At 33.8% G+C, this 72,089-nt stretch overlaps 5 protein-coding genes and 1 long non-coding RNA gene across 10 annotated transcripts; all 6 read left to right on the top strand.

Annotated features, from left to right (window-relative positions):
• The first annotated feature begins 31,070 nt into the window (after positions 1–31,070).
• On the top strand, positions 31,071–33,452 carry LOC107859956 (SCARECROW-LIKE protein 7). The gene has a single exon (XM_016705126.2). The coding sequence runs from the start codon at positions 31,391–31,393 to the stop codon at positions 33,227–33,229; it is 1,839 nt and encodes a 612-aa protein (XP_016560612.1). The 5' UTR covers positions 31,071–31,390; the 3' UTR covers positions 33,230–33,452.
• A 10,608-nt stretch (positions 33,453–44,060) lies between these two features.
• On the top strand, positions 44,061–45,441 carry LOC107859957. Its single transcript, XM_016705127.2, has 3 exons — positions 44,061–44,376; positions 44,922–45,043; positions 45,203–45,441. The coding sequence occupies exons 1-3, from the start codon at positions 44,165–44,167 to the stop codon at positions 45,271–45,273; spliced, it is 405 nt and encodes a 134-aa protein (XP_016560613.1). The 5' UTR covers positions 44,061–44,164; the 3' UTR covers positions 45,274–45,441.
• A 2,109-nt stretch (positions 45,442–47,550) lies between these two features.
• On the top strand, positions 47,551–50,301 carry LOC107859958. 2 transcript variants are annotated; one of them, XR_007052464.1, is made up of 2 exons: positions 47,551–47,953; positions 48,079–50,301. It is a non-coding gene; the product is annotated as an uncharacterized LOC107859958 (long non-coding RNA). The 2 variants fall into 2 exon arrangements; XR_001671457.2 differs by having other exon boundaries at positions 47,551–47,997.
• Positions 50,302–52,131: 1,830 nt separating this feature from the next.
• Positions 52,132–54,597, top strand: LOC107859959 (phosphatidylinositol transfer protein 3). Its single transcript, XM_016705128.2, has 6 exons — positions 52,132–52,513; positions 52,658–52,748; positions 52,956–53,132; positions 53,514–53,612; positions 53,703–53,948; positions 54,038–54,597. The coding sequence occupies exons 2-6, from the start codon at positions 52,686–52,688 to the stop codon at positions 54,338–54,340; spliced, it is 888 nt and encodes a 295-aa protein (XP_016560614.1). The 5' UTR covers positions 52,132–52,513; positions 52,658–52,685; the 3' UTR covers positions 54,341–54,597.
• A 956-nt stretch (positions 54,598–55,553) lies between these two features.
• LOC107859960 (7-methyl-GTP pyrophosphatase) lies at positions 55,554–62,576 on the top strand. Of its 4 annotated transcripts, XM_047407224.1 has the most exons (12): positions 55,554–55,757; positions 55,897–55,968; positions 56,100–56,174; positions 56,784–56,867; positions 57,511–57,580; positions 57,684–57,775; positions 59,241–59,282; positions 59,355–59,435; positions 59,527–59,823; positions 60,842–60,976; positions 61,053–61,172; positions 62,010–62,576. In XM_047407224.1, the coding sequence occupies exons 1-9, from the start codon at positions 55,731–55,733 to the stop codon at positions 59,596–59,598; spliced, it is 615 nt and encodes a 204-aa protein (XP_047263180.1). In that variant the 5' UTR covers positions 55,554–55,730; the 3' UTR covers positions 59,599–59,823; positions 60,842–60,976; positions 61,053–61,172; positions 62,010–62,576. The 4 variants fall into 4 exon arrangements, with proteins under 4 accessions (XP_047263180.1, XP_047263182.1, XP_047263181.1 ...); XM_047407226.1 differs by lacking the exon at positions 61,053–61,172 and having other exon boundaries at positions 60,870–60,976; XM_047407225.1 differs by lacking the exon at positions 61,053–61,172.
• On the top strand, positions 62,031–62,576 carry LOC107859961 (60S ribosomal protein L6, mitochondrial). Its single transcript, XM_047407227.1, has one exon. It carries the CDS (start codon positions 62,031–62,033, stop codon positions 62,337–62,339), a length of 309 nt encoding a protein of 102 aa, XP_047263183.1. The 3' UTR covers positions 62,340–62,576.
• Positions 62,577–72,089: the final 9,513 nt, after the last annotated feature.

Raw genomic sequence — 72,089 nt, 5'->3', positions numbered from 1 at the left:
ACAACCCGGTTAAACTAAATGGGCCGATTCCGAGTTGGCCCGACCCGACCCACCTGACACTCTTACTACGAAGTAATGGTACGTCATATTTCTTCCATTCAATAAGTACAAATCACACTTTAATTATATAAGTATATATACTACTTATAGTCTTTGAAACTAGTGTTCTTCTTAAAGTTTTTTTAAAAATTAAAAATGGGGGCAGGGGAGGAAAAATGGGAAAGGGATTACAATGTGCGGAATTGAATCCTCACCAATAAGATAAAAGTTCAGATAATCAACCGCAATTAAGATTCTAGATGTTCTTCTTAAAGTTTATTTACTTGCTTTGGTGTATAAGTCTATTTCCTTGGACGAAAGGGGAAGCTCGTGTAATGATCATCCTCCATTTCTAACCTTAAAATCATGGGTTCAACAAAAAAAAAAAAACTCAGAGACGGTTTAAAAATACTACTATTCAATTTCTTGTTATGTATGAGTTCTAATCAGTGTCTCTCTACTTCTTTAGAATAGTGGTATGAATTGCGTACATTCTATCCTCCTCACACCCCACTGTGTGGGAATATATTGGGTTTGTTGTTGTTGTTGCATGAGTTCTAATCAGCGTTTTGAGAAAGAAAACAAGACAAAGCTTGGACTAGGAGTGGAACCAAAATGCTTGCTACAAGTAAGAAAATTCAGTTATTTTCACTCAAATATTATATTTATATTAAAAATTATGATTCAAAGTTGATAAACTAAAATTTTGACTCCATTTTTGACCTAAACTATTCACTTCGCCTTAATGTGGCTAACCCATTTTGAATTTCAAAACTCAAACAACATCCTTTTGACAACAATTTTTTAATTCATCTTTTAAGTAGTTTAAAATATCAAATAGTTATAATTTATAATATTTTTATATAATGTTTATATAAATTTTATTTAAATTTATTTAAATATTTTATATTTAAATTTAAGATTAAAGTTATATTAGTCTATCAAAATTTAAACTGTATTTGAAGTCTTCTTTTTTTTTTTACCCGAATTTATGTGCTTAAACTAAGGATTTCTCGAAAATAACCTTTCTATTTTTGCAAGATAGTGATTAGATCTACGTATTTTATACGCTTTTCAAATATCACTTTTAAGATTTTATTTGATATGTTGTTGTTGTATTAGAATTTGAACAGTGCCGCATTCATTAGAAAAAGGGGAGTACACAACTGCTTCATTCATTCAATAATACTTGTATATTTGTCTATTTTAACAGATTAATAAATATTATTTATAATTTTAGATTATTTTTATTTTTGTTATTAAATACTACATATTTATCAGTTATTAATTTTTTTAATATATTAAATTTAATATTTATTATTTTTTAATTTACAAATCAAATTAATAATAGACCAACATTATTACACACTGAGAAAATAGTTGGATGATTGAAATACGTAACGCAATCAGGAACCTAATTTGCTGCCGTTGATTTCACAATGAACGGTAAAGATGCAATCCATCGTACTTCCAGAAAGATCAGATAATAAATGAAGTCACGAGAAGGGGATGTGGATGCGCCGTATAATGACGTGTCATATTCAGATGTGGAAATACAAGTTAGTGGGGACCCACAGTGGTTCCCCGAACAGTGCGGGAGTAAAGTTAAAGTTGCGTACACGTGGATGTTAATGACATGGCGTTATCATATATACGGAGACAATTGGGACCCACTTCGTACTGGAGCCACGTCATCCACGACTCATCCACTGAGGACTATATAGGCTTTGCATCATTGCTTTTCCACTATTAGATTTTGCCCACCTTTTCAATTAAAAATTGTATTGACTATTTTGACTCCCCCACATTTCTATGTCCGTTTTGAAAATGAAAATAATAATTTATTGAAGTTGTAGTTAATATTAAAATTAGTGTTGTATTTGGATATGAATGAAAAAATGGAGTTAATTTTAAAATTTTTGTGAAAGAAATATCAGTGTAAAAAGTGAAAATAAGTAAAAATTATTTTCATTTTTTTAAAAATAAATTTTACTAAAGTAAAATTATTTGTATGGTCAAACATCACTATTTTCACTTTTTTTTTAAAACTAAAATGAAATAATTTTTCAAAAAAAAGTAAAAAAAAAAATTATGGTCAAATGCCTACTTGGTGATGTTGCGTTAAACAAAAGATTGAATTGTATTTGAATGGGGTAAAATAGATTCATGTGATAAATAAATAAATTATTAATTTGATTAAAAATGATTTGTATCGAAACGGGTTAGGTTGTAATCCAAGTCATAACTCACCCTCTCAATGTTTACTAAATTTAATTTATTATTTTTTTGTAATATTTTAATATTTAATAAAACTATTTGTGTCCTTTGATATGAATTTCTAACTATGTAAAAAATATCAAAGTAAAAAAATGTCTTTTTGACAATGCTAATCATGTTTTCTTAGGTTACATATTAGTTCAATTTTGTATGAACTCAAATGAATTTGACTGAAATTAGTTGCGTTGGTAACTATCGGGGTTTTAGACTGTTCAAACATAAGCAAATTATGTTTTTGTGGGTTCAATTTTACCAATTGAACAAATTTGTTTTTTTATAAATATTAACATTTCAAGATAAGAAATTACGAGTATCATTTTATTGAAGTTTTTCTTTGCTAAAGTTAAGTGACAGATTTATATTTCACAGCAAAGTTTGCTGATTAGGGACTTCCTTTCACCAAATAATAGACATGTTCTTCTTTTTTAAATGTGGAAGTTCCATATGTGTTTGTTTATGAAATAAAAGAAGGGTACCGTTTTTGTCATGATAAAAAGGGAAATTTTATAAAGTAACTTTAGTATTCTGTGTTTATTCGCTGTCACTCCCAATACTAAATTCGTCTCATTTCACGGTGAAAATCTAGTCAAAATTTCATTATGCATTCATTCTTATTCTTCTTTATTTAAATAATTTATGTAAAATTTATTTTTATTTAAAAATAAATAAATAAATTCTATCTCAATAAATGATTGTTGATGGTGCAACGGTCAACTATGACAGTTGCATGTATTGACTGTGATAACGATTGTAATTAATTGTTAGCGATAATGATGAGTTACAGTAGCGATTAACAATATATATACGGATAATGATAACTAGTAACTATTGATTGTTGTTTTCATGACAACTGATGGTTGTGATAATTGTAAATGGTGATTGGCGGTGATATGATTATATTATACTTCTTTGTTCGCCTTTTACTTATAAGATTTTAACTTGACACACTCACCAATAAATATAATTATTGATAGGATTATTTTATCATAGTATCCTTATTAAATATTATTTACTATCATGGTTTAAAATTCATTTAAAAAATATAATTAATGCTATGAATAAAATAAAAAAATATAAGTTTGTCAAAAATGATAAATAAAAATAAAAATTTAATTAAAAAATAAGTGAAAAATAAAATCAAGCAGAGAGTAAGTGAGAAATGAGTGATAGTTAAGACTGAATGGTATTTCTCTACTAACAATTATATTTTCAAAACACAACCAAACCAAAATATTTTGACTTTTGTGTTCCCAATTTTAGTTTTTTTTATTTTTTTTATTTTTTATCTTTAATCTTTTTTTCCTTTTTGTTTGACTAATTAATCAATCTTTCCACTTTCTTTACAAGGCAGTCCATTATACAAGGCTAACAGCTGGTCTTCTTAGGAATCAAGTTTATTTTTAACGACTCTGTCCAATCTGTGGACATTTTCACATAACTTTTTGAATAATTGAAGAATAAATGGAATTCATACATAAGTACTTCCTTCAAACTCCTAATTTGGATTATTTGAAAGTTGTAAACTGGCCAAAAATATATATTTTAAATGTTTTTATTGTGCATGAGTTAGATTTTGAACATTATATGTTCAATACATATAATTTGTGGTGTAGAACTTGATTTCGAATAGAGAAAGTAATTCGGAGCTTAAATGGATGAAATGAAACTTTAAAAGTTTTATAAAGTAATTTTTGTCAGTTACGTATTTTTAAATAGTACAAACACATGTAAAACATAATTTTAAAGAGATTTTAAACATATGAATACATAAGAGGACGACTAGAACTCGGAGACACAAACATTCTCTGAGTTCTATATTTTTCATATGAATTTTGAAATGTTATTCATGAATATGAGTATATAAACTTCTAAGATTTTGATAGTCATTGTTGGTACTCTGATCTTTTTCTTCTTAATTAAAGTTTGATTATTTGTATTTGTTTAACTGTGTTTTGTTTGGGAATAAGTTGATGTGCCATCAACTTTTTTTTTTGGGTAAAGTGGATATATATATATATGCTAAATATTAGGAGAGTTACAGAAAGTAGTGTCATCAACTAGTTGCACTTTTTTTGTTTTGAGTCATTTAATATGTACTTCAATGAGTTATTTCTATCTTTAGGTTGCATAGTAATGTCAAAATAATTTATTTCGAGTCAAAATAGGTAAAAGGATAAAAATAATCCCTTAAATATTTTTTTATATATCATTTTTTATATTCATGTGTATTCACATCATTTTTAATATCATTTACGATAACATTTTCAATCTTTACTGCTCATTATTTTATGAGAATTCTTAATATTTTTTCGTTAAAACACTACTGTATACAAATATGATTTTATTTATGAATATGTTAGATTTCGAATTCATTTTACTAATTCTTATGTTTATTAATATTTTCATTGTTCTAAAGAGTAAATTAAAATTTAGTTTCACTGTTGCATTACGTTTTTTTAGTTATATAGTCTTTAAGTCGCCTGAAAATTTGTTTTTATAGTTCAATTCAAAAGAAAATAATTTTAATGTTTCATGATCTAGATATGACATAAATAATACAATCTTTTTTACTTTAGCAAATTTCGGATGAAAACTTTTTTTAAAAGCTAAATTAGATGAAAATTTTATTTTTAAACACAAAAGGCACAATCATGAAATGCGCACGAAAATTGTTTAAGATAAATAAATTGAAAGTTTTATTTTTAAGAATAAATAACTATACTTGCAATTTTTTTTTATAAAATTTAAATAACGCGGAGAGTATTTTGTAAACAAGTAATTTATTTTTAGAAATTATGCAATATAAATTATTTTGAATATAACAAATCAAATTATTGATAAGAAATACTTGCAACATATCTACTCTAAAAATTGTTTATCCCAATATAATAATCTCAATTTAACTTGTGTTCAAACCAAACGATCCGAAGGTTGTGTGTCAAGTCATTGAGGAGGTAAAAAGAGTGAAAGCCCCCAGAAGAAGTAAAAGAAAAGAAAATCTTTGTAGTTCAACCTAGAGTAAGATTTTTGGTATTGTATTTCTTTCTTGTTTTTTTCTTTGATAGAAGTGTTGAAAATACTCCCAAATTTGTGTGAATTATTACTTAATTATTCAAACTATACTTAATTTTAGAAACACTCTTAAACTTGACTAAATAAATTTAGAAACACTCCTAAACCTGACTAACTAAATTTTAAAAAAGTCCTAAGATATCACATAAATAAGTGATCTTAAACTCTTATAGGGCATAAACTTATTGATAATAGTTTCACATAAGAGAAAACGCATCTTTTCCCTCTGAATTTGTCGCCACAACTCACTTTAGCACTTAAACTTAACTTCTGTTTATTTACCCCCTTAACATCTTTAAAATGAATTATTTTCACCCCACAAAACTGAATACCACTCTCACGATGGAGAGTGAGCTACACACGCGCCACATCATTGTCAAATCAGTGCCACATCAGTGCCATGTCATTTGCCACGTAAGTTTTTTTTTTTTTAATAATCCCACATACTAACTTTTTATATATTTTATATATACTATTTATATTATATATATTTTCTATAATATATATATATATATATATATATATATATATATATATATATATATATATATATACCAGAATAGCATGGCTCGTGTCAGTACGGGCCCAACAATAAAGTATTTTGATTATGTATGATAAATTAGATTGATGTCAATATGAATTATCAAGGTCAAAGTCATCGATAGGCATTCAAACTTGTTGCCAAAATTTACTTAGACTCCTAAACTATGACCTGTTCTTATCAGACCCCTAAACCCCCCGAATTTTGTTTCAATTGGGCATTTTTTGCCTACATGGTACTACGTGTGCAATATAATTGGTTTAGGCGTGTGAGGTTATTTTTTTTTTACTAAATTAAGAATTGAAATATGACAAGTGCCACTGGGGGCCCCAAAATAAATTAATTACAAAATTTATATTTAAATGATTTTAATAATATAATTTTTATTATTATAATTTCTTAATTTAAAAAAAAAAAAGAAAAACAACCCACCCCTTATGTCATCCCCTGTGTCTTTAACCCCACCCCGCATCTTCATCGTTTCAACCCCACCCCACCCCGCGTCTTCAACATATTACAGTACTCTACCCCACTCCATTGCTGCTATTTTGTTGATACGAATATGGTGAAAACTAATTATCAAGCTAAGAAGAAGAAAATTAAGGTTTTTTCTTGTAATGTGAATATGTTTCTGTTGTCATATGTGTTGGTGTAAAGTTTGAGAAATTATAAAATTATTTCATGGAGAAGAAGAAGAAGAACGTGGGAGGGGCGGGGGGAGAGGAAGACGATGCACGCTGGAGGGCTGGGGGTAGGTGGGGGAGTTTTATTTTCATTTTTTAAATTTTTTTTATAATTTCTTCTTAATAATTCATTTTTTATTTTTAGTTTTTAAATATAATTATTATTTAATAATTTGGATTCTCAATACCATTTTTTATTTTTATTTTTTAAAAAATTTATAATTTCTTTTTTATAATCAGGTTTTTATTTTTATTTTGAAATAATTTTATAATTATCTTTTAATAATTTGGATACTCATTGCAATTTTTAATTTTTATTTTTAAAAATTTTAAAATTTCTTTTTAATAACCAGTTTTTTATTTTTATTTTAAAATAATTTTATAATTATTTTTTCATAATTTAGATCTCAATGCCATTTTTTATTTTTATTTTTGAATTTTTATTTTATTTTTTAAATAAGTTTATAATTATTTTTTAATAATTTTTTTTTTATATTTTATATTTTTTTTTAATAATCAGTTATATATTTTTATTTGTAAATAATTTTATAATTATTTTTTAATATATTGGACCCGCAATGCCATATGTCAGCTTTCGATATGTCATTTTTGCCACATCAGCGCCTGTGCAACACACACTTTAGCTGTTAGCTAATAGGAAAAAAATGCCCAATTGAAACAAAATTCGGGGGGGGGGGGGGGGGTTAGGGTTCTGATAGGAACATGTCATAGTTTAAAAGTTTAAGTAAATTTTGACAATAAGTTTGAGTGTCTTTTGATGACTTTGGCCAATTATAAAACATGAATAGCAAAACATATTAACTACTTGATAGTAATTTTTTAAGGAGCCAAATTATTTAATAAGATAATTATGTATGACTTACTCATATAAATAACAAAATTCGATGCATTTTGAAGTTTAAATCTTTAATCATATGACTCAAATTTGATACATTAAGTATAAAATATGAGATTAAAATTGATGCATAAGACTTGACATATGTTGTGTAAAATAGAGAATAATTGTTTAAAAAATAAAGGGTTATCTAGTCATTGCATATTACATCACATGTGGGTTGTTATTTATAGCCCAAAATTGCAATTTATTCCCCTATTAAGCCGACATAAACATCATTTTCTTTTATTTCTCCTTCTTTTTGATTTGTCAACTTGTTCTTTGAAGATAAATTAAATTAGTATTTTAAATTTATACTTTAACTGTTTTGAAAACTATAAAAAGAAAAAAGACTATTAATTACCATCTATCATATTAATTTAAGTTATTTGATTTTGAGAATACAATAAAACATACTTCAGAAAATGTTTTATCGAACTTTGCTTTTGTATATGTTTCTTCCATTGAAATGTAGGAGTCATTTGTTAGAGTGTATAAAAATAATTTTGAATAAAATGTATTAGTAATGTTTGCATTAATAATGCTTGTATTAGTAATGTTGATATTATATGCTAACATTATTTCTTATACACTATTTGATGTGTTGTATTAGAACTTGTCTTTTCAATTTGGATATATTTAAATAAAAGTTTTTTTAAAAAAGAATTGCATATACATTCTAAGATTCATCCGGGATCTAGCACGAATTCAATATATGCTATTTTTACCTCAATTTAGGTGACACAAATATAATTTAGAAAATCAATCATACTTTTAATATGTATTTAGATAATTTAATTTGTTAATTATTGTAATTTTTAATATTTTTTATTTAATTTTCAAATAATATACATTACTTTTCTTGTCCAAACTTTTGTGGCATTGATAGTCAATTGTATTTTAAAAATAATTTAAGTTTTTAATTATTGAGATTTATAATACTTTTCTTCTATTCCAATTTAAGTGACACTAATATAATTTCGAGAGTCAATCAAATATTTATATTTTAAAAAAAATTTAAGTTGTTAATTATTATGATTTATCATATTTTTTTTACATATTTTTTTAAAACATATAGTTAACTATTATAATTTACAATACTTTTTATGAATAACATATGTGACTCTCCTTGTCCAGAGTTTGGTGTCGTTGATAGCCAATTATATTTTTTAAATAATTTAAATTTTTAGTTATTCTACTTTATAATATTTCTTCTATTTAAATTCAAGGGGCACAATCCTTATATGGCCATAATAATTAATTAGGGGTGATATAATTAAATCACGATTGAGCAGCAAAGCATAAATGTATTAAATGACTTACAACGACTAATTAGAAGCGACATTGCAAAATTAATATAAAAATACCCGTGGACAAGAAATTAAGTGGATCTCATATAAGACGTCAAGTTAATTTAAAACATCGAGAGTTAGTTTATCATTTTTGTATCTATTTTATCTTTTTATTAAATATTATCAATTTTTGAGTATTTATATGACTTATAATAATTAATTAGGGGTAAACAGATATGCCATAAATGTTTATTTTATCTTTTTAATTAAATACTACTCCCTCAGTTTAAAAAAGAATGACATATTTTTACTTGACACAAAATTTAAAAGAATAAAAAAGACTTTTGAATCGTGTGTGTCACACCCCCTTTTTACGTATTTCAAAAAGATTTATATTTTTAGTTCGAAAGGGTTTTATTATTTAAGTGACAAGAACTGAAAATTTGTTTTGAAAAAGGATTATTTACATTTTTTACTCAGAGTCGCCACTTGGAATAATCTGGTGTGCCAAGTCACCATTGGAAAATTATTTTCAAAACCTTTTGACTCCTTAAACTGGTTTGCGAACAGAGACTCCGGCTAAGGAATTCTGTTGACCGAGGGGAAGGTGTTAGGCATTTCTCGATCCCCTAGTTTGACTACGGTCACATGGCAGAGCGTATCGGCTAGATTGACATTAAGAAATATATAAACCACACAAAAGCACGCAAAATAATCAAACAATACAAAATGTAAAGTCCAGTCCAATTATACAGTCCAAAAATAGAAAAATACGAAAATATAAATCCTATTCTAAACTATATCTAGACTAAGCTCCAATGCTTTACCCGATGCCGCGGGCCTTCATCACGATCATTTTCCGCCAACATGATACGTCGGAGCATTCCCCGGTGAATAAGTACAGAAGACCTCGGGGCATTCCCCGGCTAAATGAATACATTTGCATCGAATGCGATAAAGTAGAAAACATTCAACACATACTCCACATTCAAACATCCAACTAAACACTTATTTCTAAATTTTTTGCCTACCCGAACCTACGATTGCCTACCCACTTGACCTATCATGATACTATCCAATTCGACAATAGTCAGTAATGAATCATAACAAACAACCTTCAACTTATTTGATTATCAATTTTCAATTCCGACCCCCCAAATCAACAAGTTTAATCCTCAAGTCATGGTTAACAAATTTTCTGATTATCAAACCACTTTTCAAAAATCTAAAATTCAACTTCAAACATATACATCCAACGAAGATTCGAACTTAGGCATACAAGTCATCCACACCAACTATATACAAGTCATCCACACCAACTATTAATATTTTGCTCAAAATATTCAAAACCACACCACAAACTTATGACATTAAGCAATTTCGAGATAAAAGAGTAGGGTCAAGATATGGACCTTCGAAGAATAGATTTGTTGACAATAATAATGTTTAAGAGAACCTGGACTTGGAATCCCGAATAGAGAACCTCAACGACGAATCAATTTGGTGCAAAACCCGAATTCGCATTCCGATTCAAATACCAAAATCCATGAAACGACTTGAGAGTATTCAACACAAACCCCCCGACAAGCTGAAACTACCGAACTGACCAGAATTAAACCGAACTGACCAAAGTTGACCCTTTAGTGTATATTTGATGATTTACGAAGAGAAATAAGAGCAGCTCTGATAACCTCAAAGAACACCAGTAGAACCTCTACTCTTCAAATAACACAAATGACACTCCCAAAATATCGATGACCCCAATTTCAATTGGAACAGAACAAATTCTCGAACAGAGTTGATGAACAACAAAATTGGGATTACGAAGTCTAGCCCGAACCAATGATACCCACCAAGAGCAATGAATTCCCCAAACCCATTTTTGGCGACGGAACACAAAACTCAGAAGAACCCCAGAACCTCGATACGCGACAAAACCAAAAGAATAAGATAACTCGGACTACGGTTAGCTCAAATGAACAAAAACAAACAAAAACCACTCGGATTCAGGCACTCTTAACCTTTTCCAGTGGAATCTCGACTAAAACCCCAAGAAAACAAAGAAAAAATTTGTGGTACTACGGGACTAGGACGGGATTCAAACTCTTAGTACCTGAATCTAACTGAAATAATAATCAATTCTGGCGAAGGATTCACCGGAAAAAGCTTAGATCTAGTCTATTGTCGCCGGAGGAGTGTCCCAAACGAAAAATAATCCTCTTTCCCTCAATTTTTCTTTAACTCCGATCTCTCTCTCTCGTCTTCCTCCTTTATATCTCTCAGTGCATTTCTGTGTAGGGGTTTTGGAGAAGAAGGTTTTTGTGTTTTGGTGAGGGTAAAAAAATGGAATATGCTGGTTTCTCTCTCTGTGTCTGTGGTGAAGAAGAAAACCAAAAGATGGAGAGCTCCTTCCTTTTTCTCCTGTTTCCCTCTGTTCCTTTCACTGTGTATGTATTCTTAAGAGTGTGAGAGTGACGATGGATAATTCCTGAGGTTTCTGTGAATGGGTGTAACGGATGAGAGTATGGGTTTGTCGATGAAGATCAGTGGAGAAGAATGATTGGTCTGTAGCAGAGAAGAGAGCTCGTGTATTGCTCTCTTCTGTGAATGAGGAAGAATACACCTCTTCTGTATTGTGTCTATTGTATATATGGAATCCGGTGGGGTGTGTGCTAAACAATGAATATTGTTATTTCTGTGAGCGGGTTCCACGGGTAGGGGGAAGGGGGTAAGGTAGGTGGGGTAGAGTGATTTGTTTAATTTTGATTAGGTAGGTTGTTAGGATGTGTTGTCAATTTTTGGTTGGGTGGGTTGTTAGAATATTAGGATAAGACAAAATTAGTTAGGGGGTTGTTATTTTTGTCATTTTGTGGAGGTATTATCACACGGGTGAGGGTACACGGTAGGATAAGGTAAACAATAGGTAAAAATGATATCGGGGAGGAACGAAATTAGGTGTCTACATTATGCCCCCTTTGAATGTAAACACGAAGTTTTTTCAGGCAAAAAAGTAGATAGCGAGACCAAATTTTGACCCGACCATTATTCAAAGAAAGAAACAGAAGGAAGAAGGACAACCGGGTCTTGACTTAAGACATCCTTCCTACCCAAGTTATGAGAGAATCAAGTCAAGTATCTCAAAGGATTGGAAGAGAAGTGGATTATACCGAGTTGGAGAGTCTAGTGAGGTTCCATCGAGGTTCCGGTCCGCGGCTCTGTCATTACATCAAAAATGAAAATTACAAGTTAAAAACATAAACGAATTTATAAAATCCTAACTATACAGCTTCTTTTGGCTCTTGACTCGACTTTTATCACCCTATTCTTCAGGCGGGCTCCTGACTTGCCATTTCTTTCAACTTGTTGCTTGGCTTTCAAATACTTCGCTTTGTTGCATGACTTTTCGTTTCTTCACCCTATTCTCCAGGCGGGCTCCTGGCTTGCAATTTCATCACTTTGTTGCTTGACTTTTATTTCTTCACTATGTTCTCCAGGCGGGCCTCTGACTTGCTATTTCATCACCCTGTTCTTCAGGCGGGCTCCTGAAACCCAAAATTAAAACTAGAACAAAAATTATCCCAAACAAGAATTATAATAAAGTGGTATTTCATTTTTGAAAGTGTTGTCCCATTTTCCAGGAGGGTCTTGAACATAAAATAAAATCTATTCTTCAGGAGGGTCCTGAACAAAAAGTAAAATCCCATTCTTCAGGAGGGTCCTGAACAGAAAGTAAAATCCCATTCTTCAGGAGGGTCCTGAACATAAAGTAAAATCCCATTTTTTAGGAGGGTCCTGAACAGAAAGTAAAATCCCATTTTTCAGGAGGGTCCTGAACAGAAAGTAAAATCCCATTTTTCAGGAGGGTCCTGAACAGAAAGTAAATTCCTATTTTTCAGGAGGGTCCTGAACAGAAAGTAAAATCCCATTTTACAGGAGGGTCCTGAACATAAAGTAAAATCTCATTTTACAGGAGGGTCCTGAAAAGAAAGTAAAATTCCATTTTTCAGGAGGGTCTTGAACAGAAAGTAAAATCCCATTTTACAGGAGGGTCCTGAACATAAAGCAAAATCCCATTTTCCAGGAGGGTCCTTAACATAAAGTAAAATCTCATTTTTCAGGAGAGTCCTGAACATAAAGTAAAATCCCATTGTTCAGGAGGGTCCTGAACAGAAAGTAAAATTCCATTTTTCAGGAGGGTCCTGAACAGAAAGTAAAATCCCATGGATGTGCATTTCCAATGGTAGCTGAATCAAGTGAAACGAACTTGCCCCTATTTCAACAAAGAAAATTTGTCAGTTAAAAACTTAGTGATGGCTTGCAAATCTTGGCTTCTCAGGTATCTACCCAACACTCGTTCCTTTCATCTTTGTTCCAAATCGCTAATACTTGCCCTGTCTTGCCACATCATTGACCCGGACCCAGATTGAGAGAAATGAGTTCTGACTCAAACAACGGGTTTCCATTTTACCATGCCCCTGAGGTGCAGTCTTTTCCCAAATCTGAATGTTTCTACGAATCCAATAGCCTGTTGGTTGATAGACTTCCTTTGCTTCGTGTTGAATTACGATTATATTTCTTCCTGTGCTATTCCTTGTCTTTTCCTCATATAATTGAAAAGACTGGTAGTAAATTTTGAAATCCTTTCTCGCTTGTTTTGACACAGACTTGACTTAAAATGTAAAAAAAATGATGGTGACTTTTATTTTTGATAAATGACATAAAATGACAAAAAGAATGAATAGGGAAATGAAAGAAAAGGGCAATGTCCCATATTCAAAAAGAAAACTTATCTGAATATGACAACCAACTACAATGAGTATGAAGTGCATTTTGGATTGAGCTGCCTGATCTTCCTATCCAGACTCCCCATTTGTTGTTGAGTTCGTACCTTTTGTCCCTGAGCCGCTTCTTCAAATCCATTAGACTCATACATCACATTCGATTGACGACATCTTAAAAAAAACTTTCGCCAACAAATCTCTTTCTTCTAACTTTCACTTTTCTCTTGAACTCTCCATCGCCTTACGGTGCCCGTGACGATTTTCACCAATAAGACTCTCTCATTTTCATTTTCTCTCAACTCACCATCGACTTATGATGCCCACAAAGGTTTTCACCAATAAGACTTTCTCATTTTCATTTTCTCTCAACTCACCATCGCCTTATGATGCCCACAGGGGTTTTCACTAATAAGACTCTCTCATTTTTGTATTCTTTCCTGATTTCTTATGCTGAGGAAGACAAGTGGTACTTCAAAATGTATCATCATATCCATTGCATGCTTAGCCTTAACATTATCAAAAATTGATCTGAAGAACTTTCTTTGGTTGTAACTTGGCTTTTGGTTAAGGTTAGAAAAGATGGTAAGGGGCTCAAATGATACTTGAAGTGGGGGTGGGACTTACAACTTTTGGAATCGACTCAAACAACACATTAACTCATGCCCCAGCTTTGTTGACTGGGTGAATCTTAAATCTTCATTTGGTTGGACCGAGCCCGAAATAGGGCAGCCTACATATCTCACTCTCGAGAGAGGAGAGTCAGGTCGCACGGAGTTCCATCAGCTTGTTCTTTATTTTGATTTGATTTTGATTGATGATGATTTTTTTTTGGAATCCTTCTTTTATTCTTATTTTCTTGACATTTATCTTTGACTCTATTTTGATTCCAAAAGAGGGATATGAAAGAAAATTGAAACGAAGCTCAAACGGGTAATCAAAGGATGACATAATGTTTGGATACAAAAATAAAATGCCTTCATCATATCAATCTTCAAAAATGCAAGTACTAAACATGCAATAAAATCAACAAAGGATCAAATATCATACATAGTATCTTTTGACCGCATCAACATTGATAGCCATTTCTGCCATTTTGCCTTCAATATCTGTCAAATATAGGGCTTCATTGGGTAACACCTTCTTCACAACGAAGGGACCTTGCACATTAGGGGAGAACTTGCCTTTCGCTTCAGCCTGGTGAGGAAGGATACATCTCAATACCAACTGACCAACTTCAAAATTCCTGGGACGGACCTTTTTGTTGTACGCTCGAGCCATCCTCCTCTGATACAAGTGGCCATGACACACAGACATTAGCCTTTTTTCCTCAATCAAACTCAAATATTCTAGTCGGGTTTTTACCCATTCGTCATCATCAATCTCTGCTTCTACAATAACTCGAAGAGAGGGAATTTCAACTTCTGTAGGGATGACTGCTTCTGTCCCATACACCAATAAATATGGATTTGCCCCTGTTGAAGTGCGAACAGTGGTGCGATAACTTAGCAATGCAAATGATGACTTTTCATGCCACTGTCTAGACCCTCAGTATCTTTTTAATATTCTTATTGGCGGCTTCTACAGCACCATTGGGCTTTGGGCGATATGGAGTAGAATTTTGATGTGCGATCTTAAACTGTTGACATACTTCTTGCATCAAATGACTATTGAGATTGACAACATTGTCTGTAATAATCGTCTTAGGAATTCCAAATCTACAAATGATATTGACATGAACAAAGTCCACCACAGTCTTCTTTGTCACTGGCTTGAAAGTTACAACTTCTACCCACTTTGTGAAGTAGTCAATGGCTACCAAGGCTTGGGCTTTCATGGCGGTTCGAGTCACATATAATATGTCAAACTCGGTAAGCAATATTTGCCACTTTGTTAATTGACCTGTCGGCATAGGCTTCTGAAAGATATACTTCAAAGGATCCATGCGGGAGATGAGATAAGTAGTATAGGATGAGAGATAATGCTTCAACTTCTGTGTTACCCAAGTTAGGCCACAACACGACCTTTCAAGAAGAGTATACCTAGCCTCATTAGTGGTGAACTTCTTGCTAAGATAATAAATAGCCTGCTCCTTTTTGCCCGTGACATCAAGTTGACCCAGGACACAATCGAAAGAATTGTCCATGACTGATAAATATAAGATCAAAGGCCTACCAGGCTCTGGGCGTACCAACACGGGAGGATTTGACAGATATGTTTTGATTAGATCAAAAGCTTCCTAACATTCTTCAGTCCATTTTACCACAACACTCTTTTTCAGCAACTTGAATATGGGCTCACAAGTGGTTATGAGTTTAGCAATAAACCTGCTAATGTAGTTCAGTCTACCAAGCAATCTCATCACCTCCGTTCTATTCTTGGACGGGGGCAAATCCTGAATGGCTTTAATTTTTTAGGGATCCAATTCAATTCTCCGACGGCTGACTACAAACCCCAACAGCTTTCCAGATGGAACTCCAAATACACATTTTGCCGGGTTGAGTTTGAGATTATACTTGCGAAGCCTTTCAAAGAACTTTCTTAAATCTTTAACATGGTTGGCCTGATTTTTGACTTAATAATCACATCATCCACGTAGACCTCAATCTTCTTATGCATCATATCATGAAACATAGTGGTCATGGCTCTCATGTATGTTGCTCCAGCATTCTTCAAACCGAACGGCATCACTCAATAATAATAAGTCCCCCATGGTGTGATAAAAGACGTCTTCTCTACGTCGTCATCATCCATAATGATCTGGTGATATCCGGCATAGCAATCCACAAAAGAGGCAACCTCGTGTTTACCATAGTTGTCTAACAAAATGTGAATGTTGGGAAGTGGAAAATCATCTTTCGGACTTGCTCTGTTTAAATTACGGTAATCAACACACACTCGAATTTGGCCTTCTTTCTTTGGTACGAGAACAACATTGGATAACCACATGGGATAGTGAGCTACTCGAATTACTTTGGATTAAAGTTGTTTCATGATTTCCTCTTTAATTTTAATACTTACATCTGTTTTAAACTTCCTCAATTTCTGTTTGACAAGAGGGAATGCGGGATCAGTTGACAATTTGTGAGCTACTAATTCAGTGCTTAAACCAGACATATCATCATAAGACCATGCAAAAATATCCTCATAATCAATAAATGCTTGAATCATTCCATCTTTTAGCTGTGGCAAGGTATGTACACTGATTTTAGTTTCCCTAACATCTTCTTGTTCCCCTAGATTTATTGGCTCGGTCTCATTTAAATTAAGATTTGTTTTGTCTTCAAACTGTTCCAACTCTTTGCTTATTTCTTCTAGTGCTTCTTCATCATATTCTCCATCCTGCTTCATTACATCTTGATTAGTTTGGATTTTAAGATCAGGCTAAAAATTCCGCATGCATGTCATGTCATTAGAATCAGCATAAAGAGAACTGTGTAAAAAAAGCAAAACAAAATATATTAGACACGAAACAAAAGGGACATTGCATTTTATTAAATAAAAAGATAGAAGGGTTTAAACATAGATGCCAACATACTAAAATCCGAATTACAACCCTGAAATAACTCGGATAAACAGAAAGATAAACAAAATAAACTACCAAAACTCCCTCCTGACGGAGAGAGGAGTGACTTCCCAATTATTGAGCCGGACAGCTAGACCTATGAATTGCACGTCTTCCATACTGGTATCTTCTCCTACTTCAACCATATCAACTTCAATAAAAAGGTTCTGACAGTCATCAACCAATTCAACTTCAAATTCCACATGCTTCGTGACACCGCTCTTAACAAATGATTCACTGAGTAGTGGTATTGGGCGAGGGAGTGACCATATTTCCTTTTTCCTTCCCTTGACTTTCTTCAAATCTTTCGCCGAAGGCTTAAATCCCAGACCAAACGTGCCCACGTTCTCACTCGAACATATGGGATGAACTATACCATGCAGAGATGCTCCCAAACCCTTTTCTGGCTCAAATTCGTATTTCCAAAGTTCACTCACCATCATGATAGAAGCAGAAGACAATTGCGGTCCCGTTATAGCCTGCCATTCAAGGATACGATTCACTGGCACTGTATAAAAAATTTGATAGACGAATGTCTCCTCTACATTATTTGCTTTAATAAGAGACAAGGGAGAATCTTCGTGGGCTGACAAATCTCCTTCACCATGAATAACTACTTCTTGCCTGTCATGCTCAAACTTAATCATTTAGTGCAGTGTAGATACAACCGTCTTGGCCTTGTGGATCCACGGCCTTCCCAACAACAGATTGTAAGAGTAGTCTACATTCAATACTTGAAACTCTATGGCGAACTCAACAGGCCCTATGATCAACATTAGTTCTATTTCTCCAATAGAATTTGATTTTGCACCATCGAAAGCCCTAACACATACATTGTTGGGCCTGATTCTGTCAGCACCAACATTTAAATTTTCCAAAGTAGAAATAGGGCAAATATTTGCACCTGAACCTCCATCAATCATAACATGAGTGACGTAGAAATCTTCACACTTCACTATAATGTAAAGGCCCCGGTTATTCCTTGTACCTTCAACGGGCAATTCATCATCAGAAAAGCTCTTTTTCTTCATGTTGACCAAGGATTTTTCATCCGAAATCAGGTCGATGTTATACTGAAAATGTTGAACAAATTCAGAAGCCAAATCATCCCAGCTGTTCCATTTATCGATATCACGATCGATAAAACACTCTGAGGCCAGATCAAAAAGACTCTCGCCGAAGAAGGCCATGAGCAGTTCTTCCTTTCCTCCTGCAGCCCTCAATTGGTTGCAATAATATCTCAAGTGTGCCATGGTATCATCGTGTCCTGCATAATTCTCGAACTTAGGCATCTTAAAAACGGGGGGAAGGTTGATGTCTGGGAACATGCAAAGATCCTTATAGGAAACACTCCTATAATCTCCGATTCCTTGCAAATTCCTCATTGCCTGTTCTAAACTTTTCAATTTTTGGGCTATGATATCCTGTTCCTCTGTTGCGATAGGTTTCTCCGTATCAAATGGAAATGCAGGCGGTTGAGTATACCCATGTGGTTCATTCATTTGCAAAGTAGGCTCCGGGGCACACTACTGACTATTTGAAACCTTCAGTACTGGCTCACTGGCAGATCTAGAAAGCCTCATTATAGGATGCACAGTATATACGGGAGTTTCATGTGGTGGCAGAGCCATGAATACCGGTGTGATCGGTGGCGCTGGCTGAGCAGCTGGTCTTTATTGGGGAGCTGCCAAGGGTACACCAGAATTGCTAGGGTAATAATATCGCGAAGTGAATTCGAATGCGTGCTCAGGTGACTCAGTAGAAGCAGAAAATTGTGTCTGATTGAGCGGTGGGCAATTAGAGATATTCCCAAGACCATCAGAGAGTAGAGGAGGAGGCATTTCACTGGCCCATGCTCGGGGTAAATCTATCAATTGTTGCCTGAGCATTACTACCTCATCATTGTGTTCAGAACTTTCTTCCCTGTGATCCTGATCCGTGTCAATGAACGAATTTTCAATCTCCCTGCTAGCCATGGCGAGCTTTGCTTTGGATCTAGTGAAGTATGGGTGACTAGCCAGAGTGCTGTAAACCTACCACTGTTATCTGAAAGAACATGCTTATCAAAGACGACATCCATTAGGATTAGGGCACACACCAAACATGGGAATCACATTGGTAAAATGGTCCTAAATTCATGTTCATTTCTACCAGCTTTTGAGGGTAGCGAGGTCATTTTAACATCATCCTGATTTTTGTCTACACTATTTTTTTTTATCTATACTTATTATTATTATTATATTTTCTTTTTTTGTAAAGTAGAAATAGGGAAAATATTTACACCTGAACCTCCATCAATCATAACACGAGTGAAGTAGAAATCTTCACACTTCACTGTAATGTAAAGGCCCCGGTTATGCCCTGTACCTTCAACGGACAATTCATTGTCAGAAAAGCTGATCCGATTGACCTCAAATATTTTTCCAATTATTTTCTCAAGTTGATTGATTGTAATCTCCCTAGGAACATATGCTTCATTTAATACCTTCAGTAAAACATCGCGATGCTCCTTGGAGTGGAATAGCAAAGATAAAAGGGAAATTTGAGCAGAGGTCTTCTTCAACTGATCTAATACTGAATACTCTTGCAATTTAATCTTTTTAGAAAATTCTTCGGCTTCTTTTTCAGTGATAAGGTTTTTGATAGATGACGGTCCACTCACCGTTGGCTTAGACTTTCTTAAGCTTTCAGACACGAAGCATCTTCCTGACCTAGTCAAACCCCCTGCCTCATCTACATCTTCCACAACTTCTTTCCCGTGATAGGTCATCACAGTCCGCCCATAATTCCAGGGAATCCTTTTTATATCAACTATCGGAGGTTGGGTCACCGGTTTGAGGAAAATAGCCGCTGCCAGTGCTCCTTTCACCGTCAAGATAGGCTGACTCAGAGCTCCCACCACTGTTAACTTAGGTTTATCCTGGCATAAATCAACATACCTTCTGGCGCCTTGTACTGTGATCAGGGGCTTCTTTGTGCTTTCTAGGGTTTTATCTTCTCTCATTCCGTCCCGGCTTAATGACATTGCTTTCAAAGACTCCGCTACATTCACCGATTTCTTCTCAATGGTCTGTATCTTGACAATAGGCTTATAACCCCTCGAAAACTCTTTCCTGTCATATATTAATTCTAGCATATTGGCTTCAGCATGGGTTGACAGCGGATTCTGGTTAATGTTTGGACCCTCCAGGGCCTAGACCAACATCTGATTTGTGTCAATTAAATCTTACACAACTCTCTTTAAATGCCAGCATTTCTCGATATCATGGCCTGGCATATCAGAACAGTACGCACACCTTAAAGAATAATCGAGATTCCTCGGCGGTGGAGTTGAAAGCCTTTCTTGAAATGGGCTTAAAACCTTCAACTTTCTCAACCTATCAAACAAGCTAGCATATGACTCCCCAAGAGGTGTGAATTAATTTTTGACCTCCTTCTCCTTCTTATACTCGGGCCTAGGCTGAAAACTGGGTTTGGAGGGGTTTTGGTAATTTGGTGGAGCGAATGAGCGATTTTGTGGAGCTTGCGCGCGCCACTGCCGGTAAGATGAGGTTTGGGTATATGGCTGCGCGCTATATACTGGGTATGGGGGAGGCGAAATAGAATATAAAGGGTTTTGTGGAGGGTAGTAATGGTGGGGAGAAATATATGGAGCTTGGGTGTAGACTTGGGCTTGGGATTGGGGATAGGGGCGAGGTGGTCTTTTGGGATAGGAATGGGTTCCAGCTACGACAGTCGCCACATCTTCTTTTTTTTTTTTACCTCCAAATGCGCCAGATCCCCCTTGAATCGCTTGTGTGGTAGCTTTTAACGTGGCAAAACTCACTATTGGGCCGATCTTAATTCCGTCCTCTATCATCTCTCCCATTTTGAGGACCTCCATAAAAGACTTTCCCATTGCCGGAAGTAAATGTTGAAAATAGGTCTCATCCTGCGCCTGAATGAAAACTTCTACCAACTTACTTTCTTTCATTGGAGGCTTTACCCCGGCGGCCTGTTCACGCCACCTTATCGCGTATTCCCTAAAACCTTCAGTGCTCTTTTTCTTCATGTTGACCAAGGATTTTTTGTCCGGAATCAGTTCGATGTTATACTGAAAATGTTGAAAAAATTCAGAAGTGAAATTATCCCAACTATTCCATTTATCGATAACACAATCGATAAATCACTCTGAGGCCAGATCAGAAAGACTCTCGCCGAAGAAGGCCATGAGTAGTTCTTTCTTTTCTCCTGCATCCCTCAACTGGTTGCAATAACGTCTTAAGTGTGCCACGGAATCACCGTGTCCTGCATACTTCTCAAACTTAGGCATCTTACAACCGGGGGGAAGGTTGATGTCTGGGAACATGCAAAGATCCTTATAGGAAACACTCCTATAATCTCCGATTCCTTGCAAATTCCTCATTGCCTGTTCTAAAATTTTTAATTTTCGGGCTATGATATCCTGTTCCTCTGCTGCGACAGCTTTCTCCGTATCAAATGAAAATGCAGGCGGCTGAGTGTACCTATATGGTTCTTTAATTTGCAAAGTAGGCTCCGGGGCACAATACTGACTATCTGAAACCTTCAGTACTGGATCACTGGCAGACCTAGGAAGCCTCATTGTGGGACGCACAACATATACGGGAGTTTCATGTGGTGGCAGAGCCATGAATACCGGTGTGATCGGTGGCGCTGGCTGAGTATCTGGTCTTGATTGGGGAGCTGTCAAGGGTACACCAGAATTGCCAGGGTAATAATATCGCAAAGTGAATTCGGGTGCGTGCTCAGGTGACTCAGTAGGAGCAGAGAATTGCGCCTGAGAGAGCGGTGGGCAATTAGAGATATTCTCAAGACCTTTAGGGAGCGGAGGAGGAGACATTCCGCTGTCCCATGCCCGGTGTAAATCTATCAATTGTTGCCTGAGCATTACTACCTCATCATTGTGTTCAGAACTTTCTTCCATGTGATCCTGATCGGGTCAATGAGCGAATTTTCAGTCTCCCTGCTAGCTATGGCGAGCTTTGCTTTGGATTTAGTGAAGTATGGGTGACTAGCCAGAGTGATGCAAACCTGCCACTGTCATCTAAAAGAACATGCTCATCAAAGACGACATCCATTAGGATTAGGGCACACACCAAACATGGGAATCACATTGGTAAAATTGTCCTAAATTCATGTTCATTTCTACCAGCTTTTGAGGGTAGCGAGGTCATTTTAACATCATCCTGATTTTTGTCTACCCTATTTTTTTTATCTACACTTATTATTATTATTATTATATTTTCTTTTTCGTATCCATCTCTGTTTTTTTTTTCTTTTCTCTCGTTATCTACCTTTATTTTATCATTCTTTATGGCTTTTGTTTATCTTTAAAAAGAGGAAAAAATAATGAAAAACAACAAAACAAAGTAATTAGATTGAACCCAAAAGTAGGTTGCCTACGTATCATGTTGTACATGAATCAGATCTTGCGTAATTCGGCCAGCATGTGCATAAACATTACCCACTTTTTTTTTATGAAAACGAAAATAAACAAAGGAAAGACGTAACATCATAACCTTTTGAAGAAAGAAAACAACAAAACGTACAAAAAGTTTGGGCCCACTGTAAAACTAAACAACGAATATGAAACAACATTATAGACCCCTAAGACGACCTAGGTGAAATTACTAATAAGGACTCTAATACCAAAAACAACTTGACTTCGACTTAAAACAGACACCACCCTACAATGACAGATACATAAAAGACTCAAACTAAATAAAGATAAGAAGTGCTCTTTCTGAATGGTGCTCTGCGTGATGACTCTGGCTGATATGGACCTGCCTCTGAAATTCTCTTTCTCCCATTTAAACTTCGTAGCATCTCCTGTAAAGACACCCTGATACCGAGGAGGAAGCTTCGGGACCGTATTCCTGCTTCATGAGGAGTGCACTTGAAAAGATTATTCTGACACCTTTCTACCGTCTTGAACAAATCTGCTAACTGAACTGTCAGTGTTTCCCCTTTGGACCCTACACTTTCATCCTGATGGTCGTCTACTATGCAGTCTTCCTGTATTCTCCCTTTAAGCTGCGCTGGTAAGGGTTGACTGATACCCTGAGGGATAGATTGAATTCAGACCCCATATCCATGAGTGCACCCCGGATTAACCAAACCTACTTTGAGTGTGTCCACACCTAGCTTTGTTGCATGCTTCCAAAACTGCTCGTACTTGCTCTCACCTAAGGCTTGGTCCTTGAAGTACTCAACATTCTTCAGAAGATCCGCTGCTGGTGGCACGTCCTGCAGCCTACCCAACTGGGGCATTACCCTAGAAGGACTGTATGATCTAGTTCAATTGAGCCATAACATAACTAAAGGGAGCTGCGTCTGACAACCCAACAAAATTGTCTACGGTCGAAGCCACAGATAAGTCCACAAAATGTTATCCCCGGTTCTTGATTCAAGAAATTCAATCCAAACCTCGACTCCCACGGGTAATGAGAATTTATCCAAACGCAACCTGGAGTCCATGGCTTTCACTCGATTGGGAATACAACGATCTACTACGTCTGGTCTAACTAAAGACGGTGCATGCTAATGCTCCATCATCCATAACTGCAATGTCAGCTTACTGCCCTCAAAAAATCTCATCCCCCATTTACTTCGGTTAAAGTCTTATATATTTCTGTTAAGATCACGGGTATGAGAGTGAACCTGCTCTTTTGATTAATGCCCTTGTCGTTTTGATCCTTATGAAATAGGGTCATCACCACAGATTGCAAACGGATATTAATACGTCTTTTTTCTATTGGAAACACTAATGTACCTAACAAAGCATGGGTGAAAACTTTAAGACGTTTTCTCTCCCACTTCTTCTTAGTCACATAAAATTCACCCAGAAGCAATCAAAACCTTTCGAGGGCCCGAATCTAGCGAACAAAAAATATAGGGAAACCCACGAATCACTTAAACAACTCAAACGGATACCCTTACTTTTTAAATCACAAGACTACAAAAATCTCACGCCAGTATGATTTCGTGCTCGGATCATATCCTTTTCGATATAGGGCAAATGCAACAAACCGGATATTTCTGCCAAAGTAGGAGTCATTTCACATTCCCAAAACCTGAACACCAAACTACTTGGATCCCAAAAGGTCAACAAAGCCTCTATTAAATCTGGACGAGGGATAACATGCAGAAGTTCTGTAAGATCACAAAATATTTTAATCAGTTTTGCTGCTTAACATAGTTAAACATTTTCCACCACTTGATTAACTTTTTGGGCACCTTGAAAACCATCAGAACTCTAGACTTGGTGGACAAATCCATCCTGTAATAATACATAAGACGTTATCTTAAAAATTTGACAGGAGTAGAAGATTCCCAACCCTTGGGATTTTTGACGCAAGTACATGTCGATAGGACAAACCACCTTCATGACTCCAATTTGCTGAACAGAAGTACTGAGCGAAATCAGTCCACTTGGCAAACAACTCTAGATTACGGGGCGAGAGACCTAGGCTAATACTAAGACAAAGGCCAACACAAAGAATACCGGACCCACCGAGGGTTGCCTACGTATCCCATCCCAAGGGAAAGGAATCAGATATGCATTGTTCATCCAGATTGGACAATTAACGATTAACTAATAAATTGACTCTAACTTAAGAGACACTACCAAAAACAAAGAAAAAAAAAACTTTTGAATTTTCAGTTAGACACTGACACCACCAATCATGAAGAAAAATCTTTTTGGTATTTTTGCTTTTTGACAAATAAGTAGAAAAGGCAAACAAAACTTTTTTTTTTTTGAATTTACGGTATTTTGAGAAGACAAATGCAAAACGTAAAAAAATCTTTTTGAGTTTTTGGATCGTGAAGAACAACAGCCATAAAGAATTCTAAAATAAACTACGACATTCCTTTTTTTTTTCTTTTTTTTTTTTCACTCTTTTTGACTCACTTTTTTTCTATTTTTTTTTCTTTTTCGAATTTTGCCTACGCACCTTACTCCTAACAATTTTTTTTATTTTTTTTTCTTTTTCGGTTTTGCCTACGCATCTTACTCCTAACAATTTTTTTTTAATTTTTCAAAAATCAATCTGTCAAATGACAACGTTACCCTTAAAAATGCAGCAGTTAGCACGTAGGGATGCTTTAGAGGTGAGTCTCCTACAAAGGGCCATGTGGGTCCCGCTAGGTCTCCGTATGATGCACATAAGAATGAACTAAAGGCTGACCTACGTTGTGGTTTACTAACAAGGCTTTTCGGGGGAGCATATGGTAGATAGTGGCTGCTTCGCTTTCCACCTACTCCATAACACCAACGGCTCCCCCCCTAAAATAAGGGTGACTCAACTAGAGGTTGTGTACAACACGTGTACAACAGACTTTTTGCAGAAAGAAGGCCGGGGGGTGGACTCATGATGACCGATATAAAAGCGGGAACACATAAGAGTAATACTATAAACAAAGAGCACGAAAAACGCACAAAGTGAAAACAATAACACAAACAAATAACGACAAACAATGCTTAAACACTCGTAATGCCAAACAAAGCCGATACGACTCCAAAAATAGCTCGAATTCTCAAACAACCTTCAACTTATTTGATTATCAATTTTCAATTCCGACCCCCCAAATCAATAAGTTTAATCCTCAAGCCGTGGTTAACAAATTTTCCGATTATCAAATCACTTTTCAAAAATCTAAAATTCAACTTCAAACATATACATCCAACGAAGATTCAAACTTAGGCATACAAGTCATCCACACTAACTATTAATATTTTGCTCAAAATATTCAAAACCACACCACAAACTTATGACATTAAGCAAATTCGAGACAAAAGAGTAGTGTCAAGAGATGGATCTTCGAAGAACAGATTTGTTGATAATAATAATGTTTAAGAGAACCCGGACTTGGAATCCCGAATAGAGAACCTCAACAACGAACCAATTCAGTGCAAAACCCAAATTCGCATTTTGATTCAAACACCAAAATCCATGAAACGACTTGAGAGTATTCAACACAAACCCCCCGGCGAGCTAAAACTACCGAACTAACCAGAATTAAACCGAACTGACCAAAGTTGACCCTTTAGTGTATATTTGATGATTTACGAAGAGAAATAAGAGTCGCTCTGATAACCTCAAAGAACACCAGTAGAACCTCTTCTCTCCAAATAACACGAATGACATTCCCAGAATATCGATGACCCCAATTTCAATTGGAACAGAACAAATTCCCGAACAGAGTTGATGAACAACAAAATCGGGATTACGAAATCTAGCCCGAACCAATGATACCCACCAAGAGCAATAAATTCCCAAAACTCATTTTTGGCAACGGAACACAAAACTCAGAAGAACCCCAGAACCTTGATACGCGACAAAACCAAAAGAATAAGATAGCTTGAGCTACGGTTAGCTTAAATGAACAAGAACAGACAAAAACCACTCGGATTCAGGCTCTCTTAACCTTTCCCGATGGAATCTCGACTAAAACCCCAAGAAAATTAAGAAAAACTTTGTGGTATTACGGGACTAGGACGGGATTCGACCTCTTAGTACCTAAATCTGACTGAAATAATAATCAATTCTGGCGAAGGATTCACTGGAAAAAGCTTAGATCTAGCCTATTGTCGCCGGAACAGTGACCCAAACGAAAAAGGGTGCTCCTTTCTCGATCTCCTGATTTTTCTTTTTGTTTTTCCTCTCTCCCTCGATTTTTCTTTCACTCCGATCTCTCTCTCTCGTCTTCCTCCTCTATATCTCTCAGTGTATTTCTGTGTAGGGGTTTTGGAGAAGAAGGTTTTTGTGTTTTGGTGAGGGTAAAAAAATGGAATATGTTGGTTTCTCTCTCTGTGTCTGTGGCGAAAAAGAAAACCAAAAGATGGAGAGCTCCTTCCTTTTCCTCCTGTTTCCCTCTGTTCCTTTCACTGTGTATGTATTTTTAAGAGTGTAAGAGTGACGATGGATAATTGATGAGTGCAAATCCTGAGGTTTCTGTGAGTGGGTGTAACGGATGAGAGTATGGGTGTGTCGATGAAGACCAGTGGAGAAGAATGATTGGTGTGTAGCAGAGAAGAGAGCTCGTGTATTGCTCTCTTCTGTGAATGAGAAAGAAGAACCCTCTTCTGTATTGTGTCTATTGTATATATGGAATCCGGTGGGGTGTGTGCTAAATAATAAATATTGTTATTTCTGTGAGTGGGTTCTACGGGTAGGGGGTAGGGGGTAGGGTAGGTGGGGTAGAGTGATGTGTTTTATTTTGATTGGGTAGGTTGTTAGGATGTGTTGTCAATTTTTGGTTGGGTGGGCTGTTAGAATATTAGGATAAGACAAAATTAGTTAGGGGGTTGTTATTTTTGTCATTTTGTGGAGGTATTATCACACGGGTGAGGGTACACGGTAGGATAAGGTAAACAATAGGTAAAAACGATATCAGGGAGGGACGAAATTACGTGTCTACAGTGTGACCTTAAATTAAAGTTGAGTGAAATATAACAAACTGCCCGTTAACCCAGTGGTCTTAAACAGGTTATGTGAAAAGTTGAAATTAAAGTATTTTCAAAAAAGGAAATGAGTCGTTTTTTAAAACAGACTAAAAAGAAAAGTAAGTCATTCGTTTTTAAAAGAAGGAAGCACGAATTTTTTAATATATAAATGACTTATAAAAATTAATTAGGGGTGATATAATAAATGTACGGATTGGATATTATTAAATGTTTAATATATACATAATTTATAATAATTAATTAGAGGTTATACAGTAAAATTACGATTGAAGCAGACATGTCATAAATGCCTATTTTATTTTAAATTAAATATAGTTAATTTTTAAATATATAAATAAATTATAATAATAATTAATCAAGGGTGATACAGGAATGTTGGTGAATTTTTAAAAATCGAATAAACACTAATTATTAGATTTATTTCGTTAAAATCATAATTCAGTAGGTTTCAGATAAATCGAGAAAATATCAAATTTATTAAATAAGTTATATGAGTAAAATACATTTTATATATTAAGTTTTTTTAAAATAAAATATTAAAACTTTTGGTTTGAGTTTGAGGTGATTAAAATAACTACAATCCAACAAGTAATTAATGTTCAAAGTTTTAATTAAAAAATTCATAAACTCGTAGGGATAGTATGCTTAATCCAATACGGATAATATGATTTACATTTATAAAAATAACTAATTATTATTATTATTTAGTAACAAATTATGTTTAATTTTAAATAAATAAAATCTTGTAAGGTATTTTTCTTTAATTTCTTTTTATTGGTATATATTGACTTGACACAAATCTAAAAAAATATTTATTAAAAATTTATTTTATTAAATTAGCTTTATTAATTATACATTAAAAATTTAAATTAGGCAAACTTGTATTTCATGTAACAAATAAGGAAGAAAACAAATTATATGTTTGATATGAAATGTAAATAAAGAATAAAATGTATTTAATTATATTTATCATATTAATTATTAAAAATAAAAATACATGACAAATAGAGGGCCCACATGTGGAAATGAATCCAAGGCTAGTGATGACATTTATGTAAATTTTTTAAATGACATTATTCGTAATTAATAAAAAAAAATGTGGGCTTTGTTTTAAGACTTTTGATAGGTCCATCAAGAGAAGCTCAAAAAAATTTCAATATGAGCTAACAATTTTCTTCAAAGACCTTAATGCCCTTAACTTTGAATTTAATATCAAATATATGCCATGTTGAAACCACTTTTTCTATATATGGAGAAATTTAATAGACTATATTTTTTATAAAAAAATATTTTTTATATAAATAAAATAGACCCACCCTCCTTCCTTCTTCTTCTTCACAACCCCCACTCCCTTCGTTCTTTCACAGCCCCCACTCCACCCCATCCCTATTCCTTTTACTTCTTCATTAGACAGCAGCCCCGTCTCATCCCCTCCTTCTTCTTCTTCTTCTTCTTCTTCTTCTTCTTCTTCTTCTTCTTCTTCTTTTTCTTTTTTCACATAAAAGCACCACTTTTTCTATTTCTTTCACCATTTCCACAAGCTTTTTCAATGAATTTTTTCTTCATCAAATGCAAAATTAACTTGAATTAGTTTGAGCAAATTAATTAATGAACTAAATACAAGTACATGATCACAAAAACTCATCAATACACAAAATCTCAAATCCAAATTCTTTCACATTAACCAAAACCCAAAATTCCAAAACTCCTAAATTTTTAATTTCTTTCTCAAAAATGTCAACAGAAATGGCATAAACAGTCCGAAATTCGAAAATGGTATAGATGATATTCGGATGACATGAAATTTTTGGTTAAGAATCAAACTTGTTCATCAATCTTGAACCCTTTTTTATTGTCAAAAAATAAAATTTTGGATTAATTAGGACTTGATAGGAAGAGAATTACGAAAAAACGGGGTGGGGGTATGAAGAAGATGAAGAAATAGAGTGTTGGAGATGGGGTGGGCGTGGGCGTGGGCGTGCGGGTGGGGAAGGAGAATGCTGAAGAAGATGAAAATGTCTTCTATGAAGACATTTTTCTTTTAATGTTATATATATACATATATATGTATGTATGTATGTATAATAATAATAATAATAATAATAATAATAATAATAATAATAATAATAGCAATAAAGTGGTCTTTAAAAAAAATAAAAAAATTCACTCACTTTTTTTTTGTCATATCAGCTATAGGGACGAATTTAATTCATTTGAAAGTTGTTAAAGAGTAAATAAATGAAAATTAAGTTTAAAGGATAAAGTGAATTGTGACGACAAGTTCGGGGAAAAAATGTCTTTTCTCTTCACATAATCATTACATGGTAAAAAACTTTATTTTGAACTTTTTCTTTAATTTTCATCAAACCCCAACTACCATCACAATTCTTCTTTTTTATATTTAAATTTTTCTTCATTAAAATGCACCTCAAGTTTGAACATAATTTTTAAATCATTTTATTTAATTTTTATATTTCTTAACCTCGATTATTTTGATAGGCATTTTATAGATGAATTTCTGACAATGTGAAAATTTTATGATAGAACGACAATTCTAAAAGATGTTTTAATTAGAATCTCCCACATTAAATAAACCATAAATTAAAATGAAGGAGATTATTATTGATTATTTTATCAAAGATTTTTGGGTTAAAACCCTTTCATTTCCATTAACCAAAGCGCTGTGTTGGGAAATTCGGAGAGAATTATGAGGAGTTGGAGGAAAAATTATGAATATGTGAGAAAGTTCCTAGGATGATTTATCTGTATAGAATTGTTTTTAGTCGGTTTGTTTCTAAAATAATTTTTGTAATTTTAAATATTCTCATGAATGTCATACAAATAATACTTACATTGAAAGACAAGTTCAATTAATGGCATAATATATAAATAAGACTTTTAACTTGATATTAAATTATAATTATCATCTTTAACTTTATAAGTACACAATTAGATCCTTTAACTATACAAAAACTGAAAAAAAAAATACTTCAATTCTATCTGGCAAAATACGTGTATACATTCAAAACCACGCGTGTCAAAATTAGAATTGAAGTATTTTTTTGTTCAATTTTTGTATAGCTAAAGAGCTTATTTGTTCACTGACAAAGTTAAAGATTATAGTTATAATATGTTTTTTTTATTAGGTGGCATTTGAGTGGATCTACGTGGGAGCGATTGAATTTCACGCATGTAAGTAACAGAATTGGAGTGTTTTTTTGTTCAGTTTTTATATAGTTAAAGGGCCTACTTGTACACTGATAAAGTTAAAAATCATAATTATAATTTGATGTCAAGTTAAAATCCCGTTTATGAATTATGCTTTAATTAAACTACGAACGAATACACGCTAGTTGGATATAATAAGATAGAATATTTTAAAATTCATTTATTCAGGTATAAAAGTGTTTTAAACACAAAATAATATAATTTAAAAAATAAAATACAATAATCTGCGTCAAGTGTTTCGAAACACTTTCATCTTTTCCCTTTTGTTACCTTATTACAAAAATAAAATTAAAAATAGTGTGACAGATGGAGTTACTTTAAACAAAACTTTTGTCCTCCTTGTAAGGCTGAGCTTTCGTCAATTAAAGCTAAGCACTTCCCACACCACACTAAACCCCCCCTTTTCCACTCCCTCTCTCTCTCTCTCTCTCCCTCTTCTTGGGGCTACTGTGTTAGTAGTCCACTCAAAACTTGCTCACCAATTTGTAATGTGTAAAAAGTAGTGTAACTTAGCAAGATTTGGTGTGGAGAATGGCCTATATGTGTACTGACAGTGGAAATCTAATGGCAATTGCTCAACAAGTCATTAAGCAAAAACAGCAGCAAGAGCAGCTTCAACAGCAAGAACAGCAGCAACATCAGCAGCAATTCTTGGGTGTTAATCCTCTGTGTATGAACCCATGGACTACCTCTCATCAGAGCTTGACTAATAGCCCCACCACTTTAGGGTATGGACTTACCGGGTCAGGTTTTGCTGACCCATTTCAGGTTGCCGGTGGACCGGATGGTGGTGAACCGGGATTTCAGTTCCCGAACTTGGAACACCATTCGACCGGGTTTAGGTTTGCTGATTTCGGCGGTGGACCGGGTGGTGAGTTTGACTCGGATGAGTGGATGGAGAGTTTGATGGGCGGTGGAGATTCTGCTGGAAGTTCCAATCTTCAATCTGGTTGCGACGCGTGGCAGACGAGTTCCGAATTCACTACCCTCTACGGAGATCCCTTCTCCAGTTGTCCCAATCGACTCAGTACTGGCTCTTCTCCTCCTCCGCCTCCCCCTCCGCCTCCTTCCGATCTCATTTTTTCCGAAACCCAGAAAAATCTAAGCTCACTACAACCACAAACATCTCAGTGGGTCCCACCATCTTCTTCTCCTCTTCCAGTGGTTCAACTTCCCTGTAAAGAATCCAAAGTGGTATCAGTGAAGAATCCAGTTGATGTGCCCTGTAGTTCCCCTGAAAGTTTCACGTCAAACCCATTGTTGAAATCCTTGGTGGAATGTGCGAGACTCGCTGATTCAGAGCCTGAAAATGCAGCAAAATCTTTGATTCGACTAAAGGAATCAGTTTCCCAACAAGGAGATCCAACAGAGCGAGTTGGGTTCTATTTCTTGGAAGCTCTTTACAATAGGCTGTCGGAGTTTCAAGAACAGAAAACCCCGACAATCTTTTGTACTACTCCTGAGGAGCTTACTTTGTCTTACAAAGCGTATAACGATGCATGTCCGTACTCAAAGTTTGCTCATTTAACGGCTAATCAGGCTATTCTTGAAGCGACTGAAAAAGCAACGAGGATTCACATAGTAGATTTTGGAATTGTTCATGGTATTCAATGGGCTGCTTTTTTACAAGCTTTAGCTACTAGATCAGCTGGGAAACCAGTAAGTGTTAGAATCTCGGGCATTCCATCAGTGGTACTGGGTAACTCTCCGGCAGCTGCACTTTTAGCTACAGGGAATCGTCTTCGTGATTTCGCTAAGCTTCTGGATCTCAACTTTGAATTCGAGCCGATATTGACACCAGTTCAGGAGCTAGACGGGTCTAGTTTTCGAATTGACCCGGATGAAATCTTGGCAGTGAACTTCATGTTGCAGCTGTACAATTTACTGGATGAGTCAAATGTTGGTGTAAAAACTGCACTCAATCTTGCCAAGTCATTGAATCCGAGCATAGTGACGTTAGGCGAGTACGAGGTGAATTTGAACAACGTTGGATTCTTGCAGCGGTTTAAGAATGCACTAAAATACTACTCAACAATTTTCGAGTCACTGGATCCGAACTTAACCCGAGACTCCCCGGAGAGAGTACAAGTGGAAAGACTGATACTTGGACGGAAAATTGCCGGAGCAGTGGGGGAAGACGATGGCGGAACAAGAAGAGAATGTATGGAAGATAAAGAACATTGGAGAGAATTAATGGAAGGGGCTGGTTTTAAGGCTGTTACACTTAGCCATTATGCAATGAGTCAAGCAAAAATACTTCTTTGGAACTATAATTACAGTTCGTCATTTGGATTAATTGATTCTGCACCTGGGTTTCTCTCCTTGGCTTGGAAAGATAAGCCCCTTTTGACTGTTTCTTCATGGCACTAATTAATTCTACATCAGTTATGTGGTCTGGTTCTGTTTAGGTACTTAATTGTAAGTGCTTAATTTCAGCTTTATTGTTCTTTGTAGATTAATTAAAGAGTAGTTAGTATAGAAAGATGATATTTTTGAGCTCCCTGGGATCTGGAACAGCAAGTTAACTTTTGTAGCTTGAATTTCAAGATGAAGCCTTCTCTCTGTTTATATGAATAGTGTACTCTCTTTAGTGTCTTTTCTCTTCCTGTCATCTTTTTAGTTTGTAGGTTTTGTTTTTGCTTCTTTCTTTTTTGGGGTCATTAGGAGGTAATCAACTGTAATTGTGCATATATTTTGTGAATTATCGATGTATAATTAATTAGTTGATTGATTTTAATCCGAGGTTCCAACTAGACAATTCAAGTGAATTAGAATGAAATTCGTCTATTATTCTGATGGGTAATAGTCCAGTCCATATTAGTATTAACATTTTGTTTCTTGCACGATTAGTAAAAGCTTGATGAAGTAAACGACTAAATGATTACATGAAGTTTTACTCCCAAGGAAGGAGGTCCTTTTCTGCTGCTATGATGTTCATTACTCGAGCCGAGGGTCTTCCGTAAACAAAGTCTTTCTATCTCCTCGAGGTGGGTTGTAAGTTTGCGTGCAATCTACCCTCTCCAAAGTCCGCTTTTGAGACTACAATGAGTTTGTTGTCGTGGAGGAAGGTCTTTTTCTCTCAGGTTCTGTAATGGAAGTTCTATAGACAATGACTTAAAGCCAAAACCTGTGGGCTAGAGAAATAAAAACAGCTTTTTTCTTGAGCTCCTGCTGCTGTTTTGTTACTGAGTCATTCAGGAAGCCTTACATCCTTAGTAAAGTCATTCCTTTTTAGCATAGTTTTTGTAGTAGTGTAGTAGAAATAGTACCATACTTAATTTATGGCAATTCATTAATGGCAGTCCTTTTCACTCTGAAATGAATTCAGAATAGTTCCCTTATTACTCTTTATCTTTCTTTCACCTCCACCTAATTCAGTTCCTGTCATGATGTGGGGAAGCAGAAGCAGCAGTTGATGATGAAGAAGAGCCGTGCTATTTTGCAAAACTAGAGTTGGTAGGGGGCCTAATTGCTTATTTGACTGTTGAAGCACAACAAATTCAGTCTCATATTGTTTGCTCTAATTTTGGTCCATCCATATTGCGCATTGATCACACTACTGGCTCACTGAATTGCCGAGGAAGTCGTAGTACAAGTTGCAATAATGGGCCATGAATTTGTTGGGGGTAGAAAATTGAAATACCAAATGAAAGGCATATATATAGCTACCAAGAGTCGATGGATGTCTCACTTGGATAAAGTAATAGTCTAAGCACCCTAAAGTGTGGTTTAGTAGATCAATGAAATTAGAGAAAATGATTCGAAATCAAATTCAAACAACATATTTAATGTATTTTCGCAGGTGGAGTATAGGGAGGGTAGTGTGTACGCGATCTTTACCCCCGACAAGTTAAGGTCTGAATTTCAGGAGTTATTTGATGTATTTATTATAGGAGGTGGTTAATGCATAGTAGAACAATTGGCATGTGGATGCAAAGCAAACCGACTCTAAACTAGCAGAACTGTCCGGTGCATTAGAATGTACTTACTTTGCATAAGGTTCACTTTTATCCTATATTTCGGTAATACAGCAAATTGTGTCTTCACTAGATAATAACGGTAAATATGTCAAAAGTTATTTTTCATGTATGATCAAGAGGCACTCCTGCTATGATATTTGCTTTAGGTGATCTAAGCACAGTGAGTGACTCGAGACTGGAATGGGAAAGAGAGAAAATTGGGCTGTTAAAAAATAAGTGGGCTGGTGAACAAATCCAAGACACCTAATAACGACCCAGAGCTTGTTAATTAAGGTTAGATTATGGGATTCGCCGCACTTTACTGGCAATAAGACCCAGAGATTAAATAGATTAGATTATAAGGTACACTGCATTTCCACTAGAAAAGTTAAAAAATGAGGATGCATGATGATGGTGCACCGAACTTCGAGAAACGTGCCCACCTTTAGATTGAAACTAAATCTGTTCTCTTCTGAAATTTTATTAATTTTCTGGGCAGCAGCTCTTACTTCGAGAACTGTTGAGTGTGGTACTCCCAAAATTAAAAACAAAGTCAAGTCTTGAAATGACTTGTGGCTGCACTTTTTTCACTTAGAGAAAACACATTTGGCAGCCTCGATTAGCAGGCAAGTCTTCTCGACTAAACATCTTCCTCTTCAATATTACTCTGTACTAGTTAAGTGGGCGTATTTTGCACGTGTGTTATATTAATTAATATTAATAAAATTATAATATTGAAATTAATATAGTACAAATTATACTTTATAAACGTAATATCAAATTACTTTTATATAAATCAATATCATAGTTTTTAACTATATGAGTATTTTAATATCGTGTACATAAATGAACATTTTTTTATCGATTAACTTAAAAATCTAATCGTTAAGGATTCACATTGACAAAAAATATTTTATTGATTTGATTATCGATTTAGCACAATTTAAAAGTCCAAAACATTTTTAAAATTTTTTTTATCTAAATATAATAAATTTTTATTTTTATTTCATAAATTATCTATCAATACTAAAGTAATATGGATTCCAATATAAACTCACAAATTCAGTAGTTATACAATCAACAAAGAAGTGTAACTTTATATCAGGTGAACCTTAATCTAAAGTACAAGCTTGCTTAAATGCAGTTTGGACGTAGAATGCTCGAGCAGTAGCAGAGCCAGGAATATGGTGAAAAGTGTGCAAATTTTATTCTCAACTAAGTTAAGAGTGTGCAAAATTAAATATACACTCATTATAATTAACATTTAACCTCTATTCACTATATAATTTTTCAGCGAAGGGTGTGCATCTGACCACCCCTTCGCCAAAGATAGCTCCGCCCATGTGCTCCAGACACTAAAGCAGGTGGCTTGCTGTAGACATTATCTAAAGATAAGTGAATAGAATCGGTTTAATGGCACGAAAAAGGTTCAAATCGAAAGAGAGTCGATCTTTACTTGTATCCCATACAAGCTCCTACAGGGAACAAAGAGCATTTGCACGGAGGTCGAGCATTCTTCCGATGCTCGAAGAAGATATCAATGTCAGCTAATTCAATAACCTTATTTGACTATCACATAATTGCTTTTTATTTTTTATTTTTTGAGAAAGACCATCATAATATCTCATTTATATTAAAAAGTACATTACTTACCAAAAATATATGTTTGCTTTTCGTAAACAATGAATATGAAAGATTTAGTACATAGAAGCTCTAAATATTAGTGTCATAATTAAATATTTATTTTTAAATACTTGAAATGCGTTATACACGTACATCTTGAGTCAATCAATAAAAAAATATATAAAAAAGATTATTAAAAATATCAATTAACTTTAAAATAAATAAATTCATCAAAAAACTTTAACTTTGACTTATATACAAAGAAAAACAAAACAAAAAAAAAAACAGATAGTAAAAAGGAGGTATATCCCAATTTTGAATGAAAAAACATGCTATACTTGCAACACATCATTTATTAGAAAAAGTTATTTTAATTGACAATAGAAACTAAAATTACCTCTGAAAAAAGTGTTTGATTATATCTTGTATATGTGGTAACAATTGGAGTCTGTATCAAAAAAAAAAACATTGAAGTATTAATAAACATAATGATGATACGCTAAATCTCATATAAGCAAAAATTTAAAAGGAACTTCAGATAACAAAGAAGGCTAGAAAAACTTAAAAAATTCAAGAAGAAAAAATTAATTAATCATCAATCAAAATCAAAATAAAACTAAGAATGAGAAGAAAATATAGAAGTAGAAGATATTTTTCTAGTAAAATTTGATCAAATAATTACTTAAATAGAATTGTAGATATTTTTTTTTATATAAGGTAAAATTCTATTTGATTTAGAAGTGTTAAATATTATGAATTTTTATGTTTATAAAATATTTTTTTTCTTATGTTTTTTAAAAAAGTATATTTTGGTTCCTAAAAGTTTTCCATTAATAATTTTGTACCTTTTCTTTTCTTCCATTTTTTAAACTATAACTTTTGGTTCTTCTTACCACAAAAAAAAAAAAATTTGGTTCTTAATTTTCTTTTTTTTCTTTTCTTGGATAGTTTTTTTCCCTAAAAAATTGTGTAGGACTCTTAATTAACAATTTGTCATATTATATTTAATTCCTTTTAGTTATGTGATTTTTTATTTTTTTTGTATTCTAAATTTTTGAATGATAATTATTTTTTTAAAAAAAGTGAAAAGACGATTTTGTCTATTGTGGAGTGTTTTAATAAATGACAAAAAGTTCAAATAACTTTTATAAGGGTCTTCACAATTTTAATATATTATAGATAAATGAATTTGAAATCTCCAAATACAGAGGTAAATCCAGCAAAATTTAGTTAGCTTTTACTTCAAATTCTGTATATATTTAGAATCTATTAATTATACTTATATAAAAGAAATTGTTATTTTAGTTATAGGGGTTAAGGTCTATTAATTACTTTCCCTATCTATCTTTCTTTCTTTAAATTGAAGGGGTCCGTTGAGTAGGGTTGGGTAAGCCAGGACTCTGATACAACGGTCGACTGGTCCAACGTTGTCAAAGACACCTGTATTTTTTCCCTCTTAACTTTTTTGTTTTGGTAGGGTAATCATAGAGTTCAACCCAAAAGTAAAGAGGGGAACAGTATTTCCTCAAAAACCTATTTAGTAATTGGTGGCCCAAGTTCTATGAAGTTCCAATGATGCTATTTAAGATTATTGTATGCTTAATTAACACATATACGTCTATTACACATATGCTATTTAGAGTTCGAAAGAGAAGCAAAAAAGAATTCTCATACTCTAAAACTTGCACGTACAAATCCTATCTCATCGAATCAGTGTGTGCCTTGGTGTTTGTATGTAGATTCGAGAAATATTTTGGAACGATTTATTCTCTCAATGAACTTAATTAATTCACACAACATAAATATAACAAGCTCAAGTTAATAAGTTTTGACAATGGAAGATGAAATAAGAAAATTATTTAGCCAGGTGACAGGGAAATTATTAAAAATGGTCTCCAAATTTGTTTTACTTATGTTCTTTTATCTGCAAGACATTTTTACACCTTTACCTTCTAACACCTCTTAGGACACAGCTTACTATTTTTCTCTAAAAGGCCAAAATAATAATATTCCTAATACCAAAGAACGAGGAAATGAGATCTATCGAGAGCAAATCGTGCTTTTGGATCAATGAATTGTTTGTAACGGTTGGAAGTACTATGTTGAACTTCTCTTGTATAGTTTAAATTTGAATGTGGAATAATAATTAGAAGACCATTAGTACCAATTCATGACACTAATTAGTTAATTGTAGAGTCAATACATAAAAAAATATCCTGAACTTGACATCAAATTATAACTTTGACCTTAAACTTTGATAGTTCACAAATAGAACCTTTAACTATTCAAAACCTGAACAAATATGACTCCGATTTTGCAACCTCATGCGTGAGTCTCATTCGCGCCTACGTGGAAAGGTAATCCAATCACACGGTGCCACATCGTTAAAAGGGCTGACTTGGAGAGAGATCATATTTGTGCAGTTTTGAATAGTTAAAGGTTATATTTGTGCATTATTAAAATTTTATTTTTTGTGTTAAAACGACGTCGTTTTCTTCTTCTTATTATTATCGTTATTGTTATTGTTATTATTATTATTGTTATTATTATTATTATTATTATTGTTGTTGTTGTTATTATTATTATTGTTATTGTTATTATTATAGTAGCAGCACCTAACTTTTTTTTAATTTTAAAAAATTATTATTATTATTATTTTATTTATTTATTTTTATAGCAGCAATACCTAGCTTTTTTTAAAGGGATCGAACCTGCACAATAGGCTGAAGGAAGCGCCCAAGAAGAGCAAATAACACCACTGAGCTATCTAAGTACCTTGTTTCATGTGGTTTAACGTTAATATACGTACATAAATTTACATTTTTTATCTTATATATATATAAAGTAATTTTTTTACCGAGGGGGTTCGGGTGAACCCCATGGCAACCACGTAGGTCCACCCCTCGTTAATTTAATAACGTTTTAATAACGTTAATTTAATAACATTTTAATTACGTTAATTTGATAACGTTAATTTAATATACTACTACTACTACTATCCTTAATAACATTTATTTAACAACGTTTTATTAAAACTATAATTTATTTATTATTAGTATAGTTTCATCTTTTATTTAATATTTAAATAAATAATATTTAGATATATTAGATAACTTAAATTCGTCCCCTGCTTTATAATATATATACATACCCGCTCGATTTTTTCATATGAGGCTAACTCGCCTAATTAATAAATCTTCAATATTGCTCTTTTTCCACAATGACAAAAGAAATTAGATGCCATTTTCATCTTTGAGCCGAAAATAATGAAAAAATAATAGTGAAGAGTCATTTAAAGGTCATATTTGTGCAATTTTGAATAGTTAAATGTCATATTTGTGCACTGTCAAAGTTTAAGATCATATTTATATATTATACCGTTAGATTTTAAGTTGGACGCACCCAGTTTTGTGTGTTGAACACACGTTTTGCCACGTAGGATTGGAGGTCATATTTGTACAGTTTTGAATAGTTAAAGGTCATATTTATGCACTGTCAAAGTTTAAGGTCAAATTTATAATTTGATGTCAAGTTTAGGATCATTTTTACGTATTAACTCTTAATTAATTGTAACACCACATGATTGACATGCAATATGCTGAAAATGAATTTCATCATAATGGCTACTTTGATGCAAAGGACTTCATTGGGCCAAGGGATGTTGCTCTGGTTCTTCAACTGTTAAACGGCCCAATTCGTTACTCCCATTTGATGGACCAATTCCGAGTAAACCATATATATTGCTTTTGTGAAACATGTTTTTTGTTTTCCATCCGGTGTTCGGTATCCACATTGAAGCTCGACTAATTCAGATTCGCGCTGGGTAGGGCCCCATTCGAGGGTAGTAAACATTTTGGTTATAGTCGTATTTCTCCTGAAATATTTCATAACTAGTTTCTGAACTTAATAATTTTGTCCTATTGAAATTGAAAATAACGAACCAAATTTTGAAACAAACACTTACTTAAAATTCTTTTTTTTTTTTGTCAAAAATTATTTATTGATGACATGCCATCTAGCTTGGACCTATTGATGTAGTATTCCAAAATAATTACAATTCTAAACATTTTGATCAACTAATTAACAAAATATGTATAAAACATATAAGTTATACATACTATATACTAAATATACATATAAGATATGTACCTATATACCATATAGTTACTGATAACATGTATATTGTGTGTATTTTGGTGCTGCTTTTGGTAAACTAAAGAATGACCACACTGTACATATATATTTGTAACTTTTCTCTTTGTTAGTATTATTGTTAAGGGAAAGACATCGTTTCCATCTCAAACTATACTCGAAAAGTCTAAGCCACATGTAAACTATACTAGTGACCTATTACAGACCTTAACTATAAAAAAATGATACTTTTTACACCTTGTCAGGCATTACACCACTTGCATGTGATATGGTGTTTTACATGCGCTGCCACATCAGCACCACGTCAGCATCATCCGAAAAAATAATAAATTTATTATTTTCATAAAAAAAAAATTTTTTTTTAAATTTAATTTTTTTCTTCTTCTTCACTGCCCAAATCCTCCATGAGGTTAATTATTTTTTCTTCAATGTCCAAATTCTTCAATGCCCAGTGGTACAAGACATTCTCTGCAACCAAAGCAGATTTCAAATTAGTGAAGTGACTATCATCTAGAAATTCTTCCAAACCAAGGAACTTCAAGCGCAACTTTTAACAATGTTCTTCATCACCTACAATTTTTTTTTTTATACTTTTGTTCTCTTTAGCAAACATCAAAATCTCATTATTGTTGTCATATTTGAATTGGAAGATGAATGAATTAGAAGGTGAAATTCAAAGAGAGAAGCAAAAAGTTGAAAATCAAAATGCAACTAGTGGGATTAAGAAGACATTGAAAATCAAAATTCTCCCAATGGCATAATTTATTATTCAATAGATAATTTTAGAAATCAATTGTACAAACTTCAGTGGGATTAAGATGGCATTTTCGTCAAGTGTTTGATGAAGTGTGATAAATTTTTTTGAAATTTTCTCATTTAGATAGAAAATTCAATTTGATTTTGTTCATGATGAAATTGATATTGATTCGATGAAGGTGGAGGATGGGGTGTGAAGAAATTTCTTATTTGGGGTTGGGGGTGATGAAGAAGATTCATTGGTTGGGGTGGGGTTGGATTTTTGGGGTGGGGGTGATGAAGGAGAAGATGTTTCGATGAAGGTGGAGGATGGGGTGTAAAGAAATTGTTTATTTGGAGGTGGGGGTGATGAAGAAGATTTGTTGGTTGGGGTGGAGTTTGATTTTTGGGGTGGGGGTGATGAAGAAGATGATGTTTGGGAGTGGGGGTGTGATGAAGAAGAAGATGTTTGGGGATGGGGGAGGGAAGTTTTTGATTTTTTATTATTTTTTTCGTTATTTTTTTTTTTATGTAGACGTGCTATTTTTTATTTAATTAATTATATTTTTTTCACGTCAGATTTAAAAGGTAAAAAATATCACTTTTTTATAATTTAGGTGTGTAGAAAGTCACTAGTATAGTTTAGGTGTGTCTTCGACTTTTCAGATATAGTTTAGGGTGAAAACGATACTTTTTCCCTATTGTTAATACGGTAGTAGTTTTTAGTGTTGATAGTACAGAATCAACCTCTCTAACTTATTAAGATGTTATATTTAGACAATCAAAATAAGCTATCCTTCAATGAAACACTTCAACTATACTAATAAATTATTTTAATTACACACTTTCTTTTGGGTATGCACCCATTCTTTTATTAAAGAACTAAGTTTAATCATATAAAATATATCATATTCTTTAATTACATATATTTATTTTGATAAGTTATAAAACTTCAAATATTTTCTTCTTAAGATTGATGTGTTAATGGACCGAGAAAGACATATTTTATACAGTTAAATTCCCTACCTAACAAATAAATAAAAAGAGGCACAACTCTTTTAGAAAAAAAAAATTTGAATGGAAAATGTAGAAACACTATTAGAATTTTATATGTTTAACCGAAATATGTTGTGGATCCTAATGGGCAAATCCATCAGTAGCTCCTTCCGAAAATTCATTTAAATCCCTTAATTAAGGTCTGTATTTATTAAACTTCTAAACCTCCAGAACTTTGAATCAATTAGGCATTTTTTGCCTACATAACACATCACGTGTAATGCACTCGCAGGAGGCACGGGAGAAATATTTTTTTTACTAAAATACGAATAGAAATATGCCAAGTGACAATGAAGGCCCCAAAAAATATTAATTAAAAAGTTTGTATTTAAATTATTTTATTCATATAATTTTATAATTATTATAATTTCTTAATTCTTTTTTTAAAAAACGACCCCACCCCCTGTCATCTTCTTCACAACATCCCACCCTCACCCCATCCCACCCCACCCCACGTCTTCATCGTTTCAACCCCACCCCCACCCCCGCGTCTTCACATGAAAAAATTTCTTTTAATCATCCATAATTATTCTCATTTCTTGAAAAATTTCAACAAAATTTACTTTTTTTTCATCCACTAGTATCACCATTTCTTGAAATTTTTTACAATAAAGATCACTTTTTTTCTCCATTAATATCACCATTTCTAGACCCTCTTTTGAATTTTTGAAGTAGATTCAAACAAAAAAAAATTTGTGTGTATTTTTTACTTCACGGAGAACCAAAGTTCACTTTAATGGAGAAGAAGAGGAACGTCGGGGTGGTGGTGGTGGGGGGGGGGGTATTTTTTATTTTCACTTTTTAAATTTTTTTGTAATTTCTTTTTAATAATTAGTTTTTTATTTTTAAAATAATTTTATAGTTATTTTTTAATAATTTGGATTCTCAATACCATTTTTTATTTTCATTTAAAAAAATTATTATTTCTTTTTAATAATCAGATTTTTATTTTTATTTTTTAAATAATTTTATAATTATTTTTTAATAATTTGAATCCTCAATACAATTTTTTATTTTTATATATTTTAAATTATATATATTTTTTTAATAATCAGTTTTTTATTTTTATTTTTTAAAGAATTTTATGCTTATTTTTTAATAATTTGGATCCTCAATTCCATTTTTTATTTTTATTTTTTAAAAAAATTTTATAATTTCATTTTTATTTTTCAAATAATTTTATAGTTATTTTTTAATAATTTGTTTTTTGTTAATTTTATCAAAAAAATTTAATAATCAGTTTTTTATTTTTATTTTAAAATAATTTTATAATTAATTTTTAATAGTTATTGAACCCACAATGGTACGTATCAGCTTTTAATTAGCTTTTTTTGTCATATCATTGTGTGTGTGCAACACACATTTTGAGTTTTTAGGTGATTGTAAAGAAAAAGTCCAATTAATTCAAAATTCGAGAATTTTAGGAGCCTAAAAGGTACAAATTTTAATTAATGAATTTAAATGAATTTTCATAACAAGTTTGAGGGGATATCAATGGGTTTGCCCCTTCGTGATTTTTATCTTATCCAAAGCAGTGGTGACGATAGTAAACTCTAAACGTGTCAAGCAATGACGAAAAACAATACATGTGTGGCGAAAGCTAAGCCGTTAGAGCGAATTTACTGTCAGAGAAAGACCAACGTGTGAAGCTACGAGAAACTTAAAGACTTTAGACGAGGACCAACAATATACATGTCCATTCAAACCTACCACCTAATCTTCTTTAGTCCTCTATATATGTCCACTCCTAAACTGTTCTACGCTTCCAACTATAAATTGAATGATTGAACAATCAATAAGTATGCTTAACGCATTCAAATCATTTACCAGAGCACAACCACTTGCTGTTTTCTCACATCCTTCGGCCTACCGCATTTGTTCCAATTCTTCTCAGGTCAAAATCAAATTGCGAACTATTTTGACAGAATCAGGGGAAAAGGACGATATCAAAATGGACCAGACCAAGAATCCTGGAACCGAAACCAAACCTAAGTAAGTGTTACTTATTTGGTTATTGATTTAATTAATTTTGTTCATTTATCTGTTAGTAGAGGTTCTAACGCAAATCGGTTCAATTGATAAATACTTTTATATATAAAGTATAAAATATGTTGAGTTTTTCTCTCACGTTGATATGGAATGGGTGTTGGGAGTATTTGTTTTTCCTAGATAATTTTTGACAATCTCTGACCTTTGCAAATTGACCTATGTCTAAATTTTTTTCTTTTGTCATTTGATATTAGAACCAAATCCATAACCTAATATTGGGCATTAATCTTATATTGTAAACACTTCAATGTTTAGTCTACTATATACCCACATCGATGAGTGATGAATTGATTATTTATTTTCGTACATGCTTTTGGGCAATCTTTATGTCATGAATTAGCTCTCATGGTTGACTTATGGGTTGAATTAAGTAGTCGGGTCATTTTTCATTAGAAGTATTTATTAAGTTATTAGGCGTTATATGAAAATTCTTAATCCGACTTTTATGGTTTGTAACAATAACGTCCTCTATATATGTTGGGTTAAAGGGACGACGCAATGTCCAGCTTTGGAGGAGGATATGTAACTAGGTCAGATGAAGAAGGTTTTGGAGGGATCTATGGAGGAAAACAAGAGGAGGAAGAAAAGATCGACCATGGAAATTACCCTGGTAAAAATCTACACTGATCACTTCATGATATATATATATACACACACATACACATCCTTTAAGTTAATAAATTGTTCCTTTTTCACCTTGATTTCCTCTTCTCTAGTCTTTTAACACCAAGTTGACTAGATGATTCATATATGTGTTTGATACGTGTAGAATATGATAACAAACAAGGAAGTGAAGTGAAGGAGACGGAGAAGGCTCGTAACCAGCTCACCGCAGCTTGAACAAAAATAAAAGGCTTCCCCTTATTGGTGACTTGACATGACGAGTCAACTTTTTTATGTTTTAATTTTTAGTGTAAATTATGTTGAGGTAGTGCTTCATGCAGGGTGGATTCAAAATTTCTAGTGAGGGTTTAGTAGTATATATACGGACTAATTGAAGAGGTTTAATTTTTATTATTTATACATAAATTTTTTTTTTATCATATAAAAATAGTATAAATTTTTGACGGAGGAAGTTCGGATGAACCTCTGGACCTACCCAACTCATGGAATAAAATTTTCAAAATTTCGTCCGAATTTATAAATTTCGTTGGAATAAAATTTTCAAAATTTCGTCCGAAAATTTCGGCAGAAGTTCGGATGAACCTCTGGACCTAAATAAATCATGGAATAAAATTTTCAAAATTTCGTGTTTAATCTGGTAAGGCATTTTAGTTGACGATTTCTTCACTAAAGATCTTTCTTGTTTCGTTCAATGCTGTACGAGTTAATAGCTAGTATATGTAGTGTCGATACTATCTCCTTACATCGAACAATTGCGTTTTCCGGTCACATATATAAAAAATTGGCCACTGTCATGGAGTTTAATTAACATGTAGAACTCCAGTTATAAGTAGAGCTTTTGTAATTCAAAAATAGCCAATTGACATGATCTCAAATTCCTTCCCGTACCAAAAAGTTTTATCTATGCAATTTGAAATTCTAAGACGAATGGCTATATTTGTTAATTCCTGAATTTTATTTGGAGCAACTTTGACTAACGCCCACATATTTGGAAAATAAACGTTAACATATCATCTTAGCCTATCATATTTACACAAATTTTCAGTAATTATAAAAATTTTAATTATTTATGAGTCTTTGTTAAATGTATTCAGAAGCTAATTATGTTTTGATAAATTTAAAATCGAAAAAATATATGTAAAGTTAATTATGTCTCTTTACAAGAAAAAAATATATTTTTATTGAATGTATAATATATCTCGATAGATTTTAAAAAAAATATATTAAGAGATAATTATAGATATTTACAAAAGAAAAATATATCTTTCTTGATTATATTAAGAGCTAGTTATATATTTCAAAAATCTAAAATCAAAATCTTTAGTAATTATACATAGTTTGTCTTTTCTATAATTACTAGAGGGCCCAACATTATAAATATTTTATAGCATTAAAATTTAATATTAATGAGATATAAATATAGATGTACATTGATTTTATTAAATATTATTAATTTTGATATATAAATAATTTATAATAATTAATTAGAGGTAATATATAAATCATGGAGCAATTAAAGGTAATATAGTAAATGACGAAGCAGTGGTCGAAATCAAATGATTTATAATAATTAATTAGGGGTAATATAGTAAAAAAATATTATTAATTTTAATATATAAATGATTTATAATAATTAATTATGGGTAATATAGTAAATTATTATGAAGCACTTAACGGTAATATAGGCAGGCATATCATATATTTTAAATTAAATATTATTAATTTTTTAATAAATAAATGATTTATAATAATTAATTAGGGATGATATAGTAAAATCACGATTAAAGCAATTGAAACAAACGTCATAAATTTCTAGTTTTTAATTAAATATATTAATTTAATATATAAATGACTTATAATAATTATTAGGGATAAAATAGTAAATCACGGAGCAATTAGGGATAATATAGTAAATGACGAAGCACTGGTCGAAACCAGTGTAGGCAAACATGTTATTTATTTTTTTAATTAAATATTATTAATTTTTTAATACAGAAGTGACTTATAATGATTATTTAGGGATGATGTAGTAAAATCAAGATTAAAGCAGCTGAAACAAACGTCATAAATATTTATTTTTAATTAAATATTCTTAATTCTAATATATAAATGATTGATAATAATTAATTAGGGATAATATAATAAAAAATATTATTAATTATAATATATAAATGATTTATAATAATTAATTAGGGATAATATAGTAAATTACGGAGCAATTAAGGATAATATAGTAAATGATAGGGGGTAATATAGTAATTTAACTTTGCGACTAAAATATTATTAATTTTTTAATATATAAATGACTTATAATAATTAATTAGGGATGATATAGTAAAATTACGATCAAAGCAGTTGAAACAAACGTTATAAATATCTATTTTTTAAATTAAATATTATTAATTTTCTGTAAATAACTTATAATAATTAATTAGAGATAATATAATAAAAAATATTATTAATTTTAATGTATAAATAATTTATAATAATTAATTAAAAATAATATAATAAATTACGAAACAATTAAAATGTAATATAATAACTAATGGGATAAAAAAGAAAATCCTGGAAGAGCCGGTCGCAAGCCGCTCTTCTATATAATAGATAATAGAAAAGAAAAGAAAAGCTCGAATTTATTTTGTGCCCTTATATTTTGTCTTGGGCTTTGTATAATTGGGCCTTGTTGTTGCGGCGTTGTTAGAAGAGTAGGCCTACATTCACGGCTTTTATGGGTTTAGGTGGTCTGCGCTTGGATTTGCAAGCGGTTAAGCCCCCAATACGGAGAGGAACACGTCGATTTCGCCACTTGTCACACAATAAATGGTCAATTGTCTTAACCGCCAATGAAACATGTTGTGTTTATCTCCTAGGATTCTGTCCGCCGCCACGCAAGTAGGTCGGTTCACCATCTTATCTTATATATAGCCTTCAGTTCCTCTGGTAAGTATCATGGAACATGGATTTCTTTTGCTTATTATTGGGAAAAACGGAGTCCTTATCCTCTTTCGTCTATATATGCAGGAAAGATTGGCTCAAATGGCTAGGGTGCAGATAACTTGAAATTGTTCGCGTTGTTGGTTGGATTTATCTATTGTAATTAGCTGTCTGTTGAAGATGTATTCAGAAGTGGAGAGCATTGTTCGTAGGAATTGATGTGATGTAATAGGGACATAAAAAGGCCTAATATCAGGGGGTCTATGTCCCGTTTAAATTACTCTGTTACTGCTCGGGCCTTTGCCATGTCGGGTGCGCTTGCATGGCAGGTTCCTATCTTTAATAAAAAGTGGATTTTCGGGTTTTGAGGGGGGGAGATAGCACGGGATTTTTTTTACCCCGGGATCTCTCCCCTCTTGTGGTGTGTGTGTGTTTTATGCTTTTCTGATTCTTGTTTGCACGTTACGCTCTGCTTATATGTGCTTAAGTCGATCGTCACATGAACAATCTTTCAACGGGCATCCTTAATCGGCCACCGACATCAGGTACACAGGATAGTTGGCATTTTTCTGGTTGAACTCTGCTGCAACTAATTATAATGAGCGTAAGACAGCAAAAAAATAAAATAAAATGGAGATTGCTAGTTTTATTGATCGTTCTAAATATATGTTGTAACGAGGGCAACTTAATTTGGGTTAACACATGGTTGATAGTTTGTGCAGTGAAGAGCCCTAGAAGATTGATAGTTTGTGCCATAGAAGATGAATTAATGCGTCCTCACAAGTTCAGGACATGAATTCCATCAGTGGTAACAACTCCAAATCTAATAACCCAAATAGCATCTTTTTCTGTAAAACATGCTGGGGACAAAATACGAGTAGCATCCTCGCGGACCTCAGGTATGCACTATAAGCTCGTAATTATGATTCATAAGGAACAATCATGTGCAAAACAAAAGCCTTGGTCCTTTAACAATGTTTTCAACTTTTGACAAAACTAAATTATGGTCTACATATGCTTCGATCTATGAATCCGGATACGAGTTCTATTGCAGCAGATGTTTGGTCGATAGTGTCTCTATATGAGTGATGCGTTGCTCTTGGTTATCATATAAAGTTGCGACTATAAGAAGCTAGGCAATTTGCGACGAAGATTTTCGAATTTTTAGTTTAAGGGGAACTCTAAATTTGAAGACCAACCAAAATCGCTTTGCGTACTGAAGTGCTGGGATATTGTTTGTTCAACTTAAAAAAACAAACAGCTTCATCTGAAAAAAACTTTGGCGCTAGTATATTATTTTGAGTGGGTAATAGGGCAGAACAATTCAACTATGGTGATTCTTCTGCATCTCTAGCGGAACCAACTCTGGCATTTATGGGGTGGCACGAAACTGATGGGATAACTTCTCATCTAAGGATTGAAGGATTATGTAACTAAAGTCGAATTAGTTTGCGATTGATGTATTCTGCCATATGCCTGATGATGCTTTCAGATGTTGTATGATGCTCTGGGTAACTTTTTATGGTTATGACCACATCTTTGTATAGGCCTTGAATCTTGATTGATTCTAGGCCAAGGTGTTTCATTTGGTGTCCACTGGTAACAAATGGTTTGCAGATCCACTGTCATGTAGACTTGAGCGTAAGTAGAAGTCGAAGGTCGCTTTTTCGTGTAGCAAAGTTTTGGCATTCTCTTTTGTGCTGGACCTTCTAAAGGAGAACTGCTGGTATGCGAAAGCATGAATGTCTGTCGGGTCAGGTTGTTCAAGCCATGCAAAGTGCTCATTTGATCGAGTTTGGTACAAGGTCAGGTCGTTCCAGCTCTGTTTAAGCTACCCACATTGTTCGTTCGATCGAGTTTCGTACATGGTATATATATCTTGAAATTGAGGATTCGATGGCGAAGACCATTTGTACACTTTTCGGGTGTATGCTTGTGCATCTGTTGCCATTAGATGGTTTTCTCGTCGTCTTCGCTGGTCAAACTACAAACATCCAGTTGTGGGAGTGTTCTGCATGTACTTCTATGCAAAATGAATTTTTATTCAAAATGTTCTTGTAATTTGAGTTTTGGTGAATGTCTTGAAGTTTAGAATTTGGTCCCCGTTGTAAACTTTTCAGGTATAAGTTAATTGGAGTTTGTATCTGTCACCGTTGATCTGGCTTTCTCCTTTTCTTTGTATGTTAAATTTATAAGCATCCGGTTGAGACATTTAGGTATCTTTCTATTCATGTAATTTCAGTTTTGGTACACGATGTATATTCTTGAATCTTAAAATTTGAGTGCGAAAACCTTTTGTTTACTTTTCAGGGTTATGCTTCTGTGTGTCTTGCCATTGAGAGCTAGTTCTCTTTTCTTCTCTGGTAAATTTGTGGACTTTAGTCATGAGACGTTAGTACCTTTCTTTAGTGGTGGACCCAGTAATTCAAGGTTGTGGGTGCTTAAAAAAATTTATCACATCTTTAAGCTACTGCATCCAATCATATGTTTGTTTTCTGAGTGTTTTTTAATAAATTATATCATTTATTCTGTGTTTTTTATATAATTATACTTAATTTATGTAGAGTTTAGTGGGTGTCGGAGTATTCCAAAATTACGCATGGGTTTGCCCCTGCCTTTCTTGATACAAAGTTATCTGCAGTTTCAAGTGAATGTTCTGGATGCACTTTTCAGCACCGTGACATATATCAGAGAATCAAGGCAGAATCTCGGGAGTTATCAGAGATTTGAGAGAGAAGTGTGAGAATATATATCGGAAAGATCAAAATGACTCCGTGAGATTGGTTGTGTTGGCCGAATTTCTATAGATTTAGTATCATGGTAAATGGTTTAAATTGGGGAGGTAAGGGTAAGAATATTAATTCACTTCAATAAGTTTCAGTGAGTTTATTGAAAATAGGATTCAGGATTTCGACCAAACAGTCTGGCTTGGAACCGATCACTAATCTCATCCATGGAGAGGAGGTTAAGATTCAAGACCACATTTCAGCAGTATTACCTCCAATTAGGAGTGTCTCTTGAGATTATATATTGCACAGATGAGAAAGATCATTGGTCGTTCAGGGTGTTTATTTAAAAAGTTCTCACTGGAATCAAGTATTGATAATTTAAACTTAAAAGTTCAAGTTGTGTTTGATAATATTTTTATAATAAATATTTAAATTTAAATATATATTTTTTGAACACGAATCAAGTATTGATAATTTAAACTTAAAAGTTCAAGTTGTGTTTGATAATATTTTTATAATAAATATTTAAATTTAAATATATATTTTTTGAACACGAACCATATATTATTCAAAGGAAGTTATTTTACAAAAGAAAATTAGGACAAATTATAAAAAAGATGAAAATACGATACTGGGTGTTTTTCAAAGTTCAAATACTATTAACGTTTTAGTAAATAATATTATTTTTCATTTTTTAAAAGAAAAAGGTGTAGGGCCTTGTCCATAAATCTCAAAAACGAAAGGGAGGTGATCTACAAGATCCTTGAGGGAAGTTGAAGGAGTAGGGGCACTCGTGCATCATCTCTCTCGAGGTGTCACTGCAGTTGCACATTTAGGATTTTATATATCATAGATTAGTGTAAAGCTTTGCGTATTTTTTCGTAGAGAATCAAGCCTGTACAAATTTGTTTGTTCCTCTTAGTGTGTGCATATCAAAACTTGGTTTGTAATGTTTGGCACGGGATAAATATGATAAAGATTCGTCTCAATGGGCAGCATTGTGTTAATTATCTTTTTATTGACATAGGCACAATGTTTCTATGCTGACTTGTGTCTGTGTTGTTTCTTTTATGAAGACCCGTTATTTGTGTTGTGACTGAAATTGAAATTAAAAAAAAATGTTTTATACTACATGGAATCAAGTAGGGAAGTGCTGCGTTTCCTAGGAATATATATATATTTATAATATATGGATCCTCCAGTCGTACCAAAAGGGAGGAGGAGAGGAGGGGAGAGAATTAACTAGTCAAATCAAGTTTACTTGACCCCCTGAGTATTAAATTCATTACCTAAATTTGGAAGCTTCTAAATGCCACCTATATCACAAGGAACTACTAATTGCACCTGTTCTAGAAGGGCAAGATGTTTGAAAGATAAACTGAAATTTTGGGTTGAATCATGCAACATTTCTTGGTCAGCAGTTTGTTTTTACCGTCAGTGTGTTTGTTAGGCCTACCCAAATTTGTACACATTTGTTTTGAAAGGTAACAAAGTTGGGTATTATTGCATAATGGTGTCCAAAAGAGAAGACTTCAAGCGTGTGAAAATTCCATTGTTCGGCTGTTCCCACTTTTATCAATGTTACAGTGAATGATCACCAACTTGGCGTGATTTCTCCACAACTAGGAGTGGGGTTATCTACTTTTACTTGCTATTACTACAAGAACCAATTGCTATTATTTGTGCATAGAGAAGGATCCAGGGAATCACATGCCTCTGTCTATATGCCCATCTCTTTTAGGAAAGCTTAAGTCCAAATCTTTCTGCATCTTCCTAATTATCTCCCAAGAAAGGTAAAAGGTTACCATTTCGTTCTTGAAGTCATTCTCATCTCTTCTTTTTTTTTTTTTTTTTTGCTTTTTCCCAGTTGGCCTGATCTGGCTTACGTTACCTGAAGCCTAAATTTAAGATGAGTGTTTGTCTTAATGATGAAGCAGAGTCACTTGTAACAACTAAAAAGAAACCATGTTTCGTGGAAAGCAGTCTCAGACGAATCAGGCTGATGATCCTGCTAGCCGTGATGCAAAGGTGACAGTTTGATCAAGTTTTATTCTCACAAAATATCCACATATTGTTAAGTGGAAATACCCCACAACTGCTGCTTATAGAGAATTAACTAGACTGACCACTGGTCTAACACTAGGCAAATGCTCTACTCACACAGAATTGTCAGGACTATTGAACTCACTAAGTTAGTGATGAGTACTTGTGAACTAGTTTTCTTTGCCAAACCAGGTTAACGAGTTAAGGGCAGCTCTTGGACCTCTATCTGGGCGAAGCTTAAAGTTCTGTACTGATGCGTGTCTGAGGCGATACTTAGAAGCTCGAAATTGGAACCTTGACAAGGCAAAGAAAATGCTCAAAGAGACACTCAAGTGGAGATCCACCTATAAGCCTGAAGAAATTCGTTGGGTGATTGTTCTTTGACCTTTTCCATCTCTATACTCTAGACTAAATTTGTACTCTCAAGTTAATCGCCCAAAATATGCAAGGTCGCAGTTAGCCATCTAAAAGTCAATACTTTCATCCTCATTGTAGATCATAATGTTGATTTATTGAAGGTTTGAACTTTTCTTGGTCACTTTCTATTAGAACACCAGAAAGTGTTAGATAGTTGTTAGAATACTGGTGAATTTTAATTTATTGTTATCATTAGTGCAAATCATACTGCAGCTTAGAGGTTAGATATGGTTGGTATCGCACAAGTGTTACTAGAGCAACTTTATATGTATGTCACTCGGTGTAATGTTGGAAGATCGATGATTCTAAATTAATGATCTCGCAATTTATCAGCATGAAGTGGCACATGAAGGTGAAACTGGCAAAGTTTCTAAGGCCAATTTTCATGACCGACTTGGCAGGACCGTACTTATAATGAGGCCTGGGAGACAGGTTAGTCTTGTTTTCTTTGCCTTTAATTAAAATCCTATCCATATATTTCAAGTTATCAGTATCCAAATTGTTGTGTTTCATGGATGACAGAACACAGCATCTCCAGAAGGTAACATTCGTCATCTAGTCTATCTGATGGAGAATGCTAGCCTTAACCTGCCGGAAGGCGAAGAACAAATGTCTTGGTTGATTGACTTCAATGGGTGGTCATTAAACACCAACATTTCCATTAAAACTGCAAGAGATATTATCTACATTTTGCAGAATCACTATCCAGAGAGGCTTGCTTTAGTTGTTCTTTATAGTCCAGCTAGATTTTTCGAGGCATTTTGGAAGGTAAAACTCTTCCTTGAGCACTTTAAACAAGGACTCCTTTATTTTTTTTATAAACTTGATCAATCACAAATTTCTTTGTTCTTGTGCAGGTAGTGAAATATTTTATTGATGTGAAAACATCTGAGAAGATCAAGTTTGTGTATCCGAATAACAAAGATAGTATGGAGTTGATGAAGACTTTTTTCGATACTGAGAATCTTCCAAGTGAGTTTGGGGGAAAAGCCACATTGAATTACGATCATGAAGAATTTTCCAGATTGATGGCTCTAGAAGATGTTAAGACTGCTAAGTTTTGGGGCTTTGACAATGTGGCCTCCCATAATAACGATGATGTACACTCTAAAGCAAAGGTGATGCCTGCGCCAATGAGTGTTGCATCAGCTAGAAACTAAGGAGTCGTTTGGTAGAGTGTATTGGAATGTTAATGCATGCATTAGTTTAATGTATTAGTAGTACCTTGTTTGATATACTTTTTTACCCTATATATAACTAATGCAAGCATTAGTTTCTAGCTGATGCAAATTAGTTATACACAAGCGAGTTCAGAAGTTTAAAAGGACTAGACAGTGAAATTTGTGCATTGACAATCTTATTCTTATAGCACTTTCTTATGTTACATTATCAAAAAAATGCACTATTGCTTTATCAATGTTAATTCTCTTGCTTGAACAGTAAACATATGCTCACTAATGGGGTCTAGAGAGTGTAGTATGTATACAAATTTAACCTCTATTTCTGTGTGGCAGAAGGATTGTTTTCGAAAGACTAGTTCTTGCAAGTACTTGCTTCGACAGACACGAACAAAATTCGAAGCATGTAGCAAGAAAATATGACGATAAAATAGCAATACACAACAACAGACCCAATGTATTTCCACCTAGTGGGGCATACCGCTACCTCCGAAGAAGTAGAGAGAGAGGCAAAATAGCAATACACAAAGCTAACAAAGCAACATGTAATTAACAATGAGATGCCTATACTACTAACAAGGAGAAGCGTAGAGGAGGTTATGCCCCTGTCTCTCTCACACAAAGTGCGACAACACTCAGTTACCTACTAATCTTCTAGTGTAATTCTTATCTCCACTCTTTCATATAGTACAGGGTTATATTATGTCTAATCACTTCTCCCCAGGTTCTCTCCAGCTTGCCTCTACCTCTCCCAACTCTTGTTAGAGATAGCCTCTTACACCTCATTGGCATATTCACGCACCTCTTCACATTCTCGAAGTATCACACTTATTTTGTCTGATATGGGGATCACTCTCTCACCTTGCCGTGCATAATTTGATAGGTCAAATTATAGAAAAGCCAGAAACAGTAACTTCTCCGAAAAAGTGTCCAAATCATTTTCTTTTCTGGCAAAACCAATTTCAAGTACCCATTATTGTATTCAGAGAACTTAAGTCGAAGAACAAACTAAAATGCAAGGTTTTATAATACCAAAAGACCCACCTTCTGAAAAGAAATTAAACTATGGACAAATTAATTACATCATAACACGAGTTGGGATAGGAAATATATAGCTTCAAAAAAGTTCGGAATTTATATTTTTTTTAATTAAATTATTTTGCCCCATGGCAGTGGTGCTTGCAAATTTGTACCAAGCAAATCTTATTTTCTATCTACGCGCCACTACGCGGAAAAAAGAACTGCTTAGACGTCCCCGCCTTAAAAACCACTCATTTTCTTTTGCTTCTTCAGTATATATATATATATATATATCTCCAAACTCCAAAGCTAATCGTTGCACAGGTGACAAAGAGGAGCCACGGCCACACAAATGGCTCCCAAGAACTTGTCCTTCAAGGTTTGTGTTTTCACCTACTGACGAACTGCGCTCATTTTTTTTAGTATATCTTAAGCAATGCTTTGTTCTTATTACAAAGTTAATGTTTTGAATATACTGAATGTAGAAATGAATTACTAATGGTTGCATATGTTGAAAGATAATCCTGGGTTCGTCCTCCATGGCACGTCGCAAAATTCTAGCTGACATGGGTTTTGAATTTACAGTTATGGTACGTACCGTCCAATCTTATTTTCTAGCCAGTAGGTTTTGGACCTGGGCTGGCTAGGTTTTCTTCTCCGCGAAAAATGGTATCTTTTCTGGTTAATTTTGACTTATATTCAAATTATTTTTGTGGACTAGAGTGCAGACATTGATGAGAAGAGCATTAGGAAGGATAACGCAGAGGAATTAGTGGTAGCTCTAGCAGAGGCAAAGGTATACTAATACTACCTCTTTTATATTACGTATTGAATTTCAACTCTTGCATCTTTAGTCTAAGTAAAGGAAACAGCGGTTATTATGTGCGTCTTTTGCAATTTTCCTGAAGACATTTTTCATGTTGGTATATAGAAGTTCGCCAAAACTAATAGTTTAGCTAGAATTAGATTGGTACTTTGATCAAGTTTATTTTATCCGAGTCTCTTGAAACAATGATCTTTGTAGTGTATGCGGCAGGATATTGTTATCGCAGTTATGTGAGGAGTTCTGTTGATAATTGTGTTGCATATGATATAAAAAAGTCATTGGATGAGATTTTACAATTGAGCATTCTGTTGGCATCTTTTTTTCCCCAACTATCCAATTATTCTGCTCATCAGTGAATTGTGTTATAGGGACTATCTATAAATGGGTACTTCTCTTCTCTTGATATTTGACTGATCGAATAGTTTGTTCTCACTATAATCAACTCATTTCCTTTCCTTACGTTCCCATGACACTCTAGTGTGCCTTATAAATTAAGACAGGAGGGAGTAATATACAATACAGTGATATGAGTTCCAGCTCTTCAAGAGAAAATCTTATGACTTGGTCTATTCTTCTTAGGCAGATGCTATTATGTCGAGGCTCAAAACAACTGATCATTTGGAGGAAAGTGCTCATCCCACTCTGTTAATCACTGCAGACACAGTATGTTTACTTCTCCCCATTGGAATATTTCAAGTGTTATTGCCTTGTTAAAGTCATGTAGTTCAATACTAAGACATTCAGAGTTATTTCTCTGATTGAGAGGGCTCATCAGAAACCATTTAATGCCTTTTTTTCATTTATTGCAACATTAGTTGGAGATATAGGCATATTTAGCTATAATTGAAAAATAAAAGTACAAAATTTTAGCTACTAACTTTGCATAGAGAAGTCTGGAGAAAGTGTTGAAATTAGCTTGATGTAAGTTCATTCGTTAGACAAATACTGCTAACAGCTGGCCTACATTGTAATGGCATATTAGCTTGACACCTATTGTGTCGTTAACTCATTTTCTAGTCTTTTGTTTTGCTCTCAAGATTCATTTGAAATTTGACACTCCAGACTTGCTCGATGATTTGACAATCTTAATTAAATAGCATATTGCAAAAATTAGAGTGCTTGAGCCTTCAAATTCATCTAAGGTAGTGGTATGGACTGCGTATACTTTACCCCCAGACCCCACTTTGTGGGAATATACTGGGTATGTTGTTGTTGTTGTAGAGTGCTTGAGCCTTCTAATGATTTTTCTCTTGGATGAAGACTAGATCTTTTTGGCTATATCTTACCTACATCTATTGGTATCGAGGTGGCGGTGTACGATGGGATTATTAGAGAAAAGCCATCAAGTAAGGAAGAAGCGCGCCATTTCATTAAAAGTATGTTTATATTTATGGTTGACAGTTTCATCTAGCATCTCAACTGGTCAGATTGCTCTCTTTCTTTACTGGCATCGTTAATATGTTATTACAAAAATTGCAGGCTATTCTGGTGGTCAAGCCACGGTAGTGGGATCTGTTGTAGTGACCAACCTCACAAAGGGGATAAGAAAAGGAGCTTGGGAAAGGTCAGAGGTATATCTTTTACTCCATTTAAAGTAATTCCTACATTCTGGAGACTATTGAAATAAAACCATGCATTTGTATAGTACATTCTTGCTTGAGTTGATATATATCAATGTGACATAGGCTTAACTGCATCTGATGCATAAGTGTATGTGATATGCAAGTGAGGATTAAGGATATGTGCCATTTTGGAGATATGTCAGGAATCTAATTGTAGATATTTGAATAAATGCATGCTTAACCCAGCCAGTGACTTTGAGCTTATTGAACCCCATCTGGATAAAAAAAATTTCTCTAGAAACTAGAATTATTCTGCAGTTATATCCATCGTGTGAGAGACTTTAAATAGAAGAGACCGCACATTCTTTGATAAACTAGACTGCAGCAAGGAAGAGCTAAATTGGCTGAATTTACCAAGTTTCCTTGTGCCAATATAAACAACTATAGTTTACAAGTGGAATTCTAGTGGAGCGATTGCATTGCAGTTTCTATTTTGTGAATTGTGACATCAATTCATCCTTGAAATTTACTGCTAGGTCTTTGAGTATTGGGATCATTACAATACATGAATTACGAGGTGTCTGGCTATAACATTGATGCCAGAAATTTCCAGTAATTGCTGTGTCTATTGTAGATTTATAGCTAGTTCAAATAGCATAGCATTTCCCAGCTGGCAACTGTATGTTGCATAGGGGTTCGTTCATCAATCTATGAGTGGAAAGAGACCTAAACCTGACTTCTTTACCTAAACAGACAAGCACAAGTTTGAGTCGCTAATGAAGAGAAACTATGAATAGATTGAATTCTATTCATCACCCATGAACATTTCCTAATAGTAATATCAGTATGAAAGCATAAATCTCCTCTAGGATTTGCATAGAGAATTGTATCTGCTATCACCTCACTATCAGGATCTTTGAACCATCTTAATGTTGTTGAGTACGATCAGAATGGTTGTTGTTACAGTTGTACTTCTCAACCACTATCAAACTGGGCGTGCAAAAATTCATTGTTTCGGACAACGAAGGCTGGAATACTGAATGTTGATGCAAACTGGTGTATTGCTGCTTTTTGTGAAGCCAGAAAGAGAGTTAATGTTGATGGAATCTGGTTTATTACAGCCCATTAAGATTACTCTCTCCACCCATGAATTTGCTTCCCTACTCTTCCTTTTACTGAACTTTCCAGTATGTAAGGATGCCCAGAATACTTCTTTCTTTCATCTGCTTATTGGAATACCAATACAATCGCCTCATAGCTCCCGGATTATCAGTTAGATAGTTTTACCTTCTACAAGCCCTCCTTTTTTGAGAGTTATGTATTGGTTCTTTCTTGATGGTGTGATGCAACATGATTTCGCTCGAAAACCCTCTTTTTGACTTACCTATGGTGCAATTGTGTAATGTGGAGTATTACACAATGAACAACTGTGATTGTTTGACATGGAGCATTCTGTTCTGCTGCTTAATTGCAGGTATATTTCCATGACATACCTGATGAGGTGATTGATAGCCTGGTAAGTATGACAGCGTCCTTACATAAGGAACGTTCTTTACCCGCAACATTAATTATTAGCGCAATTGTGTAGATTGAGGAGGGAATAATACTTAATGTTGCTGGTGGGTTAATGCTTGAACATCCACTGACGTTGCCCTTCGTTGACACTCTGGTTCGTATCTCTCCCCCACCCCCTATCTTTGCTGCTTGGAACTGCTTGTCACTGATCTTTGTTTATACCGTTACTTCCCAATACTTTGCAGATTGGAACTGCTGACAGTGTCATGGGACTCCCAAGAAGTCTCACTGAAAAGCTTATTCAAGAAGCACTCTAGCTACTGGAATTATTCCACAAATGAATATCGTTGTGATCACATCTCTTAAAATTCACTCTTTGCACTTGATTCTATATTACTCTCGCTAGATTTTTGAGTTTATGAAGTTGTCTTTCTGAACTGAAGATTTCGAAACATGCCAAAGGAAAGCAAGTATTGGCTTCCATCCAGATTTCGGCATTTATTCTTTTTTGCAAATATCAATGAATGGAAGACATTTACCTGGTAAACATATGTTTATCGCTTTAATACTCTACTATTAAGATTAAATTGTTTAATTTGACGTCAATATCATGTGCGTGATTATTTACCCTATGTCACTTCACTTCCTCTAAAGAATATATAGCCTTTAAAATAGCAAATCTTTAATACCAAGACATCGCTATACACTAAATCATTGTCCTTATACCTATATTACTGGTTACTGTTTAATTAAAAGCATGCCACACACTCTTGTACTCATTCGACGTTGGAAAATGATTCAATAAGATTAAATATTTCATGAAGAAGCAATTTTTTTTGAAAGATACCCTCTTTCCACGGAATGTACCTTTGTATTTGTATCATAAAAGTTTGTTTAGATGAAATTACCTATCAGCTTTTGTTTATTTTTGGATTTTGAAATATATTTTCTCCAAGAATCTTCATCAAAATGGAAAATGACTTTATTTTGTTGAAAGAAGTCGAAAGTTATATCTCTTTTTAAGTAACCAAACTTTGATCTCATAGACTTTCTAAAAAATTAAAAGAATTATTACCTGGTAACTTGTTTCAATCATTACTTACACATTGTTAAAACCTTTACTACTCAAAACATCACTCTGGACGCTATCCTTATAAGCTATAGTTTATTCTCCCTCGTCCATCAAAATGTGTACCCCTTTCCTTTCGGTCCGTCCTAGCAAGAACGTCATGATATTATAAATAGTACTATGTTGTTTACAGTCATACAAATATCTAAGTATATTATTTTAGATCAAAAGTTTCAAAATTTTTCTTTTTTCTTAAATATCGTGTTAAGTCAAATGGTGTCACATAGAATGAGAAGGAGGGAGTACTACTTGTACAATTACTATTTATATTAACCAAACAAGTGGAAACAATGTGCAACGGTTAAAATTAGTTACCTATCTTGACCCCAACTACACAAAGCAATTAATTTACGTTTGACAATCTCTTCATTATTCTTCTCCCCACAAACATTCATCTGCTTTATTTTCTAAGTGGGCTTTTGATATCATAGGCCCAGTTATTCTTTCCAAATAGTGTAGGCCCAAATAGTTTCATTTTGTTAATGCTCGCGGATCTCCACTGGCCGGCGAACTGCGGATCCTCCGGTGGACTTTAGGTTATCTGCGGTACCGTCAGAGCAAGCCTGGTATGCTATCCTTCTCATAAGTTTCTCCTTTTTCGAATTTCACTCTTTTCTTGAGTTTTTATCTTTTATTATGCAGACAACCTTTTGCTGAAGATTGTCATACATATGAGTGTTCGATGAAATTCCTCTATGAATGCATTTTAGTGTGATGTTTCTGAAATGAGAGTGTTATTTTCGACATGGAAATCCATTCTCGGTTGGCTCCTTTTCTAGTTTTCTGGCGAATGTAATTGGTTTTTTGAAATATTTCTTCATTTTGTAGTATTCAGTTGACAATTTCTAACTATTTTGGTGAGTGTTAATGGTTGCTCTGTAGAGAAGTCTTCAGGAGATTATCATATGCCTGAAAGCTGCTCGATGAAATTCCATAATGGATTTATTTGAATGTTATGCTTCTGAATTGAATGTGTGGTATAACATCCTAACTAGTAGTAATTGGATAAGTTCTTGCTCCACTCATCAACTCATCACTACGCCTGGGGAAAGCGGTGAAAGTTATTTTTTTCATACTTCTAATAAGTTTGCCAAAGCCAAAATACATATTGAGAATCAGCTTAATCTACCTAAAGATCATTTTTGCATCTTGAGAAGGTTTAGGAATGGTTGTCGTTGCTCATCTTTTGAGTTTTTTAATTAACTGAAGGAGTTAATTTTCAGATTACGTATCTGCATCCGAGGAATCCTCTGCTTGTTCCCACTTTCTTCAACCCTACTCCTTGAAAATAAACTCCCCTTTTCTTTGGATTAAATAGGAAAATCACTTTAGTTGCCTTCCATTCCTCAACATTTTTCCTTTGTAAGCAGAGACTGATCACATTTTCGGCCGCAAAGTGTCATTGCATTTCCTACACAACTGTTGTAGTTGTTTTGACCTAGTATTAGTCACAAACATAATGTTGATGCCCTAAATATCTAATTAATACTTGGGATGCTCGTCTCCCAAAGTGGAAGAAGAACTGTTCTGTTGTATTACTAGGTCTTTTTCTTGTTTGGCCTACTGATATAGCTTTTGTAATGTGATCTCCTATTTCAGCTGATTGATTGAAGTCATCCAATGGAAGCTAAATTCTTCCGCTTTCTCAAGATTGTTGGAGTCGGTTTCAAGGCTAGAGCAGAATCTGAAGGTCGTCTCTTGTACCTTAAGCTGGGTTACAGCCATGAGGTTGAACTGACCGTGCCCCCTGCCGTTCGTGTCTTCTGCTTCAAACCGAATGTGGTTTGCTGCACTGGGATTGACAAGTATAGGGTACATCAGTTTGCTGCTTCTGTAAGGAGTTGTAAGCCTCCTGAAGTTTACAAAGGCAAAGGCATTATGTACATTGATGAAGTGATTAAAAAGAAGCAGGGAAAGAAATCAAAATGAGAACCTTTATTCGTGGTTCTTTCTTGGACTTGAGGGGTTTTTGTTCTTTGTATGATGCTAGACAATTTCCTTATGTAATTTTTTCTCGTACTGCTTGAGTACTTTAAAAAGTTGAGAGTGGTTGAAGGTCTTCTACCGTAGTCACAGAAGTTGCTAAACATTTCAATGACTATTTCTGTATCGGCTTTTTCATCCTTTCAAATACTATTAGATAAGCGACGGATGGCATTGATGAAATGTTGGGGTTTTTGATTTACTGCTCTGAGAAAAGAATTGCTTCTTGGAACCTTAGCGTATGATCTTGGGTTTCCGGAATAGTTCAAATATGATGTTTAGAGTACTATTCTGATTGATTTTTTTTTTTAATTTCCCATTCAGTATCCGGTGCCCGCATTGGAGCCCTGACTAATGCGGATTGCGCGTTGCAGGGCCCATTAAGGTGGCAGCACTCCCAACAGAGTTTTCTCCATATCCAGGATTAAATCATCGACCTCTGGTTAAGGGTACAACAGCCCCATATGTTGGTACTATGGACTATAATGTGTATTTGTGCTCGGTTATATTGAATCGCAGACAGTGCTCTGCTTCTATAATCTTGTGCTCCCGGGATACAAAGTAATGTACATAAGTATAAAGCTTATGCTGTACGAAAGCACCCATTTTTTCCAAGTTCTCATAAAGTAGTACTCCTTCTATTCCAAAATAATTGAATTGTTGGAGGTATGATACACCCCGCAAGAATTTTTTTTAGGATATAAATTATAAGTTACTTTCCACTATTACTTTTTTAATTGTTCTTAAATTACTCTTTTAGGAAATGCGAAGTACTTAAAACATGTTTTTGAAGAATGAACAATTACTTTATTTTGGACATTAAAAAATAGTTCAACAATTTATTTATTTTAGAAGAAAGAGAGTAGTTTGTTAAGGCAAAATACATGGATAGACATACACTTTTCTCTAAGAAAGTGAGAAGTCATAATTTACTGTATCTTTTTTTTTTTTCCTAATCAGTTGAGGGTAAAGTTTTCAACATTAAGATTGAATTTTTGTGAAAAAACTCAACATACAAAATTGATGGCGGGATGTGTAAAAATAGAAAAAATAATTGTTTTCCGATGAAGTAGATGGTGGTTTGAAGTTGGTTCCGTCGGCAGCTCGTCGAAAAACGAGGTAGAGGCTATTGTGGATGTTTTGGTGGTGGTTTAGTGGTGTTGGGGGTGGTTGGTTGTGTTGGGATGGATTTTTCGGCGAAATTTTTGTCGAAAAATTAAGACATCAACATTGCAATTTGGACACTAACACTGCAATTCTTGATGCTATCATAGAGCTTAATTTCTTAAAAGCAAGGGATTTCTTTCTTCCTCTAATGATTGTTCGGTGTTGTTTTGGTGGAAAATGGAATTGTGTGATTTGTGCTTAATTGACACGTTTTGTGAATGATAAAAGAATTCAATTGGTATATGACTTAATTGAGGTGTAAATACGGAAAAAATAAAAAAGTTCAAGGCCTGCCTTTTGTTAATGTGATGAGAAATCATCCCAGCATACAAAAATCTTACAATCATGCATGGGCGGAGCCACCTTTAGCGAAGGGTGGTCAGATGCACACCCTTCGCTAGAAAATTATGTGGTGAATATATAGAGGTTAAATATTAACCATCATGAGTGTATATTTAATTTTGCACACTCTTAACGTAGTTGAGAATAAAATGTGCACGCCCTTCATCAAATTCCTGGCTCCGCAACTGCATTCATGCACTGGTATACGAGTATCTTGAAGGCTGAAGCTAAATATGATGTTTTTCTATAGGAAAAGAGAAACTGTTGGCAGGTTGCCAAGATCTTATCTTATTAATAAGTTCAATAACTAGAATCGTTGTGCTAGAAGCAAAGATACATTTAAGACAAAACTTGTCTTAAAATAAATTATACAAGAGAGAACACTTCTATTTCATCTCCATTGGTGACAACTTGTAACGACACATCGGACAACTTGGATTTTTAAGAAGCCAAGTTTCAATGCAGCCAAAATGGAAATTGTGGTTGCAAGGTATGTTGTATGCTTCTGAACCAGGTGAGTAGCTATCCATGCATATCGGACACTTGTTCTTCAATTCGTTTTCTGAAAGATGTACTCTCCGTACATATTGCATTATTGACCTTACTGCAGGCAGTGACATGAATTCCCTCCTAGCTCCCTCAGTTAAAGATTGTGTTAGTACCATTTCGTAACTCTCATCGAAACCCATACTCCAATGAGTTGTCTCCCTCACAATTTTTTCTACGCAACATGGTAGCCGCTGAAATTCTTCATACAACGATGATCCGTGTCCCAATCCCTTGATTTCATTACGAACTTTTCCCCAAAGCATTTCTTCAATGTTTTCATAATATTTTGCAATAATTCTCGCATTGGTACGTTCAAATTCTTGAGGATATACATACTCAACATGTTTAACAAATATGAGACCCACGCAAACTGTATCATCATCTTGAAAAGGAGGTGTAACGTTCTGCAGCGCACGAGCAAACTCCAAGATTTGTTGGATCAGGTCATCTTTGTTCTCCAAAATTCTGTCAGCACCATTCCACTTAACATTTTCTAATGGATAAGGAAAATCAGATGCTGAAAGCTCTCTGTCAACAATATCCCATGATAATGACTTGTATTTATAACAGCACCTATTCTCAAAGTGGCACTCTTGGACAATGTTGTCACCACAAGTGTGAACATGCTTGGCAAGTAGACTAATCTCCATGTTAAAATTATTACCTGAAATGGCTGGACCAGGAGGGCTTCTTTTAGCATTACAAATTTGTGGGAACACATATATTTCACTGGCAGTGTATGCCTCCATTTGATGAAATTAATCAAATTAGCTCAAATGCTGGTAATGAAAACTGAGTTTCCTTAGGGTTGATTTTCAGTTTTTGTGTAGGATTATGATTTGATAGTCTTTCTTTTATACTTGTCCTTTTCGTTTTCGGATTCATATTACCAAAAATACTTGTCAACTAAACTACCAAATATGGTACTCTATTTATTACAATGACAGCCTACAGGTTGATATACTCTATATTTTGGCAGGTTTCATTTACTCAATTTACTTAAAAGTAAAAGATCCATCTAGATTCATTAATGTTAATATTTGTTAATAATAATTAGATCATATAGATAGATAATTTACCAAAAAAGAAAAATCAGGTATGACTTAGGTCAGTTAGTTTAAGTAAAATAAAATTCATCTTGAATTATTATAAGTAAAAAATTGAAAAGTGACATAAGTAAAAAATTAAACTAGGTAAGTGACATGTCATCGATTGACTCCAACACCTAGATCGCAAGTCTAGACCCAATTGGTACTTGATATTAGGCCTAAAATCTAGAATACTTTTGAATCTTATGATCTTAAATCAAAGATATGTCAATATAAAAAATCTAGAATTGTCTTGTTTATTAGACTATTTCTAATGATTGATTTCTTGTAGACTAAGATGTGTATTTGTTCTCTGTTAAATTGAATTGCAGACTGCTCTGCTTCTTTAATCTTGTATGTCAAATTTCATCCAAAGTGATATACATAAGTATAATGTCATACTTGTGCATTGTGCATACAAGTATCATGAAGCTAAATATGACGTTTTTCCATAGGAAAAGAGAGTGTTGGAAGGTGCCAAGATTCTATTAATAAATTCAATAACTAGATCTGTTTTGCCATAAGAAAAGATGAATTTTTGACACAACTTATCTTAAAATACATTTGACTAGAAAGAGGTCACTTCTATTTCGACTCCATTGGTGGCAACTTGTAACGACACATAGGACAATTTGTGTTTTTAAGAAGCCAAGTCTTGATGCAATCATATTGGAAACTGTGGCTGCAAGGCATGTTGTATGGTTCTGAACCAGGTGAGTAACTCTCCTTGCATATCACGCAATCGTCCGTCGATTCGTCTTCTGGAAGATTATTTATTTTCTGTAAACACTGCATTATTGATCTTATTGCAGGTAGTGACATGAATTCTCTCCTAGCTCGCTCAGTTAAAGTCTGTACTAGTTCCCTTTCATAATTCTCATCAAAGTAGATCCTCCAAAAATCTATTTTGTTCCTCACACCATCTTTTATATAACCTTCTAAGGCTTCAATCCATTGTAAGTTTTCATACAAAGATGGTTCGTGTAATTGTCCCAAATCCTTGATTACTTCATAAGTATCTCTCCAAACTATTACTCCAATCTCATCATATTGTTTTTTAACAATTCCGGCTTTGGTAAGTTCAAATTCTTGAGGAGATGCACAAACTTTCTGAACAATTATCAGGCTCACATAAGCTGTATCATCATGTTGCAAAGGAGGTGTAACGTTCTGTATGGTACGAGCAAACTCCAAAATTTGTTTGATTAAATCATCTTTGTTCTCCAAAATTTTCTCAAGACCATCCCACTTAACCCTTTCTAATAGACAAGGAAAATTAGTTTCCGAAAGCAGTACTGTGTTAACAATATCCCATGATAATGAATTGTACTTACCATACCACTTCTTAGTGTGAAAGGGATACTCTTCGATAATGTTGTCAACAGAAGTGCAAGCATAAGCAAACTTGACAAGTAGATCAATTTCTAAGTTAAAATTGTTACCTGAAATATTGACTGAACCCGGAAGAGTACTTCTTATAGCATTACAAAATTGGGGGGACACATGAATTTGATTGGCACTAGATGACTCCATTATTTGATGAAACTAATCAAAGCTTCAACGTTACCAAGAAAAAAAAAATACCATAGAGATTCTCCATTCGCTAGAGGCGAGGATTGAAACCCCGACCTCTTACTTAAGGGACATAGCACTGAACCACCATGCCAACTCTAATGGTTGTACCCCTCTTAACCTTGCTCACTACTTAATAAGAAAATTCTGATTAAAGTTGTATTTTACTAAACTGGCTTTATTAATGATATTTTAAAACTTTAAATTTGACAATTACAATTTTATGTAGCTAGATATTATTAACGGTAAAAAAAAATATATATAATAAAATTCTCTTGATTTCTTGTATTCGACAAGTAAATTGAAACCGAAATACTCTCTTTGTCATATCAACATAAAGTGACAAAATGTGTAACGCCCCGTATTTTCGAGGTAAAAATCGGATCGTCGTTCCTACGTGTGTAAATTCTAATTCCATGATTTATATTTAAATTCATGTGTCATGATCTTTCTCCTAGTGTATGAAGTGATTATGAGGTGAAAAGTGTTCATAGAAATCACTTAGAGCAAAGTTGAGCTAAAATCTTTCATTCATCCAAAGTTTGATATTCGATTTTACAAGGGTCTACTTTGAACATGTATAACTTTCGATACACATCAAGACCCATCAAATTGTAGATAATTGAATTAACTTTCCAACGATACCAATTTATCCAAAATCTGATAACCGAGCGAAAAATTATGGCATTTTCAGTGTGAGGCAGTAAGCCGACGCGATATCGACGTGACGCGTCGGCCAGTGTGTTACGAAACTGTTTCACACGCTAAATCAGTTTCTAATGAGTCTAGAGGTATTTTGGTCACTTTTCCTCATCCAAATTCCATCCATAACATAAAATTTCAGCCCCAAGAAGCATCAATGACCCATTTATTCAATTTTCTCTCAAAATCAAAACCCTAACTCATCCCCCAAAGATCAAGAAGTCATCCCTAAGATCAAGAATTTCAAGAAACGGATCAAGATCCAAGTTTCATCTTTCAAATTTTATAATCTAAGGTATGTGGGACTTCTCTCAACATCATGGGCAAAATTTTCCTATTGTTTTAAATTATATTAAAGATCCCCAATCATGTTTATAGAGAAAGGGTTTTGGAATTGTTTTGAAAAGCTTATGTCATGGAGTTGTTTTGAAGAAATTGTATGTTGTTTTGAACCTTCTATCATGAATTTCGAATATAACTATATATCTATGCTTTTGAGGTGTAATGAAAGTTTGAATGAGAGCATTAATGATCAAAACCTCCTCTTTTATCATGATATTTTTGATTTATGTTGTTATGGGTTGTTTAAAGGCATAAATTTTCTCGACGGAAAAACCAAATGGGTGAATACTTGTTTAATGATCATGGATTGGTACTTTTATAACATGTTGAGGGGTGTTATGCTGAACGTTTATTGTGTCAAAATTAACAATTCCCATGAATTTTGAACAAAGTAAACACAACATGATCACCTTATGATTGTATTATTGAAAGGAGAGCGTTTTGATGTAAATTCAAATGAAAATCTGCTGCATGACTCTCCCTCACTTGATGTTAAATAAAAACTATGAGTGGTCATTAACATGGTAATATGTGAAAAGGGCTACAAATTGATATGATGTGATGTAAATGATTTGCAAGTCAGGGTATGACGATACTTGGTGATTACATGCCCTTACCAAGATAAGTATTGAATGTTTTGAAAGTATGAAGCTACAAATTGATATGATGTGATGTAAATGATTTGCAAGTCAGGGTATGACGATACTTGGTCATTATATGCCCTTACCAAGATAAGTATTGAATGTTTTGAAAGTATGAAGCATGTTTGTTTTAAAAGAACTAAAAGTTGGGCTTAAGAGAGTTAGATGGTTACCTGAAGAAAGTATGAATTGAAAGACTCCATGCTGGAAACCGTGATTTGCCGACACGGGGTTTTGGTACCATGCTTTGTGATCTTGTGTACCTTGAATTACGTCGTCCCAAATCGGGACTATGGTTAGGAGCCCTGCTTTTTGATCTTGTGCCCAACCCCGACATGTAGACTTAAATTTGGGGATTTTTGCACCCTGCTTCGTGATCTTGTGTGTCCCCCTGATGGATACTCCAATCCTTGCGGCAAACTTGGATTGGGGGCTTGGACGCCTAGTCAAGGGCGGATTCCATATAGCCCGTGAAATTACAGATTGTAGGGTGTACCATCTAACTCAAAAGAATAATAAAGAGTGGGTTATTGTGTCAAGAATTATTTGAAGTTTTTAAAGGTATGCCCATGTATTTTTACTTATATGATTATCATTGATATTCAAACAGAAGTGTGCAGTTGGTAAGCCTTCTTTGTTCCGAAAGGCCTGTTTCTTTCCAGATACTTGTTACTTACTTTAGTTTAGGTCCACTGGAGGCTTTGTCCCAGCTTTAAACAGTTTGTTAATTTCTTTTGTAGCAGAGATTTTGCAGACTGAAAATAGATGATGTTTAGATGTTGAGGGATTCCCTTGTATTGATATTAGTAACTTAGGACATGACCATGATTCCGCAATGACTTATATTTCCACATCTTTTCTTTATTAAATGAATATTGTACATGATTACCAAATATAGAAGGGTGCCCGGGTCTTCATGGTTCGGAATATCCGTCACGACTAGGGCCTCGGCTCGGGTCGTGACAAACTGACACAGTCCGTCCTACTATGTGTGTTTAAAAGGTACAAGGCTTACTTGAGGTATCTAAGTCGAGAAGTCGTGTCAACTTTAGGTATCTATTTTATGCATGTATGCCTTGAGAATATTAAGGGGTCGTTTGGTAGAGTATATAAGACTAATGTTAAATAGGGTGTATTAATAATACTTGTATTATTAATACAAGTATTAGTAATGCTGGTTTAGTTACACATCCATTATTTTTTACATATTGTTTGGCTTGATGTATTAAAGATAATATATATTTATATAATTTTTGTAAAAAAATATTTGTTTACCAAATTACCCTTTCCTTAAATCCTTCCTTGTCCTCTGTTTTCGGGAATAGATGGAACTGCATCAGCTATATTCACTTCTTCTCTGTTAATCGAGTTCCTTCTTGACATCAAAAATTGTTTTCCTCATGTCCGTATCTTCATCTGCACGAACAAAGCATTGACTACGATGGAAAATCAAATTTGGGAACTGACTTATCGAAGGATGCATCCTGTACTGTATCGAAGGAAAATCCTGTACTGTGAAATAGGGGTACAAAAAAGAAACAATGAACAAGATAGAACTACTAACCTTGATAGAATTAATAGGGGTAAAATAGGTTTGATTAAGGAGAAGAAGAAGAAGATGCAATAACCTTAAAAAATAGAGAGTAATTTTTATTATGGTGGAAAAGAAAAAGGGTGTGTGATATGGTGGAAAAAGGGGGGGAAATAATTTAAGGGGTAATAATGTCATTTAATAAATTAATATATGTGTTGAGAGTGTTGTATTACTAATATATGGAAAACGGTGTGTATTATTAATACACAATATATTGTATAATTAATACAAATATTATTTATGCATAGTAAAAATATGGTACCAAATAAGGTATTACTAATGCTCATTAATTAATACATGCATTAATTTTGCCAATACACTCTATCAAACGCACCCTAAGTGTCTTATTTTTAAGGCTTAGATTCGCGTCGTGACTCTTTTCGTGCACCTTATGTGTTTTATTGCAATATTTGCACTATTCTTATTTGTTTTTGGTAAAGTATCGACTTCAAGTTATATTTGTAATAATTGTTTATCCTTTTTAGGAATCGAGTTGGATATGATTAATTTTTGACTTTGTTGTTGGGGAATAAAATTGAACTAGGTAAGTGAGATAAATAAAAAATTGAACTAGGTAAGTGTCATTTCATGACTCTGTCATCGATTGCTCCAACGCCTAGATCGTAAATCTAGACCCAATTGGTACCTAAAATCTAAAATACTTTTAAACCAAAGATATGTCAATATAAAAAAATACTCTTTGTTTGTGTTAAATAACAACACTTTTATAAGGCAGAATAGAGATTGAATATTTTAACTTAAAGCTGGTACCAACAAGAGGGATCTAAGGTCCTTATTGAGATGATTAATTTGCGAGCTGTTAAGGTAATTTTAAGATATTATTATCGCTAAGGATTTGAAAGAACTTAGTAGTAAATATAGTTTCGCGATCTAAGGAAGTTAACTAGATATAATTTCAGGAAGACATATTTTGTAATTCAATGCAATAAATATTAGGGAAATCTTTGCTCTCTAAGGTTTCTTTCTTTCCATTACTCTAGCTAGCTTAATAGTTAATAGTATTAGTTGTTCTCATTTTCGGAGTTTGTACTTACCTCTAAAATTTATTATTTTAACCTTCGAAAATCATTTGATAAATAAAGTACATTAGCATAAGCAAAGTATCGTAGATTGACTTTTATTCTCTATGGGATCGACTCCGAATATTAAAATTAGATTATATTTGCAACAATCACTTATCCTTTTAGGAATAGAGTTGGACGTGATCAAATTTTGTCGTCCTTACCGGGCGTAAGCTGATTATTTAGTTGTAGTTTTTACTATTGCTCTATTTTATAATTTCCTTTGAATTTTAGATTTATTAGACTATTCTAATGATTAATTTCTTGTAGACTAAGATGTGTATTTGTCCTCTGTTAAATTGAATTGTAGACTGCTTAGCTTCTTTAATCTTGTGTATCAAATTTCATCCAAGTTTTTGTGAAGATAATCGGGTTACAAAGTGATATACGTAAGTATAAAGCTTGTGGCGTTTGAAAGCAATAATTTTGTTAATGTGATAAAAAATTACCCTGGCATACAAGGTGCTGGACCTTTCAATCATGCATTGTGAATACAAGTATCATGAAGCTAAATATGATGTTTTTCCATAGGAAAAGAGAAAGTGTTGGAAGGTGCATGCCAAGATCGTATTAATAAATTCAATAACTAGAATCGTTTTGCCATAAGAAAAGATAAA

This window comes from Capsicum annuum, chromosome 2, assembly GCF_002878395.1.
Source record: "Capsicum annuum cultivar UCD-10X-F1 chromosome 2, UCD10Xv1.1, whole genome shotgun sequence".
Taxonomy (NCBI): Eukaryota; Viridiplantae; Streptophyta; class Magnoliopsida; order Solanales; family Solanaceae; genus Capsicum; species Capsicum annuum.
The sequence above is the reverse complement of the archived record's forward strand: the minus strand, read 5'-3'. Positions and strand labels throughout refer to the sequence as shown.

What these genes read in the sequence shown, in the direction of transcription:
- LOC107859956 (XM_016705126.2), top strand. Translation starts at nt 31,391, where the DNA reads ATGGCCTATATGTGTACTGACAGTGGAAATCTAATGGCAATTGCTCAA.
- LOC107859957 (XM_016705127.2), top strand. Translation starts at nt 44,165, where the DNA reads ATGATTGAACAATCAATAAGTATGCTTAACGCATTCAAATCATTTACC. An exon ending in GGAACCGAAACCAAACCTAA is followed by an intron (nt 44,377 to 44,921) that starts GTAAGTGTTACT and finishes GTTGGGTTAAAG; the next exon opens with GGACGACGCAATGTCCAGCT. An exon ending in CGACCATGGAAATTACCCTG is followed by an intron (nt 45,044 to 45,202) that starts GTAAAAATCTAC and finishes TGATACGTGTAG; the next exon opens with AATATGATAACAAACAAGGA.
- LOC107859959 (XM_016705128.2), top strand. Translation starts at nt 52,686, where the DNA reads ATGTTTCGTGGAAAGCAGTCTCAGACGAATCAGGCTGATGATCCTGCT. An exon ending in AGCCTGAAGAAATTCGTTGG is followed by an intron (nt 53,133 to 53,513) that starts GTGATTGTTCTT and finishes GCAATTTATCAG; the next exon opens with CATGAAGTGGCACATGAAGG. An exon ending in TAATGAGGCCTGGGAGACAG is followed by an intron (nt 53,613 to 53,702) that starts GTTAGTCTTGTT and finishes CATGGATGACAG; the next exon opens with AACACAGCATCTCCAGAAGG.
- LOC107859960 (XM_047407226.1), top strand. Translation starts at nt 55,731, where the DNA reads ATGGCTCCCAAGAACTTGTCCTTCAAG. An exon ending in ATGAGGTGATTGATAGCCTG is followed by an intron (nt 59,283 to 59,354) that starts GTAAGTATGACA and finishes GCAATTGTGTAG; the next exon opens with ATTGAGGAGGGAATAATACT. An exon ending in TGCCCTTCGTTGACACTCTG is followed by an intron (nt 59,436 to 59,526) that starts GTTCGTATCTCT and finishes AATACTTTGCAG; the next exon opens with ATTGGAACTGCTGACAGTGT.
- LOC107859961 (XM_047407227.1), top strand. Translation starts at nt 62,031, where the DNA reads ATGGAAGCTAAATTCTTCCGCTTTCTCAAGATTGTTGGAGTCGGTTTC.